This window comes from Colossoma macropomum, unplaced genomic scaffold (assembly GCF_904425465.1).
Source record: "Colossoma macropomum unplaced genomic scaffold, Colossoma_macropomum, whole genome shotgun sequence".
In the NCBI taxonomy this organism is placed as follows: Eukaryota; Metazoa; Chordata; class Actinopteri; order Characiformes; family Serrasalmidae; genus Colossoma; species Colossoma macropomum.
Genome location: NW_023495398.1, coordinates 1 through 72,089, shown reverse-complemented (window position 1 = coordinate 72,089; position 72,089 = coordinate 1). Strand labels below are relative to the sequence as shown.

The following is a 72,089-nucleotide window of genomic DNA, read 5'->3' as shown; positions in this document are numbered from 1 at the left end:
TTGAAAAATATATGCCCATTTTGAATTTGATGCCAACAACATGTTCCGTAAGCGTTTGGGAACTGAGGAGACCAAATATAGTTTTGAAAGTGAAATATTTTCCTATTTTTGCTTAACGTAGGATTTCAGCTGCTCAACAGTGTGGAGGCTCATTTGTCGTATTTATCATTTCATAATGCCAAATGTTTTCAGTGGTGAGAGGTCTGTACTGCAGACAGGCCAGTTTAGCACCCAGACTCTTTTGATAGAGCCATGCTGCTGTAATACATGCAGAATGTGGTTTGACATTGTCTTGCTGAAATAAGCAAAGCCTTCCCTGAAAAAGATGTCATCTGGATGGCAGCATATGTTGCCAAAACATGTATATAGTGTTCATCATTAATGGCACCAGTCACCCATGCCATGTGCACTAATGCACCACTATACCATCAAGAATACCGGCTTTTGAACTGTGCACTGATAAAAAGCTGAGTGGTCTTTAGCCCAGAGGACACAGTGTTCATCATTTTCAAAAAGAATTTTAAATGTTGATTCGTCGGACCACAAGACAGTTTCACACTTCCCCTTTTTAAATGAGCTCAGGCCCAGAGAAGGTGGCAGCATTCCTGGATCCTGTTTATATATGGTTTCTTCTTTGTGTTTAAGAGTTTAATTAGCATTTGTGGATGCAGTGATGAACTGTGTTCACAGTGGTTTTCAGAAATGTTCCTGAGCCCATGCAGTGATTTCCTCTACAGAATCATGTCTGTTTCTAATGCATTTCTGCCTGAGGGCCCTAAGATCATGGCCAGCAAATACTGGTTTTTGGCCTTGACCCTTGCATACAGAGATTTCTCCAAATTTTCTGAATCTTTTAATGATATTATGTACTCTAGATGATGAAAAGCAAAAGTGATTTGCTATTTTACATTGAGAAATGTTATTCTGGAATTGTAACACTATTTGATCATGCAGTCTTTCACAAAGTGGTGAACCCCTCCTCATCTTTACTTCTGAAAGACCCAGCCTCTCTGAGGTGCTCTTTTTATACTCAATCACAATACTGTCCTGTTGCCAATTAACTACCAGGTGTTTCTTTTGTTGCCCCTGTCCCAACTTTTTTGCTGGTGTCAAATTCAAAATGGGCATATATTTTTCAAAAAACAATAAAATTTCTCAGTTTTAACATTTGATATGTTGTCTTTGAAGCATGTTCAATGAAATATAGTGTTTAAATATTTGTACATCGTTGCATTTTGTTCTTATTTACATTTTTCATGGTGTCTTAACTTTTTTGGAAATGGGGTTGTAATTTGACTTCAAACATTTGCATACTTTTGCATAGATTGGGAATAAACAAAAGTTGAAATGTAACCTGTGCAAAAGTTATAACACAATTTATATGTAATTGTGTCTCCCCAATATGTTGAACTCAGGAAAATGCCATATTTAAGTTATTTTACGAGGGGTGTTCAAAGTTCTGCATATGAGAGAGAGAGAGAGAGAGAGAGAGTTCTCCAGATAAAATTAAACATGGCCACACTAGTTTCTGTCTGAGAGTGACTGACGCATGTCTGAATTTCCCCCAAACTTAAAATTCCCCAAAGCTCTGAAATCTTTAGCTGCCTATATAGAGAGAAGTCGTTGCATGAAACTGCTCCCTTCTTGCTACTGCACTCCACTCTCACCATTATCCCCCCATTCTCCATGACTCCTACACTTCACTCTTAGATGTTCAGCATCAAGGGTCTGTGGAGGTCTTTAAGTAGTCTTTAGGCAACCAGGACAAGCCAAGACAGTTCCTTTTGGACAACAACAAACAAATGACAAATAATTCAACTTTTAAGTAAAAAAAACCTGATTCAGTGTTGTTAGATTGTGGGGGTTACCACCTAATTAGGCAGATTTTGGCTGGATTTGGCTGGGGAAAGGTGCTTTGTTAGACAAAATTTTAGCTGGTTTGTCATTATTTGTTTTAAAAAGTATCTAAAATTGATAAACTGCATTATTTGATAATGCAGCTGAAATTTGAACATGCCTAACTTCTCACATCCAAACCATGGATTAAAACACATTTTAGCCACTCCTGTTGAGTGTAGGCTGTTGCCCTGCCCATCTGTGTCACTTGTAGTCATCAGGGTTAACATACCCAGTTTATTATTGATGTTATGGATGTGCATTTGGGTCTAACATGGCATAGATTATCCAGTTCACTATGCATTAGTGACTGTATATTTCTGCAGTAGTAAGTTGGAATGGTGTGTGATGATCTGTTCTGAAGAATGTGTATTAAAAGGAAGTATTAAAATTGCTATTAATTCGTCCAACTGTATATATATATATATATATATATATATATATATATATATATATATATATATATAACAATAATGTAGACATGACACAAACCATGGTAAAACATACTTTTAATTAAGCCATGGTATATATTTACATATGAATCCAGTCTACCTCAAAATCTAAATACATCTAGTACAAAAAAAAGAAAAAAAATAAATAAGGGAGGATAGTGGGGACAAATAAGTGAATGTATCAACTGAGAACACACTTAAGCATATTTTAATGCACAATTACTGTTTTACTGTTTATTTGCTCAATTAAACAGATTGGGCAAAAATGTGGCACATTTTATATTTTATGTTTTTTTTTTTTCCCCAGTACGTTAAATTCAACAAATGAACAGTAATCATGCAATAAAATGTACATTACTGTGTTCTGTGTAGAGGATGTGGTAACTTCCTTTCACTCAGAAAATCAACAAAACAATTTGACTGTTACATAGTGGGCCCTGTCCTATTATGTTCATTTTCAGTGTCCATAATTTTATTTTTGGTGTCTACTAGAATATATTCACATGCTTTAATGTTCTAAAAACACATTGTTTTTTTCATACTGTACATCTACATTCACCCACTGTCTGAAATGCTCTGATAGAGCTACTGTGTAAGATCCCCTCCAAAAAGTGCCGTGTGCACTGATTGGTTCAACTTTCCTGCACTGTTCTGATTGGTCAACTGCCAGAGTGGCATCCTGCTACAAGTTCTGTCCCTACACCACTGTGGCTATTTTTACAGTGGCCTAGGTTCTTTGTATGAGTTTGTACCCGAGTCTGATCCTAAAAGTCGAACAGATTAGTAGACCCAGTCCACCTTCCCAAACTAGACTAGAGCAGGACATTTCAAAGTGGTAAGTTTTTTGCTTTGTAGCTCTCTTGTGTGAGGATGTGCCAAGCATGCTGCTAAGTTGTCACTGTTGGACCAAAGTGCAAGGCACTGCATCATGGCTGACCCTGCACCCTGACTCCAGCTTTCTAAGCTGGGATATATGAAGAAAAGAACTTGTACTGTGCAAATACTAGCATATAGTAGCATACTTACTGCAACTGCAATTTTCCATCGCTAGGTAACACTAACAAAGCATTGTACATCTACTACATAGCATTATTGATATTGTCACTGTCCAAAGAAAAACATTTCTTCAATTTTGTCCATTTTTACTTTTAGACATCATTTGAACCCAGCAGCTACCTTTTATATTATGTGAAAATTTCATGATAATTGGACTCCAAAATCACATGAAATAAAACCTTTTTTACATTAAATTACATAAAAAGTTAATGTTTTTATTTCTCCTTTTAATCTACTTCTTTGGAGAACTTGTTTTTCTTTGAGGATACACTATGTAATTCGCTGCCACCTTTCTCTTGCAGCTGAAATCCTATTACCAAAAACGGATTTTTTGGCAGATATCATACTTAGTTTCTCATGATTATATGTAAACATACTCACTGTAAAACTGCAACACTATAACTGCAAACTGCTATACACAACATTCAAAATGTTTGATACTAGTTTAAAATTTATATGTAGGACTAGCTTTGCACCAACATAACGCTGAAAACCACATAAGCACCCTCGCAGGAATTTACATTACCAAACACTACCTACAGAGCCTAAAACTGAAAATACTATCACTGCATGAAAACCAATGTTTCTGGGAGTTTAATGTTCTGCACACGTCCATGAATTTTGAAGTGTCCAGCTTATTAATCTTGTGTGTGCAGCTCTGAACACTCCTGAATGCACATGTGAGATTTCTGGCTACAGTACACGGCTGATTATGCATAAAGAAGTGACTGTACATTTCTGGAAGTTTATTTTGACCTAAAAATTGAGCACAAATTATACAAAGCTGTGGGTTATTTCTATTAGAGCATTGTGTTGAAACAACAACGCACACACATGCTTACTCTCAAATAAGAAGAAATCATTGTATGAATGCCACACATTTCCATTCAGTCAAACATGTTCAGCACATATACATGCTTTACTACAACATAATATGCAGTTGCACTCAACACCACATATTTTGGTTCACTGCTTGAGTGTAAAGCAACATATTTTTTAAAATACTAACTTAGCCCAAAAAAACCTTTTGAAATGAATATTTTCTGCCATTTCTATTGTGAAATAAAGGTTTGTTTTGTTTTATGTTTATAACCTTAAACCTCTGAGTACTATGACCATGGAAAAGTCACAAAAATGTCTATGAAGAACCAATTCTCTCTCAAAAAATACTTGTGAAAAATGTATAGTATTTGTTTTTGTGTTTGATATGGATAACATTTAATTACTTGGATATCACTGTGTTTTACACTTTCTGCATGTGTTGAGCTTTGTTGTATAAATTGCTAAGGAATGAGTTTCAAAGGGGGATACATGTGCTTTTTTATGCTTGTGCAGTTATCTTAAATGTGATAAATATAATTCACAATTAGTAATTTACAACTCTTTGGTTAGTTTTTCCTTGTTCATTACATTATTTCCTATGTGCTCAGTTTTATTAATTCACCAATCATACACTATATTGCCAAAAGTATTCACTCACCCATCCAAATCATTGAATTCAGGTGTTCCAATCACTTCCATGGCCACAGGTGCATAAAACCAAGCACCTAGGCCTGCAGACTGCTTCTACAAACATTAGTGAAAGAATGGGTCGCTCTCAGGAGCTCAGTGAATTCCAGCGTGGTACTGTGATAGGATGCCACCTGTGCAACAAGTCCAGTCGTGAAATTTTCTCGCTACTAAATATTCCACAGTCAACTGTCAGTGGTATTATAACAAAGTGGAAGTGATTGGTAACGACAGCAACTCAGCCACAAAGTGGTCGGCCACATAAAATGGTCAGCGCATGGTCAGCGGATACTGAGGTGCATAGTGCAGAGGTCAGCAACTTTCTGCAGAGTCAATCGCTACAGACCTCCAAACTTCATGTGGCCTTCAGTTTAGCTCAAGAACAGCGTAGAGAGCTTCATGGAATGGGTTTCCATGGCCGAGCAGCTGCATCCAAGCCTTACATCACCAAGCGCAATGCAAAGCATCGAATGCAGTGGTGTAAAGCGTCTCCAATGGACTCTAGAGCAGTGGAGACGTGTTCTCTGGAGTGACGAATCACGCTTTTCCGTCTGGCAATCCGATGGACGAGTCTAGGTTTAGTGGTGGCCAGGTGAATGGTACTTGTCTGACTGCATTGTGCCAAGTGTAAAGTTTGGTGGAGGGGGGATTATGGTGTGGGGTTGTTTTTCAGGAGTTGGGCTCGGCCCCTTAGTTCCAGTGAAAGGAACTCTTAATGCTTCAGCAGACCAAGAGATTTTGAACAATTTCATGCTCCCAACTTTGTGGGAACAGTTTGGGGACGGCCCCTTCCTGTTCCAACATGACTGCGCACCAGTGTACAAAGCAAGGTCCAAAATGGTCAAAAATTCCCATAAACACACTCCTAAACCTTGTGGAAAGCCTTCCCAGAAGAGTTGAAGCTGTTATAGCTGCAAAGGGTGGGCCGACATCATATTAAACCCTATGGATTAAGAATGGGATGTCACTCAAGTTCATATGTGTGTGAAGGCAGATGATCGAATACTTTTGGAAATATAGTGTATTTCACCCCAATCTATTACTTGTGTAAATGGACCATCGAATAAGAGTGATTTAAAAAAAACACTACTTGCATATGGATTTTCCTCCTGTTTTGTTTCCACTGTTTTGATATTAATGTCAATGTAGTCAGTGACGCTAACTACCCAACATTAGCTAACTACTGGTAGTGGAGTGGTGTGTTATAGGGCTTGGCGGTGTATCAACTTTTTGCAGTATATCAGTATATTTTCAAATTAGATATAGGATGAGACTATTCCGTTTATATTGTGAAACTTGTATCTGACTGTGATCAGCAGTGGGCCAAAGCCATCTTTCCGACTTAGACAAGGGCCAGATGTACTTTTGTGGACTTCCATGAGATGACCTTCTTAGCCAACTGTGTAGATCAAGAGGGGCTTTAACTCCTCATATCTGATGCGGCTTCATCCTATTTTGCTTGATTCACAGCTTTGCTGGGTTTTGCTTTGCTGGGTTTTGAAACTGTAGCATAAATGGTTTCAGGTTTCATAAGTTGCATCTATATGATAAAAAGGAGAAAGAAAAAAGTACAAATTATTAAATCAATTAATTAACATTAATGGAAATGCATTCGAGTTTGCAGATCCATAATGAAATAAAAGAATTGTCATTACATAAAGCACATTTGCAAGTTTTTTCAACAAAAGTACCACAAATCCTTGTATGGATAACAACATTGAAGTTTCTATACACAAGCTCTTTAACTGAATGAACGGGCTTTTAGTTCTTCTTACCTGATCTGGAACTGATTCATAGGTGTTAGGAACAGTGATATCCGCTGAGGTCGACTGCTGCAAGTTTTTTGAAGAAATGATACAACATATGATGAATAAAAATGGTATTTGCAATAACCCAGTATGATTCAAAGCTACTACATGTGTACGTTCCTTACTACTAGAGTAGAAATAACTAGAGTTTCCAAAACTGGAGGTCAAAAAATGATTATAAGTTACAAAATGGGAAATAGGACTTCCCATAACCGTGCAAGACCTGGTAGATACCAAAACATCATGTGAACAGCACTTATAGCTTTCATGTTTGAGAGACAAGAGAAAATCAAGCTCCACTCTTACTTCAGATCTGAAAAAAACTGAAGGTTGGATGGTAGTCTAGTGGTAAGAGAGATTCAAATCCCAAGACTGATTGGACATTTCTGGTTGTGCGCTTAGACAAAGCACTTAAATCACTTAACTCCCCACTGCTCTGCCGCTGATGTTGTGCTGTGTAGTTAGGCAGCAAAACGACAAGTTTCCCTTGTAGGATCAATAAAAGTATATTTATTTATACATATTTCTACTATAATTTCTCATATATATATATATAGAATTTCTCATATGTATATAATATATTATTATTATACACTAGTGGTCACCGCCCATTTTTTGTGTAATCCTCCAATAAACGTCTAAGTTTGAGTGAGAGAAACTGCTGATGCAAACAATATATAGGCTTATATCCATCCTTCACAAAGCAGACAGCTTTTTCTACACTGCAGCTCTAATCAGGCCTTTTAGACTGTGAATAAAACGATTGCACAGATATTTTCCTCTAGTTTTAACTGTATCACTTTTCACAGCTCCAACTGCATTAAACAAATCTGGCTCTCGTAGAATTATCAAAATAACTTTTTATAAATGATCTACCAGAAGTCAATTTCAATGACAACTTTTTGGTATATACTGGCCATTTTTACCTCATTTTCAGGAACTGGAGTCTGACTAGACTGTCCATTACTTGTAGGTTGTGGTTTCTTCCCTACAACACTGTACACAGTAGAAGGGCTCTCCAGCGCGATAGGTGGTGATGCTGCACCATTTCTCTGTAAACATGATTATCATCATTATCATCTTTATCAAATTATAAAACGCTGTGTTTCATGTTACCTTCCAATATACAACAATATAAACCTTAAATCCATCAATTTAAGTACTCACAGAATTTAATGTCTACAGGAATAAGAATTATATAAATCTTACCTCAACTTCTGCATAGACTGTGTTCTCGCACTGTATCGGACCTATGCAGTTTTGAATGGAAAATGAAAAATTAACCCTTCAAGTCACAGTTGAAAAGTAACTGTAGGCACAATATTAAATGTCCAAAGCTATTTTGTCTAACTGCAATACAGCTATTATTACTGATGCATAGTTTGTGTTACATGATTAATTACTATAACAGACTTTTCACAAATAGTAAAAACAAGGAGTAAAGGGGGGCTTCAGCATAACACACCATTCCATACTGCTTCACAGTTCCTGTACGATCCTGACCAGGCCAGATTCAGCCCTGTCCTGAGTCTATTATGAACACCTATAACTCATTTGTTTTGTTGCGTGTGTTTCTGTGTTTTTCACCTCACCTAGATCTTCTTGCATACTCATAAACAAGATTTTGTTTATGAGTATGGACATATTCTTGTTTTCTTTGTCTGCTTGTTTTCTGAAATTGACTACTTGTAAACCTGAGGGTTCTGGGAAAGAAATGTACATCCACCCAGTCCACTCATCCCTACAAAACAAAAATATACTGGCCCTAAACAAAAATAAACAGCCTCAGCATACAAAGAACCAGACATATACTATTACATAATAAAATCTAAGTGTCAACCTTTAATGACAGTAACACTTAATCATATTAAGAGTTACTAATAATCACAGCCTCCAAACTGTATAAATTCACTGATACTCATATAGTACATTTCTACCATTAAAACCTTTCACAACGATTTTCTTTACAAACACAATCTTATTATTTTATGGCTAAATGGGGTCTCTCACACACAGTTACTACACATACAAACACAATGAAAGTCTATGAAAGTTCAGTATGAGAACATTACTCCCACTACCTGTAGTCTGAGCACATTACTTAAACTTAAAAACTAATAATTTATTGTGGAGTATTATGTGATACAATGTTTGAGGGACATTGTAGAGTCTACAATAAAATAGAAAAAATAAAGGTCCCTTTATGAAAATCATATACTAACAGGATTGGGATGTAACAGAATACAAGTTTTAGGTGTATATAGTCAGAATACAGAAATGAAGTATCAGACTGACAAGGGCAGTTTTCAGTATGTGATTACTATCAAAATGTTTAGAATAAGAGCACTTACCCAAAACATTAAAAAAATTTAATTGTTAAAATAAAGTGGTTGTTCATGTATTATTTTAAATTTAGTGCATGGTTTGTAGTTCCCCTAAAGAGGAACTCAACAAACACACTCTTTGCAAACACTGAGGTTCCTGCTAAAGCCTGAGTAGACTGATAAATCAGTGTGACAGTGTGTGTTATTTATCGTAGTATTACTGAGGTTTTTAAAGGAAAAAATGGAACTGAGCAGTGTCCTTAGCAAACATAGCATCAATGTTTTACTGGACTTGTGCATATGTTTTGTGGCATGTTATATACATGTCATTAATTGAAAATCATATAGCTTTCCTCTTTATAGTGAAATGTGCAAGATTTTGTTATTAGGATATACGTTTATGAAACAGGTGGCAGTTCTGCTTGGAGGATTATGGGAGCAACAGTTGACTGAGGCAGGCGATAAGAGACAAAAAGGGTTTGGATTTCTGAATTTCATTCAAACAACAAGAGCTAATTTTCATGAAACACATTAACAGAAGTTTAAATTAAGTGAAGGGTGTAAATTAAATAGACAGCAGTTTTCCAGTGCTCTAAATGTGTAATGCATAAATTAATATGTTACTTTTTTATATATTTTAACATAATAAATCACTGAATACATTTAGTGCATTCAGTATTCAGACATAATTACTTTTTTTTAAGTATTTTGCCTAACTCTGTATAGTACGTTGGTGGTATAAGGTTCCATCTGTGGTCTAATCAGTGTAGTTGACAAATGTGGGAAAACCAAAGTACTCATTTTTTACTTAAATTCGATGTTCATATACTCATACTCAACACTAAGATGTTTACAGGGTTTACTAACTTGGCTAAGAAAACAGGTTAAGATAAAATTTTTTTTAGTAAATATTGAAATATTGATTGTGATAAACGGTAAGTTGAAGGCCAACTGACCAAGTAATTATAGTGCTTGCAAAGCAAAGCACTGTATTGTTATTCCTCGGCGTCTTCTCTTTTTTATGCTCTGTTTTATCCTGCATGTAAACGCAGTCACTAAAGTAACTTTTTATCATTTGAGAAAATACCAGTGAAATTCAGCCTTTTCTGTTTCAGAGCGGAGAAACTTGTTCATGCATTTGTTACAAACAGAGTTAAGTACTGTAATACTCTTCTTAATGGACTTCCTAAGAAAACAATACATCATTTACAACTTGTACAAAATACAGCAGCGCGCATCCTAACAGAAACAAAAAAGAGAGATCACATCACTCCCGTTTTGAAAGAACTGCACTGGCTACCTGTATCATTCAGGATAGATTTTAATTTTCTGCCACTAGTTTTTAAGGCTGTAAATGACCTTAAAGCTCCTGCTTTCATCAGACAGAGTGCCTGTCTGTTTGTTTCAACATGTCGTCTTAGATCTGCAGATAGTAACCTTCTGCAAATACCTTCTGTAAAATACAGAAAATATGGAGAGACTCGTTCAGTTATTATGCTTCTAAACTGTGGAACTCAGTTTCACCTTTATCAGACTTTTTTTTATTTGATCAGTGTCTTATATGATTTCAAATTAGTACTTATAGTTTTTGCTATTACTGTTCAGCTTTATCACCTGTCTTTAAAGCACTTTAAGCAGCCACAGGTATGAAAGGTGCTCTATAAATAAAGACATTGTTGTTATTATTATATTTTATACATGCCGTCAGATGCCTATAAATGTACCTACCAGACTAAAACTCACGAAAATACATTTCATGAATGAATGGATTTAAAGTATTTGACAAGAAAGTTTATATCTGAAACAATCTGGTGAAGTTTCTATTTCTATTTGGGTTTACTCACAGATTATAAATATGATTTTTTTAAAAAATAAGAGCTCTGACAATTAAAAAATTCCATTTATATTTGATCCATTCTGAAGATCTGTTTCTAAATATACTAGGATTTTATGCTCAATGGCCAAAATTACTTTATTAAGGTTTGAAAGTTTGTAAACTACTTTGAAAATGAAATCTTTGATCATCAGTGTCTCGAAACTGCACTGAATACAGATAGAACCTTACAATTCTAAGCTTAAGAACTTTTTCTATGAAATCATTTCAACGCAACAGTAATTATTTTGAGAAAATAAGACATTAATTAATTAGAGATTAGAGGAAATTAAATAAATACTTTTTATTCTATGCTTTGAAACATTCATTTTCAGCTGGTGGGATAGGCTGAACTTTACTTCCGTGTTAAGTTCACTTCTAGAAACTGTGCAATATTTTAAAAAGTGCACTCAGGTCATTTAAGAACTGTATGATTTTGAGCGTAACCTCTTAACCACATGTAATGTGTCAAAGAATGGCTGCTGCAGAGCACAAAACCACATTGCACAAAAGCAACAGCATGCAGGAATACATAGTAAGGAGTAGCTTTAGTAAAGCAGGGATTTCAGAGCGAAAGATTTTAATGTGCTTTTAACATTAATTTGGAAAAACTGTCAGATCATTATTTAGGCAAAACCTGCTCTTTTATAGTGTTATAAAATATACCCAAAATATTAGGAAATGACAGTTTAAAACATAGCTTTTCTAAAAGTATTTGTTTTTATTTCCTTCATCAAATTAAAAATAATAAGTCTATAAAGTGTTTTCCATTAAAAATGAATAAATGTGTTTGGGGTCTCCCGAGTGGTGCAACTGTCTAAGCTTTGGCCCTGTCATAAGGAGATTGCGAGTTCGATCCCTGGTGATGCTACAGCCATCTGTAGCCGGGAGTCCGAGAGAGCACAATCGGCCTCGCTCTCTGGATGTGTAGGATGGCCCCCCTTTCTCCCCCCATCTGTTAGCTGTTGTAACAGATCTGGCGGTTGGCTCTTTCCTCCGAGAGCGTTCGGCTGTCCAATGACGTTTTTTGAGCGGCAGTTAGAAAAATGTGGTGGCACTTCACAGGTCTCGGAGGAAGCCTGTGCTTGCCCTCGTCCTCCTAGTGCTAGTAGTATTGTGTGATTGGGGGAGTCCTAACTAGGGGGTGGAATTGGAGACAACTAAATTGGGGAGAAAATCAGGGAAAAATGAAAGGAATAAATACATAAGTAAGTAAGTAAATAAATAAATATGTTTGAAAAAATGTCTATTTCTCTCTGACCACAATCGCAGCCATGTTATTGGGCCAGGAATAAGGCAAGCTTTTTTCATATGTTAAGTAGCACATATTCAGTATTTACTAACAGTCTAGGTTAATGGGAGTAGGTGTTAAATCACAGTAATCTCCTTCCAGTATTTTGGACTTTGAGAGGGAAACTTCTGTAAATGCATGCGCAAGGAAGCAAAAGCGCCAAATAGCAACGACCTTCATCTTATCATGCAGGCTGAAGCACCATTGCGACTGTTTAGTAAACCACAACAGACACTTTTTAACACCAAAATGGAGTTTGCAATGGGGCAAAATGGTAGTAAATCTACCCCAATATTTATGTCTATTTTTTCATATTAATGTAATGATTTCTTTCTAGTGCTGCTTTAACTAATTTAACACTAAGAAATAAACTTAAAAGTACTATAAATACAATAGTGCTAAACCACACTACATTTGCAAGGCCTGGCCCATTTTGTAAACTAAATCAAGGTGGTTCTGGAGCTAAAAATAACTTTTCAATATTTCAGTGAGCCGGCCATCTTGTATGGGCTCTATCTATCTATTCAGCTAAAAAAAAACTGGGGGGTGTGGGAGTTACATTTACACTAATACAATTCCTTCTGGCCTAAATTAACATTTAGAAAGCCACATAATGTGGCAGAATTTAGACGTCCTACAAATCGAGGGTTAAAATGTGCTCTGATTGCATTCTATTGTGATAGCTCTCACAGCAACAATTTATATACAAAAGAGTATGTAAAGAAAAATGAGAAATGTTTACATTCAAATTGAACATGCATTTTAAATTAAACAAGACCATACCTGTTGATCTCTTCTGGCAACGATATAAAAAAATGATGATGATAACAATTAGAACGAAGAATCCCACTGCCACCGCAAGAAGCCAAAGCCAGTTTAAGCCTGCCGGGAAGGATTGTTATTAATCTTACAACATCAGTATAGATTGGGTTTAAATAATCAAATGTGTTTGTGTTTCAGCATGTGAGTGCACACCTTCATCGGCACAGTGTCGTTTAAGTTCTCTCATCTCCAAAACATCCTTCTTCCAGCCGACTGGGTTGCTATGGTTACAAATGATGGTGCTCCCACTGACAGACAGGGAAAGGGTGATGTCTTCAGGTGATGTCACTTCCTTCTTCTTGCAGGTTTCCTTGTAACAGCTGGAGTTGATAGAGAGGTCATGACCTCTACAGGTGAGAGTGATGTTACAGGTGTCTCTGCTTAGCTGGTGAGTCAGGACTGGAGCCTCCACTGGATCTGAAGTATACATAGATATAGATAATTATACTGCTAGTAATCTCACACTGAAAGCCAAACAACAATAAATCACTTACAGAGATTATCTGTCTCAGAACCTTATGAAGTCCTGTAAACTTAATCTTAGAGGTCTAGACTCAAATATGACTACACAACAATAACAACAACAACAATAATGATACTAACAACAGTAATGATTCAATTCTAATAATTTCCACCTTTCAGTAACTCAAAGATGTAGTGGTTGAAAACATAAACATAACATAAAATATTAAGATTAGACACAGACTAAAAAGCCTAAAAGTTTAATTAACCTCTTTTCACAGGAGCCATAACATGCAATTTATGCCTGTTTTGGCCTTCAAATTTTGCAGTATGTATTTTTTTTATATTCAGTAATGCTATATTCCTATTTTTCAGTGGAAATGTAATTTATAAAACCAGAAGTAAACTGCTTTTTTCAACTTTGTAAGTAAGCAAAAGGCCAACATTTATAAAAGTATTTTTACTGTGTGTTAATTGTACAGGATTGTTTGATGTGAAGAAAGCTGTAGTTGTACTGTTTGTTCTATCTCAGCATGGCTGTCTTTGTGGAGAGGTGTGAATGCAGAAGCAGGAGCAACCCGTCATTGGTCACTAGCAGCTCAACACAGAGTCACAACATTTCACACACAGAGAGACAAAAGTATCATAGTTCATCTGATAACAGAGTTACGGTGAAAATGTTTTATTTGATTATATTAATTAGAAAAATACCCCAGATGATTTCCCTTCCGCTGATGATATGGCCACTAAGGTTCTTGCAGAAACAGATTAATAATACAATATTCTTACTACTAGTTTGTGCTATGTTGCCGCTTACAGACAATTGTTTTACTTTCTATAATGTTTGACTAATTTACATTAACATTATGAACAGTATGACCGGTACAAAGCAACATGTTACATTAATTACATTCTCCTTTAATGAAGTAGTGTAACAAACTGCAGTTCCTGACTTAAATTTCTATTACTTGCATCATTTGTATGTCTTTAATTATATGCAATGCATTTAAAAATACATCTTGTCTCTACATATTGACTGTATCCATGTGAATACATATGCTACCTGTATTTCAATTGTGATTATAAGCAGTGCAATTCCCATGCTAAAGGAGAGTCCCAACCTCACCTAAACAAGCCTGACTCAATTTTTACTCTGGAACTGCTCATTAAACTTTACTTCTTATTCATAAAGGTTTTATTTTGAAGTGATTGTATTTCAATTGTTTTTACTGACAAATTTCATATTGCCTATTTTCAAACATCATTAACCAAATTTATAATTTTAATCAAGCATAACTTGTTATGGTTTTTCAGAATAAAGACAGGCATAGTGACATGTCTTTTGAATGATTTGTTTTGCTTTGACTGGCTATTTCTTTCTAAATGAAGTATTAAAAGAGCTGCTGCGTTTTTTCTTGTACTTTCTAGATTGTATGAGTTTTAGGAGTAATGTTAAATTACAATACACATTTTTGGAGTAATTATTCCAATTATTATATGTCCTTTGAATTAACATCACTGGTAAGTTTTCTCTTATGGTGAGAAGACCTTAGATCTCAGCAGACTTATAAAACTCTATGTACATGGGTAAATAAAGGATAGAAGAATGTAAGATTTTGACTGATAGCAGCTGTTTTGTGTTAGAAATGCCTTTTTTCCTACCACTGAATCTCACACTGTAAGACGTACCCAACACAGAGAGTCTGTACTCAGCAACAACTCTGTCCACATCACCAGACGCTTTTGCTTTATACAGTCCACTATCAGTCTTCTGTAAGTTCTTCAGTGTCAGACTGTAGGTTTCCTTATTGAACTCCACTCTGCCTTCATAAAATGTAGAGGGTGTAATATCATTATGTTTTTTATTATATTTTAGAACATTTTTGGTTTCATTCAACACCCAGAATAAGTCATCTTTCTCTGTTACAAGATGCTGTATGTCCAGTTGAACAGAATTGTTTACCAATCTGAACACGTTACTGGGCTCTGTAGAGAGAGAGAGAGAGAACAAAAATAAGTAATGTACCAGTGCTCAAGTTGTTTTTTGTATTTTATAACATTTTGCAATTAGTATTTTTGTTTTTGTCATATTAAATATATTGTATTTCCTGTTTTATTTTGGCAATTAGTTATACATTTCAGTAATTAACGTAGAGGTTTGGAAACATTCTGGTGTCATACACAAAGTTTATGGAGACGAAACCTTTCAGGATTGCATCATCATATATGTGCAAGCCCAAACAAAAGTTTTTCTAATGAAATTTTCCCAGCATCTTTCTTTCTCTCTCTCTCTCTTTCATATCATAGTAGAGAGTCAGTCCTGTTGATAAAAGGTAATTATCAGGAACTACACAAATATGAAGCTAAAAAAGTATGAGATGTAGCCAGAGGTGTAACTTGAGGCATTGTTGATGCTTTTAATGTTGCTCTTCTTGCAAAGAAAATGAAAATTAAGGAAGTGGTTGGACCCCTCTTTCTCCCCATTTCCTGGCTATATTACCTGCTGCTAAAAAGACCTCAGACAACCTCAAAACAATTCATTCTAACAACCTTATTTCTGGTAAGCTCAAACAACGCCGAATTATAATAACCAAGAATTCCAGATGGTAGAGTCTTCAGTGGCCCTATCAAACATTGCTTAGTCTCCAGATAAAACCTGAGCATGAAATTCAACAAAATCACCTGACCCGGATACTGTGCTGATTCACAGAACAGATTTGTTGGGTTCTGGTCGAGAACAGTGCTGTCGTTTGACCATTTCTGCTCTAAATCATGAACTTGCAATGCCTTGACAATGGACAATAGCAGCTGTTGTGACAAAAACGTATTTAGGGTTCAGAATGCACTGTGTGTTAAGAATAATTCATGACAGTCAGCTAATTTTTTAAAGGATGGCATTTACCATTTTTGCAAATGAACTCTTCAGTTGAAGTGTTTCTATTGGAAACCTTTTCTTGCAAGCAACCGAAAAATTGACTTGAAGGGAAAAATTTATAGCATACAATACTTCTGCACTGCCCATAAAAACTATAAAGGAATGTACTGCAAGCAGTATGGCTAACACTTTTACACAATAGGTGAATTTATTTATACTGTATTAGGATCAAATTGTCTTGTTATCCAGAGATCCAATAAAGCTAACAGTATGATCACACTATTAATTGCAACAGCATTAAACTGTAGCAACATTATAACAATACTGTACATTTTTTGTCAAGTTTTAAGCCTGCAAAACTGTCAGTAATCCAATATCTGTTTCAGTGTGTCATCTTTGTCATCTATGAACTATTTTCATACATGACAAAACTAGCCAAACTGCAACCCCCAGTGCCGAAATATTCAGAAACAGCCTGCTCAAGACTGTACAAATTAATGGCCACTTTCCCAATACCTTAAAAATAACAGAGAATTACTGTCAAATTCATCTTTTTAACCTCTTTAACAAGAACAAGAACATAAAGACAGACAGTTATTATAAGAAACATACTTTTTTAAATTGTAACTGAGGTGTCGCAAACCACTGAATGAACAAATGACTCAACAGGAGGACTCAACAACTTGAAGGGGCACTCTGGCCAAAATGAAAATTTATATAGCTAACAAAACTGCTAGAAAGCCTAATATCATGTCAGTATTTATTAGCAACTACATCAGTACATATATTTATCGTCAAGGGGAGACTGTGTTACACTGATGAGGCTGTGGGATACAATGCAGTGCTATGCTACAGAATTTTACATAACATGACAAATAACATATTAAACCCTAGTTTTAGGTCTGAATGTCCCTTTAAAAGTATGGTTCACCACAAAATCAAGTATATACACCAAAACCCCCAGTTAACTGCATTTGAACAAAACAGAGCTAAATGCCAAACAAAGTACGTAGACATTTTGTAAGAAGCCTTTACTAAGAGTGTACGATAAGAGAAGGAGACTTGCCTGAACTATAAAATACAGACGAGAATGTAGACATATAAGCAACTGATTTGTTGAACCATTTAGTCAAAATATTATTTAGGAGTTTCAAAAGACACATAGGGCATAAGCACAAGTATTCTAGCTAGTATATGAAAGCAAAACAAACAAAAAGTCCTACTGACTTCATAATCTATATTTTAAGTGTCACTCTATGACTGTAGCAAGCTTATGGTAAAGATAATTACTGGAAATAATATAGTTGAACCTGTACAATGTGATATGCAGTAACAAAGTTTAGAATTTTTTTTTTACCTGCGATCGAGACAAAACTGAAGAGAACAAAAAGAAGCTGCACTACCATCGCCATCGTGTGAGGAAGTTTCTAAACCAAGGAAGTATGTTCAATGAAGTATATTCAGGCTAATTTCCCTATAGTTAACTAGACATGAAAAAGCAAGACACACTTTGTTAACACAGTTTAATTCTGACAAAGACACTAAAAAAATGTAATGAATTGTGTATAATATATATAATATAAACAATATGTCATTATACTGTTATGCTAAAGCTGGTAAAGCACAACAGGGATGAACTGAAAGACCATTTAGTTCTGTAGAACATAAATGAGGCTATTTAGGCTCAGCTTGAGTATATTTTTCTATGAAGTAAAAGAAACCATATGATATTAGATATATTTGAAATTAAATAATATGAAAAATTGTAGGTCACTATTGCCTGAGTGGGAAGCCCTAGACACGCAGACACAGAGGCACAATGACAAACTGTTTATAAAATCTTTAACAGACCAAACAGTCTATTGATCTTAATTGGCGAAAGTGACCACCAAGAGGTTGGCATGAGTGATATCCAGATGTTCATGAGGTAACAATCAAGCACAACTTAGAACAAAGAAAAGGGAAATGAATGAAAACACACACACACACACACACACACACACACACACACACACACACACACACCCACACACAGTGCTGCTGGAGTTTTTAAACACCTCAATGTCACTGCTGGACTGAGAATAGTCCACCAACCAAAAATATCCAGCCAACAGCGTCCTGTGACCTCTGATAAAGACTAGAGGATGCCCAACACAAACTGTGCAGCAGCAGATGAGCTATCGTCTCTGACTTTACATCTACAAGGTGGACCGACAAGGTAGGAGTGTCTAATAGAGTGGACAGTGAGTGGACACAGTGTTTAAAAACTCCAGCAGCACTGATGTGTCTGATCCACTCATACCAGCACAACACACACTAACACACCACCACCACGTCAGTGTTACTGCAGTGCTGAGAATGATCCACCACCCAAATAGTACTTGCTCTGTGAATGTCCATGGGGGGTCTTGACCACCGAAGAAGAGGGTAAAAGGGGGCTAACAAAGTATGCAGAGAAACAGATGGACTACAGTCTGTAACTGTAGAACTACAAAGTGCACCTATATAGTAAGTGGAGCTGATCAAATGGACAATGAGTGTAGAAACAAGGAGGTGGTTATAATGTTATTCCTGATCGTTGTATTCCACCATTGATAGATAAATAAAATTATGTTTTCCTATATGTATGACTGTGATTCTTTTAAAAAACGTATATCCATGTTTTTATTAATGGATACACACCATTTTCAAATGAAACTCTTTTACTGTTGCTGCAGCTGAAAATTACAGGTATTTTTCTTTGCCAGTAGGTGGCGATAATTGTGGTAGTAGATTTATGTCAAGTAGCCATTTGAGTATCTCCATGAAATCAATCGAGACAAGTGAATAAAAAGCAAAATAATACATACATATACTTGACTGCATACACAAGTTGCATTGCAGATGTAACGTTTATATATGATATTGCCTAGTTGTCTGAGTGCTATGAACATGGCTGTAACTAGCTATGAGGACACAGAGGTTCGGACTTTGGAAGTTTCAGAAGGTTTTTTTTTTTAACTTTTCTCCTTTCATGAGATTAAATGTAGAAACAGCATCAGCACAAGAATATAGTCTACTCTGACTGGCCTGAAACAGGTTCAGGAGGCCAAAAATCTGAGTCTCTGCTGTTCACACACTACTTAATTATCTCTCCAACTGTCGACTCTGACTGAACCAAAATCTGCAGACTAGAACCGACCAGGATAGCCAGACTGAGCATCAGGGCTGAAATCGGGGAAAATGTTGTGCAGTGTAACCCTGGCTTAAGTCAGCATGCTTTAGTCTAGTTCCAGTAGCTGCTCAGTTTAGGCTACAGGCCCCAGAGTCAGCAATATTAGTGAGTAGATTTGAGCTGCAATAAACTCCACTCCATACCAGAATGTAAGGAAAAAAACTTAGCTCATGTTTTAAATGCCTGTCTTCAAGATAAGCTGCTTCTGAACTCTTAAAAACCACATCCTTACATACAGCCCATGAACAGAAAACCACTCAACCATCTCTCAAGTCTGAAGTGATGGTTTAATTCTAACATTAGCTTTACATTGCTGGAGCTGATTTAAAGAGCTAGAAAAGGTGGTTCAGTTTGGGGGAGGTACGACTGGGACTTTTATCGCAGAGACAACTATCAGAAGTTATATATATATATATATATATATATATATATATATATATACCTTTTTCCATGGAAATTACTTGTTTTAAGGACCCCATCTGTCACTAAATACATCCACTTACTGACCCTGTTCTACAGCCTCTTTTAGAGATAAAACTGAAGGTAGCTGCTTTTTGATCAGAGCTTCAGCTAATTTTGGAAAAGTGTGGGTGTGAAGCGACTGAGTCAGACGTTCCATTTTATTTTGTTCAGCTTCTAGTAATGTGTGACATATCAGGGGAGTTCTTGTGTAGATAAATGAAGTAAATATAATATATAGAATATGAATACTGCAATTATGATATTGTTACCTTTATCGTCTTAGCAAAGTAAGGCCTAAGGTTAAAGAAATATACTACTTCCTGGCACAGCTGTGAGAGCAGGGTGATAAGTTACTCCTCCTACCAATTTTAGAGTGTTACTGTTATTATGAAGACTGATACGCTTCAAGAACCTTTGACAAAGGCACTTGTCACAATATGTGACAAACGAGCATATATGAAAAGAAAGGGGAAGCTATAACAATGGCAATAGCATTGTCAAGTTAAGTTGTGTATTAGGAATTCTTTGATGTCAGCCTCTCTCTCTCTCTTTCTCTGTGGTCATAAAACAAGCAAACACATTAGCAGGTCTGAAGTACTCTAAACACCTTAACAACAAATTCACTGGAAGTAGACAGTTATTAAATTCATTGTAATAACTCCATGACTCTACGGCGTCTCCACACTACTCACACTGGCAGTTTTGTTCGTTCATGTTTAGCAGTTAAAGGCTTTCTCTTCCTCTTTCTCTATTTCTCCCTTGGACTTCCCCCTCCTTCACCAAGCCCTGTGGTTCATTTTTAAGGGCGCTGTCACACCTACCTTGTTTGGACCTATTGAACTTTGTCTTTAGTTCAGTCCATTTTGTTAGGTGTGAACACGCCACCTGGACTCAGGTTCTCTCCAAAGAACTGAACCCTGCCTTAGTCCCCTGCTGATGTCCATATGAAAAACAAAAACATGGGCATTTCTAATATGATGTTTCATTTCAAAATGTAATCCTACACTAACATACATTAAGCAAAAATATTATTTTGCCATTTTCAGTGGGTAGCGTTGTCGCCTCATAGCCAGAAGGGCCTGGGTTTGGTTCCCCGGCTGGGTGGCTGGGGTTCTCTCTGTGCCTGCGTGGGGTTCCTTTGGGTGCTCCGGTTTTCTCCCACAGTCCAAAGACCAGTGTTGGGGTAGTTACTCAAAAAAAGAAATCCATTACCAATTACTCCTTACTTAACCACAATTGCAATGTAATTACTTCACTCATTACTTTTTGGGAAATGTAATCTCAAGCCTCATTACTTTTAAGTTACATTCTAAAACCGATACAAAATATACTGGAATCAAATCTACAAACATATCTGAAAAGTACAAAAATGATAGACAATAGTTCTTTCCATAGTTTATTTAGGAACAAAATATACCATGTACAACATGTATACAAAGAATTTCACTATACTTGGTGTTACTATTTTTATTTAACAAGTAAGTAACTATTTTAGCAATAGAAAAATATAGTCCAACAAAAGCTTCTTTAGTGGAACAACAAAACAAAACCTATATTTCAAGCATGTGGACAGGCAAGTATAAGAACTGAAGTAACCAAATAGCTTGCAAATGTTTTTCGGTCTGATGGCGGTACACTTTTGCCTGTGACTGGTATCTTGTTCAGTATTTGTCTAATCAGGGGTCGGCAACATGCAGCTCTTCTACTGCCCTGTTGTGGCTCCACAGCAGAATTAGATTAGGTAAAAATAAAATAATCCTCCTTTGCAGTAAAATAAAGCTCCGCTGAACATTCTAACACGGCAGTTACTTTCCGCCACCTCATGCACCTTTTAAGGTGGGTTGCCAACTCCTGGTCTACATGATGGCGTCCCTCCATTAGACAGTGGTAGCATTTCCTTGACTATGTATCTTGCTATAGTGGAATGAAGGAGTTACCTTCATTCCTGGCGCTTAATTGGCATCCGCTTGTTTGGTTGTTGGGGCACTCTCTCCTTCGGGACAGGGGTCTTTAGCAACAAGTTTTAGCTTGCACTCTGATTAAGTACGTTTTTAGCAGTTGAAAGGTCCTTTTGGTTTGGTCATAGCTACACTTCACAGTACTGTTCTTGTCCTTGCGTGAAACAAATATAATAATGTATACAAAATAATGTGTACAAAATAATGAGAATATCTCCATTTGTGGAAACATCCATTCTTATCCTCTGCCATAGTTGCCAAACTGTGCGTGCTGTGCTCCTCACATTCACGGTCACACAACCATCTGTGCCATCCACAAATTATCATAAAACAGAAACGCTTGGAAATGCTTTATATTTTGTGTATTAAAATAATATTTTTGTAGAAAAACATGAGTAACGCAAATAACAGTTTTTTTTTATAAAGTTAGTAACTGTAATGTGATTACAAAATATTTAACTGTAATGCATTGCAAAAAAAGTAATCATATTACTGCAATGCGTTACTTTGTAACGCTTTGTAACGCATTACCCCCAACACTGCCAAAGGCATGCAGTCAGGCTAATTGGACTCACTAAATTGCCCCTAGGTGTGATTGTGTGTGTGTATGTATATGTCTGTCTGCCCTGAGATGGACTGGCAACCTGTCCAGGGTGTGTCCAGCACCCCACATGACCCAGAAGGATAAGCGGTTTAGAAAATGTGTGTTTGTATAAATTATATAATTATTTGAAAAATGTATAATTTACCTAATGTTTTTTATTTTTCAAATAATTATTTTCCACCTGGGTGGAAATGCAATTTTATGAGAAAATGAAATCAACTGAATCAAATTAAAGAGATATAATGTCACAAAAACTCAAACTTTAACAAATTAACGTGTGAAAACAGCCTTACAGTAATTTTTGTGCTTCACTATTTAACCAGAGTGTTAGATACTTCTGCTTGGTTGCTGAATAACAGAAACCTTGCCTATTTTTCATAGAGTTTGTTACCCATCTGAAACACTTTTTATCTGAAGCTTGAAAAACAGCATTGTACTGAACACATCTCAGGTCTGTTTTTCAACTGGTTTTTATGGATATTGTTTCAGTTTTTCTGATAGGGAAGATATGACAAGAAGAGAAAATCATAGATTCAGCACCAATAAATAGAGAAATAAAAAAATAATAAAATATTGGGCCTGATAATATTACACAAAAGATGCAAAGGTATAATGCGTTTAAGTTATCTGACCGCCTTGGGGAAAAAGCTGTTGCAGAGTCTGGAGATGATGTAACAGATGCTCTGGTACCTTCTGTGAGAGAAGTACCTGCTACCTGCAGGAGGATGAAAAGTTTAGAAGAGAGGTGGGAGGAGTCATCCACAAAGCTGGTTGCCTTGTAGATGCAGCGTTTGTTGTAGGAAATGTTGTTCATGGAAACAGAGACCCTAATGTGTGTTTGTTTCATTTTGGGAAAAACTAAAGAACCTACTAAACAACACAGGTGTTGCTAAGCCAGTTTTAGGGGGGCCCCCTTCTCCAAATAATTGTGTATTACTAATTTAAATTTAAATCACAATATATGCTGTATGGCAGCACTGCCTCTGCTGTGCTACCAGATTTCTGTATACATAACATGAAAAGTGGAACCCTGGATCAGCCAATCATATCAGATGTCATAAGTTGTAAGCCAATTCTATCAGGCCTGGGGAATTTGCTCTGCAAATTAATGTAAACTGGCAATTACTTAAGCTAAAGTCAGGATTCTGGGGAAAGGCTTCCCTAAACAAACATTAGGCTTTATTCAAAGTCCAGAATATACAGAGTGAAACAGTAGTTACAAAGTGAATATCCACCTACAATATGGATTTGAAGCAAATTATGGTGAGTATAGCTGTCAGGTTTTTACTCAATTAGCTAGCTAGGTAACTTTAGATTTAAATGAAGGAAAGAAAAGTGGTTTGGATAACACTCACATTAGCTAGCTAGCTGACAAGCCAACTAGTTTACTTCACTTCATAGTGAGACTGTGAATGTGTGAATGAATGACAGAGACAGAAATAACGTTATCGCATTGATTGAGTTCATGTAAATTTAATTTAAAAAAAAATGTATTGTGGCATTTACCACAGGCTGCACTGCCTTAGGGGCTCAACAGAAAGGGCTATGTTTGTTGATTGTAAGTTGTAGATGTGTTAATGTATTATTTCTGTGATGCTGTGTCGGGTTGTAGGTTTAATTGAGTGGATTAAAATGTCTACCATGAAGTGGAGTTTTCCTTTTGCTGTCTGTTCAATAAAAGAACTGTAAGGGCAATGTTTCCTGTGTTTTGTTGTGCACCAGTGCCACAGTATTATTAAATACAGGTTAGGAGAAGGAGAGAAAGAAGCTAAAGGAGACTGACAAAGCTGAAGGTGCAGACCTGGTGCAGGGAGAAAGCGTTGTCTGTGTCTGTTGTAAGTGGATGGGTATTGTGTTTAAGTCATGCTAACTGTGCTTAATACAAACTACAAAAGTGACAGATTTACTGTGTGCCAATTTGATCAAACAGCTGTTTTTTTCTGGCTGTTGCTTGGTACTTTGTGCGGTATTTAGGTTTTAATGTAGAAAACCTCTTTTGACAAAACCTCCACTTTTGACCTTTTTCAGTTTTTGACATAATTTGAAAATGCCTGTTGCTCTTTGAATTGCACGTAAATTTCATGATGAATAGACCAAAAGAAATGACCTAAAATGACTTTGACATATGTTTGGTTCTGGTTCCGAGATACGAGGCATATATATATAGTAGCTATAATAAATTGCAGAGCATGAGAATTAGACTGATGGAATACAGTGCAGTCTTCAGCAAACACACAGGTTCACCAGCAGAGGGAGAAACTGAACCTGAAACACACAACAAAAACCACTGTTGTGTTAAATATGATGACCAAATAGAAAAGACTAACTTACTAACTAACTAACTGACTAACTTGTTGCAGTCTATTCTATATGACCATCACTTGAAATGTCATATTTTTCTATTTCAAAAAATTGTATTAACATAAACAATTGGCATCTGGTGTAAATAGCTGCATGAGCATGAATTTAAGAAAATTGTATTTCTGTTATCTTAATCATTAATCTTCTCTAAAATTAATTTATCATTTGAGAAGATCAGTGAAAATGTCTCACTCTTTGCTGCAACATTTAATCAGGAGTAAGATGCTGATTCTCAGCAGTGTTTGTGTCTGTGTGTGTCTGTGTTCACACTTTCACCTTCATCAGCACAGTGTCGTTTAAGTTCTCTCATCTCCAAAACATCTGTCTTCCAGCTGGCTGGGTTGCTATGGTTACAGATGATGGTGCTGCCACTGACAGACAGGGAAAGGGTGATGTTTTCAGGTGATGTCACTTCCTTCTTCTCGCAGGTTTCCTTGTAACAGCTGGAGTTGATAGAGAGGTCATGACCTCTACAGGTGAGAGTGATGTTACAGGTGTCTCTGCTTAGCTGGTGAGTCAGGTCTGGAGCCTCCACTGGATCTGAGGTAGAAGATATACAGACACATCACTGTAATGCTGACAGTCAGTCAATGATAAATCACTCATCACAGATCACAGATCAGTAAAAGTCTTTCAGAACTGGTCAGTATCTTTCAGAGTAGCTGAGATCCATCTGGATGTTGGTGAGGGTGTTAATATTAGACCTCAGAAACCAATAGGTAGAGAAAAAATGTAAACCTGGGGTCTTGTGACCACTCAGGACACCCAGAACATCCCAGAAAACCTTTTTTTCAGATGTACTAATATCTTACCATTATCAGCATTCACAAGACAAGTGTAGGTTCATTTGTCATTTTGGATAGTAAATAAAATGACGATATTCATGTTGATCCCGTGGTCCTATCACCACCACTGTAAAGAAAGTGACTAAGTTTCTCTACAATAAACCATTTTACATTAAACCACTCAATGATTTTGTTTACATCTCAGCCACTTAATTATGTAGGAATTTTGAAAAATCAGTGGAAACTTTTAATCAGGCTTAACATCTGTGCTTACTTGTTTAAAACCATTAACTCCTTATAACATGAAATCTTAAATTAACTTTAAGGCTTTACTCTAAGTGAGCTAAGTGAGCTGTGTAAAATATCTCCAGAGAAATGGTTAAAGGGAAGTGAAAAAAATTCCTAATTGCAAAATGTGTTTACATTTCAGTGTTTAAGTATTTGAAAGTTATGAAATTAAAACATACAGCTTTAAATGTATCCCATGGGTATTTAGCATAAAACAAATTCATTTCATTATTCAATTCATATTTGTGTCACACTTCCCTCCAGTGCCATTCCAGTCACTACTTTCCATCTGATCACAGGACCGCATATTTCCCTCACATGACTCTCCACCGTTCAGCCTCACCTGTTCCTTGTTTCTTGTGACCTGTTAGTTTAGTATATAAGCCTGAGCTTTAGCATAGGACCTTTGCAAAGTATTGCATTTGTTTACATAACCTTACTGAGCCTTCTTGTCAGTTTGTTTGATTTTCTGTGTATGACTATTGCCTTGTTTATTTTTGACCTTGCCTTTTACGTAGCCCACTCAGTATTGTTGTGAGTTTATGATTTAACCTTTTTTTCTGGATTTTGGGCTTTGTCTTTTGGACAGATTCAACATCTGACTGGTAATGCTCCCCAGTCTACCAGTTCCAACACTGGTCTTAGCACCCGATAAATTCAATTGATCATCCGAGAAATGTAGCAGATTTTTGTTACAGTGCTCTGCGTTCTTCAGTAATTCTTTTTTGGTTTCTCGTTTGTCTGACAAGGCTTTGGACTGGGCTACAGCAGTTGGGAGATAAGACATATAAACAGTTTCTAACAAAATTCCACACTGTTTTTGACCACCCTCGTGAGGGTCACATTAATAGGGAGCTGTTATTGAAAATACGTCAAGGTAATCACTCTGTGGCTGCATGTTAGGGAACTTTGTTATAGCTTATACAGATGAGATCCTGGTGTATTCCCCTGATCTAGACATTCACATTCTGCACGTTTGTCAAGTACTTCAAAGGTTAGTGGACAATCAACTTTTTGTAAAAGGAGAAAAGTGTGAATTCCATCTGCAGACAGTCTCTTTCCTGGGTTATGTAATTAGTACCACAGGGATTGTCATGGATGACCACAGAGTAGAGGCTGTGGTTAACTGGCCTGTCCCCATGTCTGTAAAAGAACTTCAGAAATGTCTAGGTTTTGGAAACTTTTATGGAAGGTTCATTAGGAACTCAATTTCCATTGCCGCTCCCTTTACCGCTCTTCTTAAAGGAGGCCCTAAGGAATTAGTTTGGAGTCCCAATGCAGAGGAAGCATTCAATGCACTCAAAACAGCCTTCACTACTGTCCCCCATTCTCAGACACCCTGACCCATCTTTGCCTTTTATAGTAGAGGTAGATGGATCAGAATCAGGAGACGGTGCAGTTCTGTCCCAGTGTAGCGGGGCCCTCCCTAAACTTCATCCCATAGCTTTCTTTTCACACAAACTCCCACCTGCAGAACATAACTACGATATAGGAGACAGAGAACTACTAGCAGTAAATTAGCGTTAGAGGAATGGTGGCACTGCCATTTTTAATTCTCACAGATCACAAGAACTTAGAATATGTATGGTCAGCTAAACGCCTTAATCCCTGCCAAGCTCGTTGGTTACTCTTCTTCTCATGCTTTCAGTTTAACATTTCTTCACCATTAACTTTGTTACTGATCTCCCACCATCAGAGGGTCATACTACCATTTTAACTATCATTGACAGATTTTCCCACAGTGTCAGGTTTGTACTTTTTCCTACTATTCCTGATACTTTTCAGAGAGTTCAAGCCACTTATAACCACTTATTTAGAAATTATGGTATACCAGAAGACATTCTAATTCTTTTCAATAGTCTGGAATCTATAGTCTCACATTCAGTTATTATCCTCAGTCTAATGGACAAAGCGAGAGGTTAACCAAGAACTTGGACAATTTCTGAACTTTGTCATAACAATCAGTCAGACTAGTTTAAATATCTTGTATGGGCTGAGAAGGCCCCGAACTCTCTTGCATGTTTAGCCACAGGATTCACCCCATACCAGAGTGTTTTGCGTTATCAGCCTCCTTTGGCACCAAGGACCGCCACACCCTCAGATGTTCCTGCCATTGATGACTGCATGAGGCTGAAGGAGGAGGTCTAGGAAGAGACTCACTGTAGAATCAAGACAGCTCTCCAGCAGAGCAAGGAGCAAGCTGGCTGTCATCATGGAGAATATATGCTGTTTATGAGGTGCTGGACTCCAGGAGGCATGGAGGGGGACCTCAGTACCTCATTGATTGGGAGGGATATGGCCCAGTGGAAACTAGTGCTGGATTCAGCGTTGGTGGCTGATTTCCATAACAATAAGCCACGTCACGCTTCCCTCCATTCCCTCTGACACTAATCCCCAGTCTCCAGGCATTTCCCACAACACCCCACCTGATCACATGACCGCAGATTTCCCTCACATGACGCTCCACCGTTCAGCCTCACCTGATTACTAATTCAGCTCACCTGTCTGTTGTTTCTTGTGACCTATTAATTTAATATATAAACCTGGGCTTTAGCATTGGACCTTTGCAAAGTATTGCCTTTGTTTACAGAGGCAAAGTTGTCAGTTTGTTTGCTTTTTTATGCATGACCATTGCATTGTTCTCTCAACATTGTGGTTTAACTTTTTTTTCTGGATTTTGGGCTTTGTTTTTTGGACCTCCCTCATGGTTACTGCTTTCGTGATCTGGCTTTTGACTTTGGACTGTTGAGCTTGATTTCAGATACTAAGTTTAGTGTTTGCTGAGCAGATTTGAGATCCAGTGGCTGCATAATAAGGAAATCATGCTGTCAGCTAACAGCACTCACAAACACTGACAAGAAACAGTTAATCACAAATCAGCAGCACTGAACAGAAAAACAGAAAACCCCCCAAAAAGGCCTCACTGTAACTCAACATTGATTTAACAAAAAGAGAGTGAGGATGAGGAAAGCTCAGATGATGAAGAAACAGAAAACAAAATGTGAAGCATCAGGATGGAAGGCAGTTACATGAAAGATGAATAATTACAATGATATATCTGTTACCACATGATATCTATCCAGCAGAAATATCTTAAAGGGCTCATATCCTGTTTCTTGCATTTTCTTGAGGTTCACTTAAAGCACTTATAATTAATTTTCACATGGCCATTTTCCAGCCTTTCTTTATTCTTTAGAATTCAACAGGCTGATTTTTACTTTTTACTGTGCCATTAAGACAGATATATGTAAGCGTTCTCTGTTCTGATTGGCTGCTCTGTGTTGTGCCTGTTCAAAAAGTCAGTCTGGCTGAAGCACTTCTTATAACTTCAGTGTGAATGAGTGGGGCGAAAACATTGCTTTTGCAGCTTAGTTTATGTGGACAGATGAGTGAATGCATTTTGAAACTTTTATACAATCTGGTTACTAATCTTTCTGAGCAGTGCTTTGTTAAAAACTTCAACTTGAAGTGGTAAAGTGGCTTACAGGACAGTACACCTTGCATTTTTAGTCTTTAGAAAATCTCAGTATTTTGCATGGTTAATAACAGCAGTGTTGTGTCAGGACTGCATGTTTATTCTCACTGACTGATTGTCTATAAGACTTACCCAACACAGAGAGTCTGTACTCAGCAACAACTCTGTCCACATCACCAGACGCTTTTGCTTTATACAGTCCACTATCAGTCTTCTGTAAGTTCTTCAGTGTCAGACTGTAGGTTTCCTTATTGAACTCCACTCTGCCTTCATAAAATGTAGAGGGTGTAATATCATTATATTTTTTATTATATTTTAAAACATTTTTGGTTTCGTTAAACACCCAGAATAAGTCATCCTTCTTTGTTACAGGATGCTGTATGTCCAGTTTAACAGAACTGTTAACCAATCCGAACACGTTACTGGGCTCTGTAGAGAGAGAGAAAAAAGATTAGAAAACATAAATCTTTTGTTTGTGATTGCTATGCCATAATTTAGCACTGTGTTGCATGTTAATAACTAATTTATAAACCTTTATACTGTATGTTAAGACATAGACACTTTTATTTTTGTTATTTAATTTACGGTCGAATGCAAAAGTTTAGGCGCCCTGGTCAAATGACGTGTTGTTGATTTTCTAAGTGAAAATAAGTTAACACATCCTTTACAGAGAGCACATATCTGCACAGTTTAATGCACATTTACTGTTTATTTTCTTGAATTTGAACAAAAATAAAACATAAAATATGTCCTGGGCAAAGGTTATGGCCTATTTTATATTTCTAATACTGTATGTTAAATTCAGTGACTAAACATGTGACAAAATGAACAGAAAAATTCTACATTTGAGTGTCTTCTCTAGAGAGTATGTGTTAACTTGTTTTAATTTAGAAAATCTATAAAGCATATAATTTAACTGGGAGTCTTCCAGCTTCTGCACATGACCATGTATTTTTAATGTAGAGTTTGTGTACCTTTATTCTTGTCTTTTTTTAAAAAAAGATTTTTTTTTCAAATCTTTTTTTTTTCCATATTCATACATTTTTGCTCATATTAAGTTGAAAAACCTAATATGTGTAAATTGAAAGAGAATATTATATAAAAATGGAAGTCTCTGAGTGCATGTTTCCTCTCACTCTAGCTTCATTTATTTAATTGCAATGAAAAGTATTTCCAGTGTTTAGGAGGAGTGATAATGCAGTAAAGCTAATTACAACATTTATTTAATTACATGTAATGCTAGTTTAAAGTCTTAGCAAACAGTAAATTTATGTTTAGCCTGGAACTGTTCTAGCAGAGCGAGCAATAGAGTAGGAGGACTAAATGTGAAAACCTTGCTGTGCATGTAACACATATGTTAAATAGTATATAGCCTAGTTTGACAAATTTAGTTGTTCAAATAATGTGATAAGAAGAAAAGAATTGAGTCATAAAATAATTTAAGTTTGGGTCAACGACCACACCGGAAATGTTTTCTTCCTCTTCATCTTACGCTCTATAAATTTCCCTCTCTTCAGTTTCTTGTGACTTTGAGTTGAGTCTTTATTTGATAGACAGACTCAAAAATTATACATTATCATACATTTTAACCTCTATAGTGATGAAGTTTAGAGAATTGTTTACCTGTGATTGAGATCAGGGTGGAGAGAACAAAAATGAACTGTATCATCTTCGCCATTGCAGGGTGTGATAAACTTCCTTTTTAACAGTGAAGGAGGAAGTTCTAAAGACTTCCGGACTGCCTCAGCGAGCTTTACAAACGTGCTGATGTTCAATTTTCCAATAGAAGAAATTCTGAAAGACCTCCTTACTGCCTCAGAGAGGCTCACTAACATGGCCATGTTAATGCAGAATGTATATGTACAAAATGACAATATTCTACATTAAAAGAAGAAATTTAATACAGTTTACTTGGTTATTAAGACCTAAATACAAAGATGGGGCCCACAGCCTCTTTATATTAACAGCACTGAGCACATTAGGTCTGATAACAACAGATTTCACAGAGTTTATTTCTGTAAAATTAATCACTTTCATTGCTCATTCAATTAATTAACCGAACTGTAAAGCATCACTGTGTCTTCATATTATGTTTTAATGATGCGCCTGAGGCATTAAGGCACTATTTTTAATGCCTGTCAGTTCCTGTTTAATTTCCTCTGTGGTTGGTCTGGCTGGTCTTCATTAGCTTTTTGTCTGTTCTGCACCTTTACTTTAACAAAAAGGATTATGCTGTATTCTGTGTGTTTTTTTTTAAAGGCCTAAAATTGAAATGACTTATCTAGATAATAACATACCATGCTTTAAAGGATTCTGTAATACTTTACTGAAAAACACAAAAAGGCTTTGAAAATACTCATATATATATATATATATATATTGTGGAAGCTGCCATGTGCTCTGGTTCAGAAGAGGCTCTAGAGGTATTGTTGTTTTTACTGTTTATGTTGGTGTTCATTAGTTAAAAGTGTGCTTGTGTATGTGCGGGGGTTTTATGGTTTCCCTGTGATGTATGTGCCTTTTTTGTGATGTCAATAAAGTGCATTTCTCAAAGCAGAAATCATGGCCTCTCCATTGTCTTCTTCTTTGCCAAGATGCTACATTTGATGTCACCAAGGAGTGGAACAGTACTTAGATGAATTTCGAGGCAGGCGACAAAGGAGGCAGAGCCCGGTCAAAGACCCGAAAGGAATAGCGTAGGTAGGCTCAATGTGCCACGAGGCTCAACTGCGAAAGACAAGCTGGTGAAAGAGAAGCCATGGAAGTACTTCAGCAGTCAGCAGAGCAGCCCCTGAGCGAGCACCAGCGGCTAAGTGCCTAGTGTGCTGGCGCTGCAGGAAGACACCATGCCAGACAATGCTGAGAGCCTAAGCCAGTGGGGAAACAGAACCTAGAATTTTCTAGCCGGAAAAATTGGCAGCAGCTGTGGACCCTGGGTTGACTGCAGCATAAACAGCAGACGACTCGCCACACTCGTCGAGTTGTGATGGCTACTGCAGAAATCATTTTATAAGTAGCCTGAGTTCTACCATTACAGTAATAATTACTGCAAGCACTTCTTTAAGAATTTCAATTTCAATATCACATTGCTTATACACTGAAGCCCACTTAAAAGCCCACTTGAGCACTCACTGAAAACACTGCTCTGGGGCATCACTGAACAGGTGTCAAGAGAAGAGCAGGAGTATCCTTAGCGATATTTGAAAAATATAATAATAATAATAATAATAATAACAACAACAACAACAACAACAACAACAACAACAACAACTTTATTTATAGGGCAGTTTTCATACCGTTCATACCGGTGGAAGCTCAAAGTGCCTTACAGGCAGGTGATATGCAGGTTATATGCATAAACAGTATTTACAAATGCATAAAATTAACTTACAAAAGATACAAAATTCTAATACTTTTAATCAACTGACTTCTGAGAAGCTACAACAGTGATGGTAAAGTAAAAAAAAACAGTAAGTGATGACAGCCTGTTTGGTACAGCTATACAGTAGAGTAGATTATAAGTAGTATAAAGTAACTATATTAGCTATAATAAACTGTGTAACACCGTCCATGTCTTTAAGATGATTTGGTCAGTCTTTCTCTGATGTGGACAGTGATGACTGCAGACAGCATGAGGATCAGCATGATGGAATACAGCACAGTCTTCAGCAAACACACTAATACACCAGCAGAGGGAGACACTGAACGTGAAACACACACAACAAAAACCCACCGTTGGATTGAATATGACAACCAAATAGAAAAGAACTAAGAAAAGAACTAAGAAAAGAACAGTTTCACACTTCAGTTTATTCTTTATCCTGTTCACGTAAACATAGTATTTAAGCCATTTTCAAAGTAAAAGTCTATATCTTTGAAAAATTGCACATTTAACAAACAGTCATATGCAAAGTTTAAACACCAACATGTTTTGTTGATTTTCTAAGTGAAATGAACACATCATTTATAGGTACAGGGAAAAATTTTAAATAAAGTATTTTTCTGCACATTTTAAGGGATGATTGCTGTTTATTTGCTGAGTTTAACGTAATCTACAATGTGCCATAACTTTTTTACAGGCCACATTTTATATTTATTTTGTTTCTAATGTGTTAAATTCAACAAACAACAATTGTACATCAAAGCATGCAGAGATGTGTTCTCTGTGGAGGATATGTTAATTTCAGTTAGAAACAGGGGTGCCTACACTTTTGCATAACACTGTAATTATACATGCACGTTAATAATTGAGCTAGTGGAGCACATGCACTGCTAGTTTTTATTTGAGTAAAAAATTGACTTCTAGTGTATATGGCTGTGTGAGTATTTAATGAAACTTTAATAAATGTAAATATTTTGTGTAATTTTATCAGCCTTTCCTGAAAAACATCTATCACTCGAGATGGAGGTCAGAATGCCTCACTGTTTACAGCGGAATTTAATCAGGAGGAAGATGCAGAAGAGCAGATTTGTGATTCAACAGCTGAGATTACCAACAAAATATATATTGATTTGGGTTTGTTCTGAACAGAAACTGTATTTTTCCTGCATTTATTCCACCTGAACATCCACTGTATGATGGAATCTACCTCCTGTGATGACAAAGAAGAGCAGATTCTGCCTTTGATAATTTGATTCATAAATCTGATATGCTGTATGTTCTGCTGTCTCATAAATGAATCCATGAAGACATATTTATGTAACTAAGCTCTCTAGATAGCTCTAAATTAACATAGTTACTGAATCTACAGTGCTGTGAAAAGGTATTTGACCCCATCTGATTTCTTCTATTTTTGTTAATATGTCACATTTAAATGTTTCAGATGACCCAATTGATTTTAATATAAGATAAAAACAACACAAGTAAACACAAAATGCAGCTTTTAAATTATTATTCAACTTACTGAAAACAAAGATTTATTCAAAACTTATATCACCCATGCGAAAAAATAATTGGCCCTAAACCTAATCACTGGTTGTACCACCCTTGGCAGTAACAACTGCAATTGAACGTTTGCGATAAATTGTGATGAGTCTTACATTGCTGTAAAGGAATTTGGCCCACTCTTATTTGCAGAAATGTTATAACTCTGCTACATTGGAGGGTTTCCAGGCATGAACTGCCTGTTTAAGGTCTTGCCACAGCATCTCAATGGGATTCAAGTCAGCGCTTTGACTCAGTCACTCCAAAACCTTAATTTTGTTTCTCTTGAGCCATTCAGAGGTAGACTTCATTGTGTACTTTGGATTATTGTCCTGCTGCATAACCCAGTTGCGCTTGAGCATTTGGCAACTGTCCACCTAGATGTTTTCTGGCAAGACGATCCTTTGTATTCTTTGTGGTCAGCAGTAGTTTGTACCTTGTGACTCTCCCATGGATGTCATTTTTGTCTTTCTTATTGTGGGATAATGTAAATTGACCTTAACTGAGTCAAGTGAGGCCTGCAGTCCTTTAGATGTTTGTCTGGGTTCTTTTGTGACCTCCTGGATGAGTCGTCGATGCGCCCTTGGTGAAAATTTGGTAGGCCGGCCACTCCTGGGTAGGTTCACCACTGTTCCACCAGATTTCCATTTGTGGATAATGGCTTTCACTGTGGTTCACTGGAGTCTCAGAGCCTTAGCAATGGCTTTGTAACCCTTTCCAGACTGGTAGACTTCAATTACCTTATTTCACATCTAATACATTCGAGTGTGACAAATATGCAAAAATAAAAGTAATTTGGAAGGGGGCAAACCATTTTTCACAGCACTGTATGTAGCAGAATAACAGACCAAACACTTAGCTGATTTCTACTTGCACACACACTCACAAATATCTACAGTTACCCAGTTACTGATAGAGTTAAATAGAACTAAATAACACTGATTATACTGGAAGGTGAGAATTTCCAACTTTAATAAATACACAGTAAATACTCACCACTGTGTTTCTGCATCTGTTATTAGAGCTTTTGTTGTTTCCTTAAGACCCATGACTGTTTAATTAATGCATTTACTGCATTTTTCCATTATGTTAGCCTTACTATAAGGGTAGATCATTTTGCTTCATTTAATTAGGTGTGTAGCAACACCTGCTGTTTGTCTTGTGTGATACTTGTACATGTGTTTCAACAGTGGGTATCAGAGACAGGGGATATCAGTAACTTAGTGAGTCTCATCTCTTACAAAATCGCTGACACACTGGAATTAATAATAATGTTACTAAGCAGTTAACCACATTTCATGTTGAGTTTTCACACTGGAACACTTGAAATTGACTTTACGTTTCATAATATTAGAGGCAAAACTGTGATTTGCTGTATTATAATGAAATACACAACTAATTTGTGTTTGTGTCTGTATGTATCTATGTTCATACCTTCACCTTCATCAGCACAGAGTCATTTAAGTTCTCTCATCTCCAAAACATTCGTCTTCCAGCTGGCTGGGTTGCTATGGTTACAGATGATGGTGCTGCCACTGACAGACAGGGAAAGGGAGACGTCTCCAGGTGATGTCACTTCCTTCTTCTTGCGGGTTTCCTTGTAACAGCTGGAGTTGATAGAGAGGTCATGACCTCTACAGGTGAGAGTGATGCTGCAGGTGTCTCTGCTTAGCTGGTGAGTCAGGACTGGAGCCTCCACTGGATCTGAGGTAGAAGATACAGACACATCACTGTAATGCTGACAGTCAGTCAATGATAAATCACTCATAACAGATTAGAGATCAGTAAAAGTCTATCAGAACTGCTCAGTATCTTTCAGAGTAGCTTAGATCCATCTGGATGTTGGTGATGTTGATATTAGACCTTAGAGACAAATGAGAAGTGAAAAATAATACCAACTGTCCTTATGAGTGTTTAAATTGGTGAGTTGAAGGTCAAAACTTGGAACATTACAGTTAAAATCAAAAGCCAGTTAAACAGTTAAAATTAATGACAGCTGAACATATGATACTCACCTAGTTATTAGTGATGATTGTGAATGCAGTGAACATGTGTAGATTCACTATTCATTTTAGTTATTAGACAAAATGGCTATAGTTATGCTGTAGACATTGTGATCACTGGTTTCTATCACCAACACTGAAAAGAAAGTTAGTAAGCTTTGTGTATAATTGACTATTTCACATTAAACCACTCTGATCATGCAGAAAGTTTGAAAAATCAATGGAATTTTTCCTTTAATCAGACCAAACACTCATGGTCATTTGCATAAAACACTCTTTACAACACTTTGGCCTGAAAGCTTAAGTGAATTCTAAGGCTTTAAATGAGCTGAGTAAAACCTTAAGGTGAAAGCAGAAAAAAATGAGTTTACATTTCAGGACTTTTTGACAGATATGAAATTTTAATTTACTTGGTTTTCTATTTATCCTTTGAGCAATTGGCTTAAAGAGGAATTTCTCGATTTGTCTGCATAATTAATTGGTTAAGATGTAAACAAAGTCACTGAGAATGGTTTAATGTGAAATGGTTTGTTGTAGAGAAACTTTTAGAATCAGAGTCAGAATTGTTCACAGTGGTGGTGACCGAAACCAGACATCTGAAGAGTTTAATGACTCTAAAAGCATGACTCTTATTACATGATATACAACCCCATTTCCAAAAAAGTTTGAATGCTGTGCAAAATGTAAATATAAACAAAATGCAATGATGTGCAAATCATTTAAACCCTATATTTAATTGAAAATAGTACAAATACAACATATCAAATATTGATTAAATATTTGGAAAAGTTGGAACGGGGCAACAAAAGACTGGTAAAGTTGTGTAATACTAAAAAAACACCTGGTGGTTGATTGGCTACAGGCCTGTAACATGATTGGGTATAAAAGAGCATCCCAGAGAGGCTTTCAGAAGTAAAGATGGGGAAGGGTTCACCACTCTGTGAATGACTGCACGATCAAATAGTGCAACAATTCAAGAATAATGTTTCTCAGCATAAAACAGCAAAGAACTTTTGCTTTTCATGATCTAAAGTACATAATATCATCAAGAGATCGAGAGAATCTGGCGAAATCTTTGTATGCAAGGGACAAGGCCAAAAACCAGTATTTGCTGGCCATGACTCTGGGGACCCCAGGCAGCACTGCATTAAAAACACATGATTCTGTAGTGGAAATCACTGCATGAGCTCAGGAAAACATCTGAAAACCACTGTCTGTGAAAACAGTTCATCGCTGCATCCACAAATGCAAGTTACAACTCTAAAACACAAAGAAGAAACCATATATAAACAGGATCCAGAAATGCTGCCACCTTCTCTGGGCCTGAGCTCATTTAAAATGGACTGAGGTGAAGTGGAAAATTGTCCTGTGGTCCGACGAATCAACATTTGAAATTCTTTTTGAAAATGATGAACACTGTGTCCTCTGGGCTAAAGACCACTCAGCTTGTTATCAGTGCACAGTTCAAAAGTCAGTACTCATGATGGTACAGAGGTGCATTAGTGCACATGGCATGGGTGATATGCACATCTGTGAAGGCACCATCAATGCTGAATGATATATACATGTTTTGGCAACATTTTCTGCCATACAGACAACGTCTTTTTCAGGGAAGGCCTTGATTATTTCAGCAAGACAATGTCAAACCACATTCTACATGTGTTAAAACAGCATGAAGAAACATTTCAACAGCACTGAAAACATCTGATGCATTATTAAATGGAAAATATGACAAATGAGCCACCAAACTGTTGAGCAGCTGAAATCCTGTATCAAGCAAGAATGAGAAAACATTTCACTTTCAAAACTACAGCAACTGGTCTCTTCAGTTCCCAACCACTTACAGAGTGTTGTTAAAAGAAGAGGTGATGCAACACAGTGGTAAACATTAATCAAGTTATGAAATGCAATCACACACTGCCCAAAAAAAAAGAAAAAACTACGAGGGAAAAGAACACAGAGATGATAACTAAAAGAAGGGAAAGAACATGCCCTTTATACAAATAGACAGAGCAATGAGGCACATATGGTATTTTAAGTTCAACAACGCAGTTTGAGGTAAAAATCCCACGAGACCTAAAAAACACAGTTCATTCTCTTTTTTTTTAACTTGACTTTGGTTGGTTTAGTGCTAGGAATACTTCTTTTAACACTAATATTTAAATACAATTTAAAATGGGTCAATTAATATGAATTTGTTTTGTTTTCTATATTCATAGTTTTTTTAAATGTACATTTACACAATTTAGCAGCCTCCAGGGCTCAAATTGTGGCACATGTCTTGCGGAGTCCCTTGGCAGAAAGTCTGACAGTGAGTGCATTTAAATACATTTAATATAACTGCAGAAAATCAGATTTTTTCGGTAAGCCATTCATCGCATTTACACGTAACTGGGTAATCAGAAAACAGGAAAAGTCGGGTCTACATGAGTCAGACAGTAATTGAATTTCCACTTTGCAACCAGCCAATAAACTCACAGAAGACGACGTGATGTAAACATAATATAAATCTCATCATCATGCTGTGGCTTTTTTTTTAAACATTGAATCACATTAGGGAAAAATGTTAATATATATCACCTAAAAGATGAAAAATATTTAAATATTTCATTTCATCAAGCATGTAGTTGGTTTCAGCGTCACTCCAAAAGTGTTTTGTTGCCATCTCGTGGGTGTTGTGTTAAACGCTGCTTGGTTTTTCTGGTACAGTGATCTGTTTTTGCACATGCACAGCCTGAGAAAAATGAAAGAAATCAAAGTACTGAGAAATCCAGCTCTCTTTATCAGATTTCTTAATCAGATTTCTAGACCTTACTCTGATCTAAAAAATCAGAGTATGCTGTTTACATGATGACTTGAATAATCAGATAACTGCAGAAAACCAATTATTATCAGATTAATAAGTGTATGTAAACACACTCCATGAGGTGACAAAGAGACATATTGGTGCATGTTTTTGTGAGGTTTGCCTCTATAGTGTATTACTAGGCGTACGTTTTTAATTTCATATATGTATCGCAATACACTGACTTTGTTAATCAAAACTTAAGGCTTTTTATTTATTCAACTAAATCAATAACTACTATGTAATTACTATTTTACTACTATATAAGTGTTGTGTTTGCTACTTTGTAACTACTATGTTACTACTATGTACTGTGTAACTGCTATGAATTACTTGATGATTATTATGAAACTCATTTGTGAGTTCTGTAAGATATGAAAGTGAGGAATTGAAGTGTGGCGTCCCATACAGACCATCACATTTTAAGGGGTTAAATAAGATTGTACATTGATTATACACAAATGTGTGTTAAAATAATGCTCTACATGTGGTTTGATCTGTTTTGATAGTGTTCTGACCTCTTTTAGCAAAGACTTTAACATCAATGTGAATCATGAATTTCCCTCTTTACTGTGACTATTTCTGTATGAAATATAGTATCAAGGAGGATCTCTGAGCAAGCTGAACATTTCAGTTGATAAGGTGGGAGGGAGGTGAGGGAGGGATCAAACATTATTTTTACCTCTGTTGAGATTTGCCTCTATAGTGTTTTTTTCACCAGCATAGGAGTGTTTCATTCTTGGTATCTGTGTAAGTATAAATTATTTTTACCTTTAATGCTGCTGCACAACGGGTGTGCCACAATGCACCTCATCTGAAAACAAACAACACTGTTTTTAATGAAGGTGTCTACAGTGGTGCAGACATTTGGCATAGATGTGCAGTGATGCTCAGCGACTACCAGCACTGTTCATTTTCTTCAATGTCTTTTTTCATCACTTATTTTTCAACAGGAAAATGCTGAAATTATTTAAAAAGTGTATTCTATTTTATTTGTATGAAAAGAGGGTAATAATGATCTTGAACTTGGCAGGCTTACTGTAACGCTTTTATATGTGCATTGTAGTATATCTGCTAAATGACCCTGTGCAGAGGTCTGATGTATGGTGGTCATTAGAAGCTGACAAAAAGACACAGCAAGTAGGTTCCATGGCCCAACAATTTCTCTGTTTCTCAGCAGTTTGGAATGCACTCAAGCTTTATCATTCTCTAGAGCTACATTATTATTTATACATTACTATGGTTACATTTTGAATTCTGGCTGGGTGAGTTTACAGTTTATCCAGGGGGGTAAGTCTAATGTTGAACAAAATTGAAAGATGCACTGGCAAAAAACAGTTAGTCACAAATAAGCAGAGAAAAAAAAAACACAAAAAGAGCTCACATTAACTCATCTTAGGTTTGACTAACACACTTTTTTCTTCAAACTCCACTGACCAAAAAGAAAGTGACCTCCAAAATAAGGGTAACAGAGAGTTTAACAGATGAGAAAATGACTGTGAATAAAGTGTAATACGTGAGAGGGAGGAAGTGTTGTAGTCGAGACTGCTAAAGTCGGGTCTGAGACTTTTAGCCGTCCAAGTCACGACGTAACGACATAACTATTCGTTGATTGGTTCTATGTTTATATTGGTATTGTGCCAAAGCATTACTTCAAACATGAAAATATTCAAATAGTTAAATTCAGTTCGCTCACACAATGTCAAATAAATGAAAGCAGTGCATGATTTAATACAAATTTCTAATTAAAAAGTGTTGATAACCAGGAGAGAATAGCTGGTTAGTATTAGCTTAGCTAGCATGCTACCAGCTTTGCTCACCACAGAACAGGTTCGATTCTGAGTAAGAAGAGGTTTACTGGTGCAAGTTTAGATGACAATGATTCAAATCTGAGGATGTTAAGTCAAGTGACTGGTGGTAAAGGGACAGAAATCTGAAATTAAGCCTGTTCTGTTAAGTTTGGAGCTGTAGGTTACTAGCTAAGCTAATAATAGGTGGATCCCTTTTCCTATGTTAGCAGATCCAAACACCCCAGTACAGGCTTGATTTGACTAACTAGTGCTCTGCTATGGCAAGTATAGACAATAAAAACTTATCAGCTAGAGCAAAATCAACTGTTTGGCATTGGAGAGACAGAAAGCCAAAATCAAACCTGTTCTGTAGCTAGTGTTGTCAGCTTTGGCCTGCTAGTCTAAGCTAATGCAAGTGTACTGCAAGTGTCTCATTGCAATACACACTCGCAAGTGTCTCATCGCAATACACATTCGGTTCCAGCAAACTAATGATTAAAATCCCCGTTTAGATGATAAAGACTCATATCTGAGAGCACAGATTTGAATGATGGGTATTGAAGAGACAGAAATATAAAAAATAGATTTGTGCTATGGTGCTTTGAGCTGTACCCTGCTGGATGATGTTAATTCTAGTGTAGTTAGCTGGCTACGGGTGTGAGTCTGTAAAGAGTACAGGCTCAGTTTCAGTAACTAATGCTGAAATATCACCCTTTTAGAGGATAAAGAACCTGAGAGCAAGCTGAGAGACTGGTTATGGAGTGACAGAAGGAATCAAATGTATTTTGTGGTAGTTGATGTGTTTATGTAGATGTTAGCTTGTTAGCAGTTAACCACTTGTTTATGTAGTTTTCCTCAATATTTCTTGGTTCTGATTTAGTGGCACAACAGATTGAAAAAGAAACCTTAACTGGTCTCAAGAGTCTGGACCAGTAGCTATTATTTAGCTAATTCATTAATTAGTTAATTAATAATTAATTAACTCTGTTATATTTGTTTATTTGATCCCTTTACTTTTATTTTTAGATTTCTGTTATATTACACTGACTACTGTACTTTTTACTATACATTTATTTTATGTGTCAATTAGATTTTTAAAAAATGAATTGATGAATATGTTAATATGTTCTATTTCTGTAATGTTTTTATATGAACAAAATAAAGTTCCACAAATAAAAAAAAAAAATCCATTGATGCCTAATACTTATTAGTTCATTCATTACCCTAACTGGGCAAGTAAACGACTGGTGGACTAGCATATCTGCTTCCTGAAGGGGTCATCTAAAGAAAATTTATAATAAATAAATAAATAAATAAATAAATGCTAAGCCAATAAAAATTGCAAATATATTTCTTAGTGTGACTCTTAAAGGGTGAATATACTTCCAGTTTACTGTCATGCATCCCTCCAGCTCTGAGACTTAGATGGACTCCTTTGGAAGATCATGTGACTCCTGAAGCTCCACAGTGCTCCAATCACCATTCTGCTTCTCCTGAATACTAATTACCTGCACCTGTTTCTGTGTTTGTTTGTCTAGTTAGAGTCAGTATAAAGCCTGGGCTTTTAGTTTAGTTTTTTCTGAGGTATTGAATCTTTTGAGAGCTACTGAGTGTTTTCTTTTATGTTATTTCTGGATCTGTCTACTTTTCTGTATTTTTGGACTTTGCCCCTTTTGCTTTTGCCTTTTGGACTGTTTGCTTGGTTATGTTTGTTTGTTTGTACTTTCTGTCTCTTTTGGATTAGACCTATGCCTGTTGTTTGACTATGATTTTGGATTACGATTCAACTAGTCTTTTTTTTCTTTTTTCATCCGCGAGCATCTGAATCATTCTGGTATGTTACGTTTACATATCCACATCAATTTTACACATATAATGTCTTTTGACTTTGTACATATAAATATGAACAAAAATATGTATTCATAAGCAAAAACAAAAAATTGTTTAAAATAAAAAATTAAAATGATTCATTTATCTGGAGCTGTTTGTACAGATATAAATTCAGCAGATGGAGTGAACGACAGAGCAGGACTAAACTCAGTAAACAAACTTATCAAATAACACATGCATGACATTAAATAGTATGTAGCCTAGTTTAGTACATTTTGCTTTTCAAAGTTCTTATAAGTTAAAAAAAACAAATGTGTCTTAGAGTTAGATTGTAAGGTTTTTCAGTAAAAATAATCACAGGCTTTTATAGTCAGTCAGGTCAGCTCTCCTTCTGTAGATTATGTATATTAACAATGTGGAAGATTGAACTAAATCACTTACACTCTGTGAATCTGTATTTGACAGACAGACTCAAATGATTTATTGTCATAGTTTAACCTCTAAAGTGATGAAGTTCAGAGAATTGTTTACCTGTGATTGAGATCAGAGTGGAGAGAACAAAGATCAGCTGTAGCAACATCGCCATTGCAGAGTGTGATAAACTTCCTCTTTAACAATGAAGGAGGAAGTTAAGCCCACTTAAAAGCCCACTTTTAAGACGAGAAGATGTAGCCATATTTATAAACATATGCATAAACAGTATTTACAAATGCATTTAATTATATCTAATAAAACATTTTCTTACACAAGATACAGTATTCTAGTACATTCAGTCAGCTGACTTCTGAGAAGCTACAACAGTGATGCTAAAAGTCTGTACAGCTGCAGCCTGCAAAAAACACAATAAGTGATGAGAGCCTGTTCAGCTACACAGTAGAGTAGATTATAATCAGAGATTACATAATTGAGTGTTATGTAACTATAACAGCTATAATAAACCGTGTAACACCATCCATGTCTTTAAGATGATTGTCAGAAGACACTGAACCAAAAGAACAAAACCCACTGTTGTGTTAAATATGATGACCAAATTGAAAAGAAATAACTTGTTTTGAAGGAATCAGCCTGTCATAAAACAGAAGTATTTAGAGTAATCAACGATAACCAATCACTACTGTTAGAGGCCTATCAGAGCAACAAACAAGAAATAGATCTATGAAAATTGGAAACGTGTCAAAGAAAAATGAGCCAATGAATCAATGAACCTCAATAACTACTGTTAGAAGCCTATCATGATATATGTTAGTGTGAATATGTGCAGTATTATTAGAAGGGTGAGTGGGGCATTCCGCAGAGCAGGAACCCTTTTTTGATGATTTTGTAAGTGAAAATAAGTTAACACCTCCTCCTACAGGGAACACACTTAAATATGGCATATTTCTGTCAAATTTTAGTGCATAGTTTCTATTTCTTTGCTGAGTTTAATATATTGAAAATATATATATATATTGTAGCGAACACTGGCTGAAACTCTACCTCCGGCAGAGTGTTTACCCAAAAGTTAAGGGCCTTTTGGCTCCATCAAGTCTGGGATTGTGGCATAAAGCTGTCAGCTTAATACCCCAACCCCAGACTCAGCCAGATTTACGGCTGAATCAAGAGGCTGCACCGCTCTCCTTTGACCTGGAGAAAAACAGGACCCTTCACTGGAATGCAGCTGCACGGCTCTCCAAAATCCTGTAGAAAAATTTTTCTTAAGTAACAGAAAGTACATTTCTAAGGTGTTTGTCCCCTCCAAACTACAACCATTCGTTAGAACTCTTTTTAACTAAACTAGACATACCAAAACGGAATTTGTACGACTTTGGACGGCAAAATTCCAACTTTCTAAATTCCCCAGGGATCTCAAGCATGGACCCACAGCACCCCCAAGGGGTGAAAACGAGGATTACCACGCCACCACCTAAGGACTGTTACTCACAAAGGATCCCAGGAAAACTCACTGATATGCATGCTCGACTATCAACTTTATCTAATTTCACGAGTGATGATGCTTGTATTTGTATACTCAGTTACTTAAAGTGTATTCATCCTTTCTTTGTCAGACGTTAGGAATGTGTGGGATAACTGTCTGAAAGTAACCGAAATAACCATTTAAAGTAGTGATTTTAGACCACTATGCACCTAGGTTTTCTTGTCACTTATTTTGTTTAGCCTTCTATTTTACTCTTCTCATTTATTTGATGTAGTCATTTGAAGTAATGATTTTACTGTGTTGGAAGTTCCTGCAACGAAAAGACACCCAAGGATTACCTATAAAATTGTTTCTGCCTTTGCCATAGTTGTTCTCAGATAATGTGGGTAGAAACTGCACGTAGATACCTAAATGTTAGGTTTGTAGGTTATGGATTTTAGTAACCTAATTGATCTGAAAACTGTTTTGTTTAATCGAATTAAACTTTTAAACCTAGAAGGAACAAAGGAGGGAGTTCCCTGGTAGGACAGAGAAACCCCCACCAATCAGGACCAAGAATTAGGAATAGCTAATTACCCGTTAGGTGAGAGAACCTATCAACACCTGGGTTCCACCCCTGAAGGGAAGGGCCTGGGAGTGTACCGCAAATTTGGGAGAGTTCCTGCGTTCGCAACAAGTTTAAGTTTGTGCCGGCCGAGGTCAGAAAGACAGGTCAGAAGTATTAGGACGCTAAATTTTCAGATCTGAAACCTTTGTTCGCCTACACACCTTAAGTTTGAACCACCCGGAAGGTGGATATTTCTTGTCTGGCCCGGGAGGATATATCCATAACTTTCGATTCTGCTGAAGAGAGGTAGTTAGCTAAATTAGTATCACCAGCCTCAGAACCCTTATTGCAACCTGAACCTCGCCAGCGGAGTGGGAGCGGTTCTGACGCCACGGAGACCCAGCATCGCACCCAGAGCCACGCACTGATCTGTGAACAGATCGACCCTCGAAAGGCTGCCCAAGCTCCACCGTCAGACGGCCACGAGACGCCTCCGCCCAATCACTGACGGGAAGGCGCGTGCCCGCACGGAGATGCAGCATCGACGGCCAGCGAGGAGAGGAACCACCGCGTGAGCTCCAGCCTTCGATCGAGTCTGTCCTGAGACGACCCCGCCTGAAATCAGCCCCCGACTCCCACGTAAGCTGGAACCATCAATTTGCAGTCAGGGCCCTGACGCCAATTTATTTAATAAGATAACTTTTATAGGTACATCCAGCCATATAGTTCTTCCCGTCCAGGCTTAGGTTAATTCTCTACAGGCTCTCCCAAGCGACTCCCCAAACCACACTGCCTCATACCATTTAGCCGTGAATCACTCTAACTTACTCGAGCTATTTTGTCTTTCATTACTATCACTTTGTTTTGTTTTGTTTTCTGGTTTTATTTTCTATTGTTTATCATTGAATGTAGTCCAAAAGTAGTTTGATATTTAGCCAATAAATTCCCTTTTCTAAAGCATCCTTGGTGCGAGCGTTTCTCTCTCTTGCCCTGGTCTGTAGACTTCAAATAAATCCGGGTTACCTCACACCCTCACATAAGGTTCTAGCAATAATAATATTAAAATTGCAAAACCCGTTACAATATATATATATATATATATATATATATATATATATATATATATATATATATATATATATATACACACACACACACACACACACACACACACACATATATATATATATATATATATATATATATATATATATATATATATATATATAATGTAAAATGTAGCATAACTATTGCACAGGCTATTTTTGCAATATGTTAAATTCAACAAATAAAACAGTAATTGTGCATTAAAATTTGCAGAATTGTATTGTCTGTAGAGAATGATTTTTAATTATTTTTACTATGATTTTAAAGAATTTTTCTTATTTTTTTAGAGGTACCTACGGGGTGTGAACCATAGACAAAATCATGTCTAGATCACCAGGGTTTAGGCCAAGTCCGACATGTAGCCCTGAAGCATCATGGGACCGTGTGACCGACAATAATCCAGCATCACGCGGGAAACGTCCAAGGAAATGTCCGAGTGCAAATAACAAAACGGTTTCACATGGAAAGCACCTTAGGTTTGATAATGACCACAAATCTGTAGGTAAGAAAAATAAGTGGTGTCTATTCACAGTATTAAACCAACATTAGCAGTTGTGAGTAATGTTTTTCTTAAACTTTTGTAGATTTGCATGCCAGTGACCGACCGGTGTATGGTAAAGGTGTACAGAGGGCTGTTGATCCTGATCTGGACATCGCTGGATGGTCTGATGAGTTTTTGGACACTTGGAACAAGAACAGCTTTTCAGAAAAGGTGGACAAAACAGTGGTTACCGGACCAAATAACACTGGACTAAGCACAATATTGGAAGTACTGAGAGACATTGATGGGGAGGGCCTAAGGCCAAGTCAGGAACACAAATGCGGGGTAAGCAGTTCAGAAATTTGGTGGTACAACAGTCTCAGGAGAACACAATGTTATAGAAAAACGTAGACAAGCTGCTATTAATCGTATATTAAATAAATGTTCATAAACAATCTGAACAGATTCAGAAAATATTAGAGGAAAACCGTACACAGGCCGAACAGATTAAGAAATTAGTAGAGCTAAACCGTTCACAGTCGCAATAAATATCACAGCATGCACAGAAGACACAAGCTATGCATGAGGAACATGCTTCTCATTTAAAAGCATTAACAGATCTGATATTAAAAATCCACAGAAGATTAGGGTTAAAATATTCACCAAAATTGATTGCAGCTGGACCATCCACAAAATAGTTTTGTATGGTATTTGTTTAATACTTTTTGTGTACATATTAGAGAAATCATCTCATCAGTAAAACCTAAATTAAATCAAACAAACAAACAAAATGGGGTCTAAAAGGTGTCGGGGATGAGACAACAATCCGCATGTTAGCAACACTAATGATGCATGGGGTCAGATGTCCGATTGCAATGTTCATATGACGAGCATGAGTCAGCTGCTAATACTACAAGTAATGATCTGCAAGACACAGTCACACAACACAACGCAAATGTTAATGGTTATATCACACCAGGCAGTTCACAAACATAGATTCCCAACACTTGACCCAACAGCACCCAACTTTGGTTTATCTGACGGTGTCGTAGATGGTTATACCGTGGTGCCGAGAAGTAGATTTAACGGTATTGTGCTACACAGGCATTGAACTTGCGTGAAGCCCCTTCCACAGACATGGCCTCATACACAACCTATGTACACAATATGCCATCAGACATTGTATCGTTCTCCAGGGTTTTGGCTGGTGATGGTGGTGTTATGGACCTTACCCTAAGAGGTGATAGTTTAACATCAGATGTAAATTTTGTCTTGTCGTAAAGAGATGGTTAGTGTTGACAGATTTTCAGACGCTATTGAAAGGGTTATGCAGAGCAACAAGAACATTAAGACTGACAATAGTTTGGTGTTGACTGTCTCGATAGGTAAAAATGGTGGTGGTGTCCGACGTAAAGTGTGCGACCTTGCACACAATCAGGTAATCGCAAAGAACAGACTGAATCTTTTCTGCCCAACAAATATCTCAAATAACCTCTGTTTTGCAATCTGCCTTTCTCATTTTCTGAACCCAGATGTTCCACATAACACATAAGAACCCATAGCCGAACAGATACAGACAAATGCAGGCTACACATGCGACCATAGAGTGGTATTTAACAACATTGTCTGTTTTGAACACAAGTTTGTTGTTAAAATAGTTGTATTCCACAAGAGTAGTTTGGGTAAGTTAGAGAAATACCAAACCAAGGATAAACCACATGCTAAGACTGTGTTTTTGTATCTCTATGATGGCCATTATTACCTGATAAAAAATTTGAAAGCATTCATGGGTGTTCCATATGTTTGTGAATTTTGTTATAAGGATTACACTAGTGCCAGAGACCATGGTTGCAAATACAGCTGCGATGTTTGTCAAGATGTTTTACACCATAAGAAACCCAGACGTGTCAAATATTGTAACGACTGTTCACGCTACTGCAAATCCGACTACTGTTAAAATCAGCATAAGAAACAGAAAGAACAGCTGACTACAGGAGTGATGGCATCCTCATGCGATCTAACAAAGTATTGTAAAAAATGTGGGCGGCGTTATCATGTTAGTGTAACAAAGCACAAACCCCACAGATGTGCTTCTGGATGTTGTGTTCATTGTGGTGAAAAATTAATATCAGACATCACCCATGAATGCTACATACAGCCAATCAAATTAAAGGAGCCCAGCAATTCGTACATCTTTTTTGACTTTGAAACCTGATTTGAAAAAGGCAAGCATGAGGCTAATTTTGTTTGTGCAATTACATTTGATGGCAGAGAGTTCACAGCAGAAGGTCTGACTATGTAGAACTACTCATCAAAGAGTTTAGATGGCCCAAGTATCAGGGTTACACATGGTTGGCACACAACGCAGCTGTTTTTGACAATTTCCTATTGCTGGCATATTTTTCTAAAGTGGGGATTGCTGTCAAGATCACAATGATGGGGTGTAGACTGATCTCTATCTATGACAAAATGTACAAACAGCGCTACATAGACTCGTACTCATGGCGCATGGCGGTGTACAAAATACATTTCTTCCTAGAGATACACTAGCACTGACACATAACAATGCGTACATTAACCAACACAAGACATTCTCAAATGTTTCCATTGAATGGCTTGAGTTTGTTAAGAGTACAAGAGAGGCCGATGTTCATCATGCCCTAACTCATGGGGAAATGAAGTTTGGTGCGTATTATGTGGATGAGTATTATGAAAAGGGCGGTGTACGAAAAGCCTTAGAATTTAATGGCTGCACACATCATGGTCATGAATGTCATTACAACCCAAACCAGGCCCATCCTATGTCAAAGGTGTTGTACTGCGAATTGCGAAAACAGTTTGACACAGTTCGTGCACATGGTCTGGAGGTTGAAGTAATGTGGGAATGCCAGTGGGCCAATGCTAAGAGAAGTGATTTGGATGTTGTAGCATTCATGTCTACGTACATAGTGCCTGAAAGGTTAAAACCAAGAGACACGCTCTTTGGGGGTAGAACTAATGCTTACAAACTGTACTACAAAGCAAAAGACTGTGAGAAAATCAGATTTGGACTTCACAAGTTTATACCCATTCTGTCAGGCTAGGAAGAAATACCCCGTAGGACACCCTCAAATAATTTTCAAAAATTTCAGACCCATTGAGGAATACTACGGACTTGTCAAGGCTACCGTGCATCCACCTAGAAAACTTCTACACCCTGTTTTACCATATTGTTGTAATGGTAAATTAATGAAAATCAACAATCAGAGTGCGTGCACAATGATGACGACAGGTCCATCACAGGGACATGGGTCAGTATTGAATTACTGAAAGCTGTTGAGAAAGGGTATGTGATTGCTAAAATCCATAAGGTGTGGCATTTCCCAGACAGTTCAGAGACGTTGTTCTGTGAGTATGTCAAGACATTTTTACAGTACAAACAGGAAGCAACAGTTATCCAGTGCATGCTGTCTCAGAAGAAGAGAAAGCAGAATACATCAGGGATTATTTTAAAAAGGAAAAGATTTGGCTGAATCCTGATGTCTTAACCCAGCATGCAGGTCTATTAACAAATTGTTGTTAAACAGTTTGTGGGGTCATTTTTCAATGAGGGAAAACTTGCCAGCATCTGAGTTATTGACCGATCCAGAACAGTTTTCACATTATCTCTTTGGCGACGGATATGATGTTAAACACGTTTCATTTGTGTCAGACACTATGGCGCTGATTCAGTGGTGTTATTCTGATGGTGACTATTGTCCAACTCATGACATTAACGTGTTTCTCTGTGCTTTTACAACAGCTGAACCTCCTCTCAGCCCCTATTAGGTGATTTGACAGATGAGATTGGTGGTGGCGATTACATTGCAGAGTTCTGCTCGGGTGGGCCTAAAACATACGGTTATCGTACAGCAACCGGTAAAATGTGCATGAAAGCAAAAGGTATCACCCTGAATTCTGACAACTCAAAACTTATCAGACTCGACATGCTGACTGATCTTGTAGATCATTACGTGGTAAATCGTGACAGTAGTCGACACATACTGGCTCGTGCAGATGGGCCAAATCGTGAGAAATAAAAAGAACCTCACCCTGAAAAACAAGTCAGTGGTGAAACGCTTTAAAGTTGTGTACAACAAGCGGGTCTTGTTGTCTGACTTTGACTTGGATGTGTCTGTACGAAATATTTTGAGCAGGAATGATCTTGATGCCCATGAGAAGGCCAAGCTGTACGCTGTTGTTTTGCAAAGATATTTAACCATTGCTAAACAGGGCGATATGGAGACCAACACTTTAACACTGTCATTACTACCGACAGATAATGTTAATAATAAGGAAACATATGTTCAGACCAACGACAAAAATGATGTAATCAATGATGTTCTCAGAAATGTACCCTCTCAAAGCAAGAAGAATGTTGAGTATGTTTTAGATAAAATGTCTAAGTCAAAAGTTACTGGTGTTGCACATTTGTAAATAAATGACTCTTAGTTTAAATGGTTTGTTTGTTTTTATTTATCAACCATACATTACACAGAGACACAAATTATACATTAAACATTTGTCCTGTTTCAACATGCTGCACACATTTAAACATCAATTTTACCAAAGACCCATATTGACTGCATTCTTCATCAGGCGTAAGATTAAATGCATACAGCGTATACCCCTGTAGGAAATCTGACCTGTCAATAGGTGATGCCTGGTTTTTCAGATGCCTTCCAGATGCAAAGCTAACTGATAAAATTCACGTACGGCAGAACCAGAATGGAAATCGGGTTGATGCGGTTTAGCTGGATATTGTTGTCCATCCACATACACTGCTAGAAAGTCATAATGTTTGAATGCAAAAGGATTTTTATTGTATGTACCTGTGAATGCGTCATGGTCAACCATCGCTATTATCATAGACTTTGGTAACGTTCCCAAGAACAAATTTTCTTGGTTAGAAACATGCGTTCCGGCGGGTATCGAAAAAACGTTTAGACACACTCTATCAATTGGGTATTTAGCTGTTGTTGACAGTAATGCCTGGGCATGGCCTAGCCTTACAGCTGGTGATACCGATACTTTTTTGACAAATAAAGATGCTGAGAGGATGTTTACTTTGTAAGCTAACGCATCATTCTGCATTAGGCAGAATTCATCCTTACTACGTGTCATCCGAATTTTTATATCAACGCCATTAAGCATCAATTTCTCCTGAAAAAATATGTCACTACGAAATTGGACTCAACAGTTCAACCAGATTACTAGCACTTGTAAATGTGCCCCTCTTTGCCAAGCCACTGTTGTTCCTGGCAGGGTTTGTTTCATCCATATGCCCTGTGGTGTCCAGATAAACGAGTCCTGAGGAGAAAACAGTGTGATTCCAGTGTGTCCCGGCCATAGTTGGCGAGACACCCTATGATACAGCGGTACAGGGTAGGTACTCGAACTCTGTGATATCAACCTGTCGCCTAGGGACACGTCGACCTGTGAAAATATTGTGGCTCCTGGGTAGTTTATCAAACCCACAGCAGCACCGTCATCTATATCGCTTGCATCAGGTTTCGTGATTTTAAGATGAAGGTACAAGAGTGTGTTATTCAGATCAATATAATCTTCACTATGCCCGGCTATGAAAAACTCCAAAGGATCTGTGTCAGATAGTGCTGAAAGCGGTGGAATTTCAACATAAGTGTTTTTCTCAATAGCTGTTTGTGTTAAAGGTACTGTAAACAAGTCCAATTCTGATTTAATACATTCTTCAGACATGCGATGAAGTAGTGCCATGATCAGAAAATTGTATATACAGTCTTTCTGTAGAATGGTCGTGTAGTCCGTTTCCCCTTTCTCTTCTTTTTTGAGACTATGTGTTTTTTTTTTTCGCCTAGCATTCGGTTTTCTTAGCAGGTTGACCACGCCTCTTCCCAGGGGGTCGTTTCACAGATTTTCGAGCCATCACCAACATGCCTGATCCATCCTGGTTTTTTCCCATTGTGTGTGTCAGACCGTTGCTGACTATATCATGTACAATGTTTTTAGCGGCTGTTTTTAGATGGGGTTTGGTTATACTAATCCCCCTCTTGAACAATGGTATCACCATTCTGAATACATTTCTAAAAATCCCACCAAATCCAGCTCCATACATCGCAGGGCTGCCTGTATAGCCAGGCATGACGCCGCCTGCTTGATTTTGGTAATAAGCTACATAGCGTTCAGGATCCATGGTGTGCATGTTGAAAGAATCCTTGTAAAACCTGATTTGGTGTTTTACAGGTCTAAAATGTAGGTTTGGAACCACTTTGCCGTAGGAAAAATTGAAGTGCTGGTTCTGATCAGTTTTCACTTCTATAGCGATGTCGGTGATGTGTGTCTTAGTTGTTGACACATAGTGTGGCTTGTTGTATCTAACAGTGACACCATCATTGTTGTTCCCTGATATATGTACACATCGTGACAGGGGCACAAAGCTGTCTCCAACTGTTTGGTAATCGATGATGTCAGTGTAAATATAAAATGTGTAGAAACCCCCATAGATGTGAGCGACATGTGGCGCATACTGTTTTTGAAAGCCCTCTTGATCGCCCGTTTTAACCGCAGACTCTAGCATCACTCCTGCTTTTAGACCTAAAATGATGGCTAGTTTTCCATCAAATATTAACCCTATACCAGGCCTTGTCTTAATATAAACCTTGTGCCTTATTTGGTCATAACCAAGAAATACAGAATGTGATGATAGATGAAAATTAATCTCGTTGATCAGCATGGGTATGTTGTTATAATATCCGGTAGTTAGCGTTATTTGGGTCTTTTCCCACATTTTTATCAACTGCTGTAAATGTAGCATCAGCTTCATCAAACGTTTTCCATGTCCGTGGGCACTGAAACGCTACCAACCCCACTTCCCATTCACCTTTCAAATCGATCGGTTTCCCCAGTTTTGTTCTATAATTAGAAATTTGATCATCAAGGTTTATGGACCTAGATGAATTGCATGGCAACGTAATACAAAAACCGTTGTCACCCATGTTTGTCGTTTGTGGTAATGAATACATTCACAAAGTGATATGTCTTTTAAGGTTTTTGTATGTCGACTACATCTTTTCAGGAACCCAGCTGTTGAATTTGGACGCCCATCCCAACCATTTCACTAAAACCAATGTTTTTTACCCTGCTTTCTTTTATCTAAAATTTTTTCAACTTTGAATGTTTTATCTCTAGGCACGTTTATTTTTTGCAACTCTTTTTCATAGAAATTACCTTGTATAATATCACCATCATAATCTTTCAGTCTATAAACAGGTGGTTGTCGGTGGATGCGATCTGATATGGTGAACAATTCATGTGTATAGTTCTCTTCGTAACCCTTTGTAAATGGACCCCTGGCTTTAAAAATTTGTACAGCATCGCCATCTTATACTTAAATACGGTTTTCTTGTCTAGTTTGTCTCTCACCCCATACAGTGTTTTAAACACGATAGATTCATTTTCTTTGGTTACATCAACAGGCTTCATTTTTATACTCCTATGATAACAGTTGTTGTACCCGCACATTATGTCTTGTAAAACATCAGTGTGCCTTTTGGAATTTAAAGCTGTTAGATATCTACCACATACGTGTTATTAGAGTCCTATTAAAATGCTCTATGATGATAGCCTTTAATTCGCTACCTGTAGCAAAATGCGTAATTTTGTTTTTTGACATCAGGTTTTGAAAATGTTTGTTGAAAAACTCTTTACCCCAGTCTGTCTGCAACTTTTGAGGCACTCTACCTTCGGTTAGTATGGATGCAAAACTTCCAATCCTGACTTATTTTTTAACAAACGGACCCACACATTTTTGCTCAACACGTCAATACATGTCAGCATATATTTATAACCATCGTTTTCCTTAGAATATGCGCCAATATCAACGAGATCAGCCTGGAATTGTGCGTCAATACCATACACTATAACCCTGTTTCTTTTGTAATTGCGCCGTATGGGTTTGTGAAGCGTGTAGGCATCCTCACCTGCTAACCATTCTGAAACCTGCTGATCAGACAGCCGCACACCCGTATCTTCTAAAACAGCCTGTTTCAAACGGTTTTTACCGCCTAAAGAACCAGAGGTAGATGGCGTATAATACACATTCTTCATAAGATCTGACATGTTGATAGATGGCATTACTGGAAATAATGAGACCAAATTTTTTTGATTCACAGTTTTTATTCATATTTCACAAAGAATCAATGAAATCTAGAAATTTCACACACACATCTACATTTCTCTCAACCTAATATTCAACAAATGTTTCAATCACCTTACAAACATTAATTGGTTTCTTTGTTGAAAGCGTCTAATATGTACGTACACAGGCAAAGTACGTGACTGATTTTTGCTATATCATTACTCTTAGGCATAAGAGACAGGATCATACCGATAGTCACATAGGTTGACCCGTTAGAATCTATACATAACTGTGTCAAGTCACGCCATTCGTCTGACACTGATTTATCAATATCCATTTGATTCTTGAAATTTTGTAAACGTTTAGCATCAACATCATGCACACTATTATAGAGTTTAAAATCAACCACACAATGGTCAGTACATTTATACAACAATTTGGTCAATTCGTAGTTCACACAGTGTTTTAACACATGGTCCACCAGACCCTGGAATCCACAAACATTCCCCATTTGTCTTAAACAGCACTGCAGGCGTTTGAACCAGCTTTCCAACAATCAACAGCATCAGTGACAAACTGTCCAGACATATGATCAACCAGATTTTCTGTTATTTCATGCAACTTTTCCACAATGTATGGCTCGCTCCGTAATTCACAGAGAACTGTTTCAGCACATCCTTGAATTTTTTGAAGAGGCAGCTGTATTCCAAAACACTTTAGAAGCCCCGCGATAGCATGTTTCAATCCAGGCGTGAACAATGTCTGTGTTATATCGTCATAGTACTTTTCAAAGAAGAAGATATCTGGCTCAAACAAACACGAATGTCGAAGTTGACTGGGTGGTCCACTTCACAACCAAGACACGTTTCCTTCAGTTTGTTGTTTATGATATGTTGTAAGATTACAACGACAGCAAGCTTTGTAAGTTTTAAGCCTGTAGCACATATTTGACCATCCACATCATCGGGTGGTGTGGATGTAGTTTTGCATTCAGGAGCTTCGATGAGTGTTTCACCATCTTCATTACCTGCAGGCAATGTCTGATGTCTAGACACCAACCCTTCCAACGGTTCCAAAAGGCATGTCATGTTCATACTTCCAAGATCCGTATTGATCCAGCCAACTGTTGTCTGACACTGTGTTGATTGCGGCTGATTCATCATAGCTGTAGTTCACAACGCCACGACCCATGTCAAGTGGTGCATAATCGAAGTCCGGCACTTGATAATTTCTATACCACAGAGGCCCATGGTTGTTGGGATGGTCTGCTGGAAGAAAATCCTCAAACATTTCGGCTTAAGTGATAGACCTGTCTTGACATTGTACATGCTTTGAATGGCTGGGGTCGCCTTTTCACAAACACAGCAGGAAGGCGGTGATTCTGTTTGACCTTCCCCACATACGTCATAAGCCAGAGAATCAAATAGGTTAATCTTAACACCCATGAAGTGCTCTTGAGGCCTGCAACCAAATGCATTGCCATATCGTTTCTTCGTTGGCACAAAGGCCAAATTGGTTTCACTACCACTAGAATTAACAGTTGGTGTAACTGTAGAATCTCTAAGAAAAGTCTGATTTACACTAGCAGTAGACATTTTGCAACAAAAAAAACATACAAAACCACTAGTGGGGTGACTGCTTAAATACTATATGCAAGCCACACACATACTCAGGTGTCATCAATCTTGGGGACGTGTGGGTGTTGTAAAAACCCTGCTGGCTTGTCAATCATATTGACCTGTAAATCAAAACTGACCTGTCAATCACAGGGGGTCATAAATCAAGGGTCATAAATCACTCAGGGTGGGGGGGTGATAAATCACTCGTTTGATAGAATGTGTATGATTCATACTCCTAACATGATTGGGTATAAAACAGCATCACAAAACGTATCACTCTTAAGGGGGCACAGAGATGTGTTAAAAAGTATTACCCTATTTGTGGTTTAGAACACATCTATTTTGAAAATTTCAGTTGATAACAGGTGGGAAAGTGAAGAAAGAAATTAAATATGATGTCAAGAGGCTGTGGGCTTATTACTTTTATAAAATGGTGACCAACACAAAATATGATGAAATACACAATGGTTCTGAAAATAATTTGTGTTATTATTAATAATAATTGACATAAACAAGTATTCCACCAAGAAATGTATGGTATCATTGCCACGCAACCATGGACCCCTGAATGAGCAGAACGTGCGGTCACCCATCGCTGTATATTGTGGACATTTCATGAATTTTTAAACTTTTTGTCATATAAGAATGAACATATGATAACACAGTACTTTTTGGTCACCAAATTAGCACTGTGAGTCTTATTTAGGACCAACCCATCACGGCCCCTCTTCTCACACTGGGGCTGAATCTCAAATGGCTCCCTGCTCACTACATAGTGCACTACATTGGAATTTAAACAGTGGCTCCTGCACCCCAACCATGCATAATATAACTAAGAAATTGTCATTTGGGGCTCAGCCACGTCTACACTGCTGTAGAGGCTAGAATTTCTAAACTTTCATAGCTAGCACACTATTTAGGGAATATGGAGCTGTTTGGGATTCAGCCTGGGTTTGACGCTACTTCTGACTGAAACACAGACATTTGAAGTGTGTAATCTATTCAAGTGACATTTTTTTTTAGACTTTTGTTCTGCCGTTTTACAGTTAATCATACTGTAAGTATTTTAATTCAAGCCTTGTTGCTCTAAATTGCATTGTTACCTTATGTAGTCAGCCTAGGTGAGTTTACAGTTTATTCAGGGGTTTAGTCTCATGATGAACACTATAAAAATGTAGAAAAGAGGACAGTCACCACATGTGAGAGCGTTCATTTTGTCAGTAATTTTGTCAGTTTCTCAGTACTTCAAAGTCCAAATTCTAGTGACCAAAAGGAAAATGACCATCAAAATGAGTAAAGAGAGACAGAGAGAGTTTAACAAACGAGAAAATGTCTGTGAATAAAGTGAAATATATGAGAAGGAGGATGAGGAAAGCTCAGATGATGAAGAAACAAAATTTAAAGGCAGCAGGATGGTAGGCAGTAACAAAAGAGTTCAAAAAATAAATAAAATATCTGTTACCACATGATTTCTGTCCAGAAGAAATGTATAAGGTTTGTTTTCAATGAGAGAGAGAGAAGTTTTGTTTACTCTGTTTTGTTTGTCTCGTATTTCACTCGACCTGGGTGATGTTCTTTCTGAGCAGTGCACTCTGTCAAAATAATCAACTTGTGTTTTTAGCTTTCAGAGAATCTCAATATTGCACATGGTTTAACACAAAATAAAGAAAATTACAGCATCTTAATAACAGCAGTGTTGTGTCAGGACTGCATGTTTCCTCTCACTGACTGATTTTCTATAAGACTTACCCAACACAGAGACTCTGTACTCAGCAACAACTCTGTCCACATCACCAGCTGCTTTTGCTTCATACAGTCCACTATCAGTCTTCTGTAAGTTCTTCAGTGTCAGACTGTAGGTTTCCTCATTGAACTCCACTCTGCCTTCATAAGCAGGACATTTTTTTAGGATCAATGTAATATTTTAGAACATTTTCAGTTCTGTTAAAGACCCAGGATAAGTCATCAAACTCTGGTACAGGATGCTGTGTGTCAGTTGAACAGAACTGTCAACAAGTCCAAACGCATCACTGGACACTGTAGTGAAAGGAAAAAAGAGAAAATATAAGAAATATTCTGTTATAAAGTGATTGCTTTATCATGATTTGGTACTGTGTGTCATATTAATGATTAATTAACAGTGTGGACAAACATGTATTCAGACACTTTTGTTTTTGTGTATATATCCACTTTAATTTTACACATTTTACCCAAATCTTTTGACTTTGTTAAAATAAATATGTAGTCATAAGCATAAAGAAATATATGTTTTTGAAAAAAGTGAAACTATAAGAAAAATAACTACAAACAAAATACATTAAATTCCAGACATTATTGCCAGAAAAAAAAACAGCTTTCAACTTTTGATATATAAGATTGGGTGCCACAGGTCAAATTAATTTTTTTTTTCCTAAGTGAAAAGAAGTTATAATAAAATAAATATTGTTTATTTGCTGAATTGAGCATAAAACCTAAATGGTCTGTGCAAAAGTTATGGAACTTCATTTCATTTTATTTTTAAACATGTTAAATTCAGCAAATAAAAACAATTTTTGTCCTATAATTAGCAGAAAAATGTGAATGTGAAGTTTGTGAATATATGTGTAAGTGAATATTCAATAACAAAAGGTATCTGAGTACATGGTTCTTCTAACTGTAGCTTCATTTACTTATTTGCAATAAAGGTATTTCCAGCCTTTAGGAGGACTGATAATGTGCAAGTAAAGCTAATTACATCATATTTATGGCTACATGCAATGCTAGTCTACAATCTTAAACTAGTAAACAGTACTCCAGTGTTTAGCTGGAGCTGGTGGTGCAGATATAAACTCAGCAGGTGGAGTGAGTAACAGAGCAACGGCCTAAATTTATAAGGCCTCACCTAGTCAGTTTAGTCAGATCAGCTCTCTAAGTGTTGATTATGTTTATTAACAGTGTGGAGGATTAAACCAATCGCTTACACTCTGTATTCAACTGTCGGACTCAAAAATGCATTTTAACCTCTGTAGTGATGAAGGTCAGAGAATTGTTTACCTGTGATTGAGATCAGAGTGGAGAGAACGAAGATCAGCTGCAGCATCATCACCATTACAGAGAGTGATAAACTTCCTCTTCAACAGTGAAGGAGGAAGTTCTGAAAGACCTCCTCTCTGCCTCTGAGAGGTTTACTAATGTGCATATGTTCATGCAGACATTATAAGGAGAAAGTGACAGAATATTCAACACTAAAATAAATAAATAAATAACACAGTTTACTTTGTTATTACCTAAATACACAAAAAGGGCCCTCAATTTCATTCATTCCTCATTTATACACTTACTTTTATGCTCAACACTGAGCACATTAGGACTGGTAACAGGTTTCAAAGAGTGTATTTCTATACAATTTTCAATGATCATTCATAAGTAATTGAACTGTAAAGCCTTGTGTCTTCATATTATGTTTTAATGATGCCTGAGATTAAAATTATTTTTACTGCCTGTCAGTTCCTGTTTGATTTCCTCTATAGTTAGTCTAGTTCCTTTTTTAGATACACACACTTGCAGCTCTAAAAATACAGACTCTAGTTCATTCGTTTCTCTGTGTACTTTACTAGCCCACTTTTATCCTCTTCTTCAGTGGTCAGGACCACCACAAAGTAGGTACTATTTGGGTGGTGGATCATTCTCAGCACTGCAGTTACACTGAAGTGGTGGTGTTTTAGTGTTGTGATAGAAAAATACTGCGACCCCGCGTCAGTCAGGAAGACGAAGTTAGGACGGAGAGGCTGTTTGTGGCTAAAGAACAGGAAAGGAGGAGGAAGGTGTGGGTGCGAGATCTCTCTGTGTGTTTAATAAACTAGGGGGTTGGAAAGACAATTCATGGACTGCGTGTGTTTGTTCTCTTGACTTCCCCTTGACCACAAGCAAGAGTCGGTCTTTCTACTTTCCACTACTAGTGTGTGTTGCCCTGGTACAAGCAGATCAGACACAGCAGTGCTGCTGAAGTTTTTAAACACCTCAGTGTCGCTGCTGGACTAAGAATAGTCCACCAACCAAAAATATCCAACCAAGACCGTCCTGTGGGCAGCGTCCTGTGACCACTGATGAAGGACTAGAGGATGCAGCAACAGATGAGCTATCGTCTCTGACTTTACATCTACTAGATGTCTACTAGAGTGGACAGTGAGTGGACACAGTGTTTAAAAACTCCAGCAGCACTGCTGTATCTGATCCACTTGTACCAGCACAACACACATTAACATGACACTGCTGCTAGCACTTCTTAGAGAATTTAAATTTGTATGGGTAATTTAATATGGGTCTGTGAGATTTGCCAATCATTGCATTCTGTTTTTATTTACATTTATTTACATTTCACACAGCGTCCCAACTTTTTTGGATTTGAGGGTGTAAATCTAATAAAACATTTACTAACAAAAGGTACAACATTCTAGAACATTCAATCAGCTGACTTCTGAGAAGCTACAACAGTAATGCTAAAAGTCTGTGCACTACAGCTTTCAATAAAAAATAAATAAATAAATAGATAAATAAATATTAACAGCAAGTGATGAAAGCCTGTTAAGTAGCAAGCAATCAAGCAAGCAAGCAAAGTTTATTTATATAGCGCTTTTTACAACAGGTGTTGTCACAAAGCAGCTTTACAAGGAAATCAGCATTACAGAAAGAAATCCGGGTCCAAGCCCCCATGAGCGTCGCCAGTGGCGACAGTGGCAAGGAAAAACTCCCTAAGAGAAAACAGGAAGAAAACCTTGAGAGGAACCAAGACTCAGAAGGGGAACCCATCCTCCTCTGGTCGACACCGGATAGTAAACATTGTTAGTATAAAGTATTATAGTACAAAAACAGGGAAAACAGGTGGAGCAAATGATTGATTTGATTAGTTTAGTTCATGCAGCAGCAGTGGGGTCAGGTTGTGGGGGTGAGGTTTGCACGGCGAGCAGTGGCACCCGATCAAGGCAGAAGAGGCAGCAGCATCAGACGTACAGGATGGGCAGCTGTTCAACTCGGCAAAGAAAAGAAAGGAAAATCACACAGAGGGTCAGTTCTGTAATGGGTGACTGATCACAGATTACAGTGTTAGCAGAGCAGCAGAGACTCTGGCAGGTATAGAACCGACAGGGAAAACTAATTACCAAAGGCTTGACTATACAAGTAATTTTTTTTATCCTAGACTTAAACACTGAGGCTGTGTCTGAGTCCCGAACATTAACAGGAAGATTATTCCAAAGCTGGGGGGCTTTGTATGAGAAGGCTCTCCCCCCTGACGTAACTTTATTAATTATAGGTACTAATAGTAAGCCAGCACCTTGTGATCTAAGTAGGCGTGATGGTTCATAGTGAGAGAGAAGTTCACTCAGGTACAGAGGGGTGAGTCTGTTTAGTGCTTTGTAAGTCAGTAAGAGAATTTTATAATCAATGCGAAATTTAACTGGTAACCAGTGTAAGGTTGATAAAACTGGGCTGATATGGTCAAACTTTCTGGTTCTAGTAAGAACTCTGGCTGCAGCGTTCTGGACTACTGGAGCTTGTTAAGGCTCTAACTGGAGCTTGTTAAGGCTGCTAAGTACAGCTGTACAGTAGAGTAGATTATAATCAGAGATTACATAATAGAGTGTTATGTAACTATAACAGCTATAATAAACTGTGTAACACCATCCATGTCTTTAAGATGATTTGGTCAGTCTTTCTCTGATGTGGACAATGATGACTGCAGACAGCATGAGAGTCAGAATGATGGAGTTCAGCACAGTCTTCAGCAAACACACAGACACACCAGCAGAGGGAGACACTGAACCTGAAACACACACAACAAAACCCACTGTTGTGTTAAATATGATGACCAAACAGAAAAGAAATTCCTAACACAGTTGCTAATTTATGTACCAAATAAGAAACAGATTTATGATAAAACAGTGGCCACCTTTAGAAGTGTATCACAGTGAAGATAAGAGCTAAATCAATGAACATTAATACCCACTGTTATCATATCGCCATTATCATGACGATATGTTCATATGAATATATAATGAACTCTGTATATTGTGAAACACTGTCTGTGATTAAATGGTTCCAGTTTGTGTTTGTGCAGGTATTAGTACCATCAGGAGGGCGAGGGGAGCATGCCAATGAGGCTTTCTGCACAGGCGGACGTTTTTCATGATTTTCTAATTGAAAATGACTTAGTACCACCTCTACAGAGAGCACATTCAAATACAACATTTTCTGAAATTATAGTCTACAATTTCTGTTTATTGCAGAGTTTGACAAATTGGAATTGGTAAATTGGAAAAAACATAAACATAAAATACAAATTGTGGCACAACTTTTGCACAGGTCAAATTTTATGTTAATTTTTTTCAATATATTAATATACAAATAGTAATTGTGCATTAAAATGTAGAGGATGTGTTATTTTTGTTTAGAAATAGAAGTGCCTACACTTTCGCATTACACTGTCAATATTGGCATGTTAATAACTGAGCTAGTGGAGCACATGCACGGCAGTTATTGAATAAAAAATTGACTTCAGTGTAAATGGCTGTGAGAACATGTAATAAGAGTTTAACAAATTCATATTTTTTATGTAACGCGATCGACCTCCCCCAAAAAACATTTGTCATTCTTAATGGATGTCAGTGAAAGCGCCTCACTGTCTGCTGTGAAATGTAACCAGGAGGAAGATGCTGATTCTCTCCAGACAGCAGAAAAGCAGATTCATGATTCAGAAGCTGAGATTACCAACAAAATGTATTTCCATTTCGGTTTGTTACAGAAACTGTATTTTTCCTCCATTTATTCCATCTGAACATTGACAGTGTGATGCAATCTGCCTCCTGTGATGACAAAGAAGAGCAGACACATGTGCCTCTGTGCTGGATTCACCTGATAATTTATTACATAATTCTGACATGCTGTATGTACTGATGTCTTATAAATGAATCCATGAAAACAGATTCATCTTACTAAGCTCATAGTCACCGAATCTATGTAGTATAATAACTGACTCTATCAGACTCTAATCTGATTAATACTTGCTCACACAAACATTTACATTTACCCAGAATCAAAAGTAATTCAAGCTAAATTTACATTTTCTCTTTAAAGTGTAAAATATGAACAGAAACAAAACTAAAAAAACTTGTTTTGTAGTTGTTAGCATACATGTTTATAATGCTAGCATTATAGCTGCCAAGTTATGAAGTGATAAATATAAAAAATATTAACTGACACATCAAAACTATTTTGATTTGCGTTCTGGTGAACTTGTTGACTTCGTCTCCTGGAACAGGTAAATGGAGCTGAATAACACTGATTACACTGAAAGACAAGAATATCCAACTTAAAAACATACTCAACACTGCATTACTGCACCTGTTATTGGAGCTTTTCAGATCTATGACTGTTCCAATAAAAGTATTTTCTGCTTTCTTTTATTATTTATGTGTTAGCTCTACACTGTGGGATGATTGTGTTGCTTTATTTATCTATAGTGTATAGTGCCACCTGCTGTTTGTCCTGTATGATGCTTGAGAATATGTTTCACATGTATCCCCAAAGGACAAAACTGCTTTAAAAAAAAGGAAAGACAAATTAAAATAAAAGCAACAATCTTTGAATAAAGCAAACAATTTCAAAACAAAGAAGGAGACATCTTCTAATTAAATGTGACATCTTCAAATAAAGGAATATATCTTTAATGAGAACAACACAAGCATAAACCAAAACAAAATAACTTCACAAAAACAAATGTTTAAATGAAAGCAAGACATCTTTAAATAAAGACAAAACATTTTTAAATAGAAGGAAGAAATCAAAAGCAGACATCTTCAAATAAAATAGCACATGCTTAAATAAATGCAAGGTAGGTTTACAAAAAGCAAGACATCTTTAAATGAAAACAGAATATGTTTAAGTAAAAGCAGACACTTTTACAAAAAGGCTGACAGTTTGAGATAAAAGAAGATATCTTAAATAAACTCACCCTGTAAATGGCCAGGGTGAGTTTAAAGTATTAACTGAAACAAGGCATCTTTAAACATACATACATACATACATACATACATACATACATCATCTAAACCGCTTATCCTTCTGGGTCGTGGTGGGGTGCTGGAGCCTATCCCAGCTGTCATTGGGCGGAAGGCAGGAAACACCCTGGACAGGTATCTTTAAACAGTTTTTCCTTTTTTAAAAAGTAGTCTTGCCCTTTAGGGTCATCATAAATATCCACAAAACCAGAAAAAACAGAATAAAACAGTCATTTTTTGGGCTTCAGAGTTTCCCAAACATTTGCAACTCATGGCCAACACAAACAACCTCAAAAGCTTCTTCAGATTTAGCCAATCAGATCGTCTTTTTGTGACTCACCTAAGTAGAAGACTGAAGTGGCAGTCTAAAGTTTTGTATCAAGCCAGAATGTGCAAAAATGTATTTAGTCTGTTAATTAGTATCTTTAGTTCCCAAACATTTAAAAATTATGATTAAAAGGAAGGGTGATGTAACACAGTGATAGACAGATAGATTCAACTTTATTGTCATTGCTCAGTACATGTACAAGGCAACGAAATGCAGACAGCATCTACCAGAAGTGCAAATAGTAGCAATAGTGCAAAACAGACAGTGCCAATGTGCATTAATAGGCATAATTACAACATATGTAAGAAATATATAACTATATGAACAAAATGTACACAAATTACAAATCTATCGATCTATCTATCTACCTATCTACCTACCTACCTACGATCTCCAACGAAAAACTCTCTACGTATCTCCAAAATAGTAACTTTACAGGAGAGGGCAAAAACTTTCTTTACTATCAATGTAACTTGATGGAAAAAGTTTTTATTCTAAGTTTGGAGAATTTCTATTGGTCTAATCATCATGAAATTGTAAAGGTGCACTCTGAACACACTGTGCCCCTCCAGCTCCACTGCGCTGCTTGGGAAGCCGGTGTTCAGGCAGGTCCCTGTAAGAACAATGATGTGTTACTCACTGATCCATGTGTGTGTTGTAGTCCAGAGTCGTAGTTCATCCATTCTGTTCGCCAAAGACCGAACATTGGTGAGAACAATGCTGGGAACAGATGTCTGGTGTGGGTTTAGCTTAGCCTGTAGTCTGCCTCACTTTCCCCGCCGAGCTGGCTGTACAGTCAATGGCACTCTTATTATTTCCCGAGGGAGTTCCAGTACAATACAAACTGTATCACTGCAGCTATATGAGATGCTTGCCTTGCAGTTTCATATGAAAAGAGCGGAAATCAAAAGATTAATAACTACTAAAAAGCGAAATCCGGAGAGACGCTGATCCTCGCATTGTGCATGAGGCACCGTCTTTAAAGGTGCGTAAACATGCATCTGTTCCAACATTTTTGAGTGTGTCGCAGGCATCAAATTATTAACACTTATAAATTAAGTTAATGCTTACAAAATACAATTATGTTCGTCAGTGAAAACACTTCCTTTACTTTTGTCAGATAAATATTGAAGAGAATGAACAAATCACAGATTCTTGTTTAAATTGGATTTACAAATGCCAAACTTGTCCAGAAATGAGCTTCATATCATGTTTTGCATAATGAAATGTTTGCAATTAATGTAATGAATTTTTGCAGTTCAAAAAAAAGGAGTACAAACACGGACCACTGGGGGCGGGGGCACAGCCCACAGGTTGACAGTATGACAGTATGACTCTGCAATGTGCTGTTTTACTAAGTAATAACTCTTTGGTGAATTACCTTCTATAATTTACTGTACTCAAAGCTGCTCATTAACAGGAGTCCTGTTTAAAACAACATTTCAGTAATGCAGTAAATAAACCAATCCAGGTAACAGAAAACAGCTCCATTTTTCTTTCTTCTTCTGTAATCTGAAGACAAGGCAAACAGCTAAATGGAGCTTAACTGAAACAATTAGTATGGCCACAGCCTCTCCTGGTCTTAGTCTTGACTCAGACTCGACTACTAAACGTTTTGGTCTTGATTCATCACTACATCATTTTACTGTTTTTGATAGTATTTTTTAAAAATGGGGTGCATTTTGTCTTTTCAAACTTATCAAAACTAAAAATATTATGATACATATTATGATGTGAGAATGCAGCATTATTGTTCTGTAATAAACTCACGTAAAGTACTCTAATTTAATTCTACTCAAAAATGTACTCCAGTACTGTAAGGAGAGTAGTTGTGATTTATTTCTTTTCCTCTTCCCCGGAATCTGAATGTGAAAACCATCCCCTGATCAGTGCATCTTCAGCAGAACAGTGAGGACCGAACTCATTTCTTTCATTAGAAATCAGTGAACTATTACACTTAAACTGACACAAATAAAGGTTGAACTACTCCTCCCAAAGCTAGCAGGCTTCTGATAGGCCCAGGAGGGTAAACGATTCCACTGACACACTGTAGATACACCATGATATGTGGTACACTTCCAGTTGCTTGTGTAACGATTCAAATTTGTGTTAAGTGAAATTAGGTGTGTTGATGGTGGAATTTAAGAAATCTGTTCAGTGGCTAACCTGCATGGAGTTACAGTAATTTTTAATTTTCATAATTTAAGATTAAGAGGTCTGTTGTTAGGCATTACGAAGTAGATATATGCATATCTTATACACGTATACACATCTTTCATTATTAAAAAAAAAACTCTACAAATATACAAGTCTCACTAAATTCATATGCAATCACATATTGCTAAGATATAATGTTAATACACATCTTTTAAAATTCATATATGGAATTGGAATTAGCTTGGGCCCCTTATGTGTGTTTTCTGTATGAATGTGGTTAGTGTGCTCTATATACTTTTAAGTATGCTCCTTTAGCACAAGGGCTGACTTCTGATGATGGACTGTCAGATTTGCTTTATAACTTAAGTTTGGTAGCTAGAAACTGGGATTGCCTATGTCTTGTACGGAGCCCCGCTGGTGACATCCTGTATAAATAAAAATAATGCGTGGCCATGACTTAGTAAGGCATGGGAACAAGATAATTTTATCGTGGCCATGACTTAGTAAAGCGTGGGAATGAGATCCTAATATATGGCCACAATGATCTCATTCCCATGCATTACTAAGTCGTGGAAACGCATTAGAATCTTGTTCCCACGCCTTACTAAGTCTTGGCCATGCATTCATTTTTATTTATATGAGATGTCACCAGCAGGGCTCTGTAGTCTTGTATACATATGACTAACTTTACATTAAACACACTTGTTGTTCTCCATCATCCTCTTCTTGTACAACTTAAAAACCTTTCCATTTTTCTCTCGCCAGCTCAGGGTGGGGTCATTACCGGCTTCCTGTGTCCTCAATTTTCTCTTGATCTATAAAAGAAGGTAAAACATTATCACAAAGTAGCACCAAACGCAGTTTTATCTGTTTTTCATCTGTTTAATGCAGGATTTGTGATGCTTCAAATCCTCACACTGTTAAAGTAACTACCTTAACTACCCTTTTAGTGGAAACATTTGAAGGCCTGATCTCTCAATTTAACACTTTGTCTCATGCTGCAGTCATACATCTTATGCCTCCTTTTGTACAGTACTCTGTTAGTCATTTTTCAGGAGACTAGATAGAAGACAATCCACTTTAAAAATAGGAACGTCAGGGAAAATAAGTGAGTTCAAATCATTTTGAGTTCAAAAATGATTCAGAGATGCAGAGAAAATGGGACTCCTAACAAATGTAAAACTGTCCATATCAGATTAACAGTACTTAAAGCATTGAGAGAAACCCAGCTCTGCTCTTGCTTCTGATCTGAAAAAATCCACAGGTGTTTCTGTCTTTCCTCAGCTGTGAGAAGATAACTCAGTGCTGTGGGTCTGAAAGAATGTGTAGCTTTCACAGAAGCAATTATTGAAAAAAAACATGGACAAAAAAGGAGAAAACTACACTAGAACACCAAAACTGGACATCTTGGATGTGGAGCAAGGTTATATAGACTGTTGACGTTCTAAATTTGTCGTTGGGATTACTTGGACTGTGAGAAGCAGAAAATACAACTAATTCTAAGACTGAACTTTGGAGGTGAAAAATATCCCTGCAGATTCTTGAAATCTGAAAGTACGTCTCCTGAAAAGAATGTAAGCTGTGTATTGAATATATTTAATATCAAAGAAAAATAAATATCTTATACTGAAAGGGTGTAACTGAATGGAAATTAAATAAATGAAGGATGATCACTGATGTTTGCAAAGTACTGTAGTTGGTATCATGGCCAAATAAGAACTGGTTTAAACGAGATTTTCTTGCTGGAACCAGAGCCGTATAGAGAGAGTAGCATTCAAGTTCAAATGCTTGATGGTCCAGTGATCATGTAGACTTCAGATAGTTCAGGAAGTTCTTGTGGGCAATTTAAACCCATAAACACAGAGTGACAGAACTGCGTCCTTTTGGTACTTTAAAGTCAATAAATGCACCGATTTACAATATTTATATAGAAAAACCCAACGTGTTGTGTGGTGTGTGTGTGTGTGTGTGTGTGTGTGTGTGTGTGTGCAGTTACAACAATACGATATATTTAAAGAGAGTCAAATTCGCTACTATTGAGGATTAAACAGCTGTCGTTACCTGCCTTTCTGACATGTTGGGTAATGTGAACAATGTTTCAAAGTGTGTTTTCGTTGTTTCACTAGGCTTTGACTTTGCACTATTATAGATATTTTGTTCTTAAACTTGTATGGTACTTAAGATCAGTCATATCCTAATGTTTATGGATATACTTAGAGGGAGAGGAAGGAATGAATGTGTCAACATTGAGATCAGATTAATTTTCAAACATAAATAAATATAACTAACATAATACATCTTTAATTAATGGTTAGTGGGTAGTTACTAATGGGTAATGGGTAGTTCAGTAATCCCAAGGCCTAGATAATCTAATGACTGTAAACTCTATGACTTTCAGAAAGGACAGAAGGAGAAGGAGCAAAGAAATTTGTTTGGCTGCATATGAAAAAGTGTATTAAAAGCGTACATTAAAATACATCATATCCGGACAGGACAGGACATAATAAACACATCTATTTATATTTGGTTTGTACACATGTAAACATATTTTAATATATCTTGTCTTTTTATTATGCACATATTCTACTGCGATGGATTCATTAAATAAAGCTATAACGAACTCAAACATGAATAGCCTGGCAGGCAGTTTGTCTGTGCCCTTTTCTCCATGTTGTCCTTGCATACAGTCCCCCACCATGGTTTTGCTCTGCTGCATGGAGATGCTTCAAGAAAGGAGTAAAATGTTTGGTTTCTCCACTGACACAGAAAAGAAAAAACTGCTGGAACAAGTCAGCAGGAGCAATTACTAAATTACTTACCATCACTAAAGATTACAACAACAACGTGACATTGCATACGTTTCACAAAGAAAAGCCACACCACTGGAAAGCTTAATGTTTTGTTATTAAAAATAATGAATAGGTAAAGAATTGCAAAACCAGGGAGTTGAGACTCAGGGTGCGGGTGGGGGTGCTGTCTTACTGTAGGGAGTCTCTAGGCTGAGTTCAATCCCCTGTGGTTCTTGCCATTAATCCAAAATCAACTAAACTGGCAAATAATGTACAGATAACAGTCAACAGAATCACAAAGCCTGCAAACACTCAATCCATAAGTCTTATAATTGTTACTCTTTAAAGTCTCTAATATGCGCTCTAAATCCACATCAATAGGACGTATCATGAAATAGCTCTTTCTTTTATGTGTTACCTACGTTAACCTCATACTCAAATGGATAACCATATTCTCATTTTACCTCCTTCACCTCCTCCCCTTACAAGCTCTGCCCCAATGTATATTAACTAATATTAAGTCCCACCCACCCGTGGAAAAACTGTTTAAAGCCTTTTCTAAGATTCAACAACGGTGGATGAAAACAACATAGAGCAGGGATTTACCATTACCAGGCTGTTTATGGTTAACATTATGGGTTCTAACTTTACTTAGTACCTGCCTGATCTGTTATCTGTTAAATGTTTCTTAAATCAACTAATTTAGTCAGGGAGAATCCACTGACATACTTTAATATACATGTAATTTGATTCAGATGTGCTTATTATGTACAAATGATTCTTTAATAGTTTTACCCTTTTAAAGTGCATCACAACCGGTCTATTCTGCTGAAACTCGGCCGTGCTGCTAGTATTGCTGCTACGTCGCGGGCACTATGAGAGGCTCACGAGCCGCATTGCGGTAAAAAATGGTCCATTGGAGTGAATGGAGTTGACACAACTCTCTCTATACGGCACTGGCTGGAACTGAATCAGTCACTGTTACCATGGCAAGAAAGTGCGTCAAACTGACTTTGTAACACGTGAACAGGCAGATTTGAGATCACACAGTGTATCATGTGCCATTGTCGTTCCATGTAAATCCCATGCTGCAAATTATATACCTAGGTTTTATAACACACCAGAACATTCAACTGTAGCTCCTGCGGCAAAAGCCTCTGACTGCATCTTCAATACGTAACCCAGCTTGCTGTGTGGGTATGTGTCATGTGTCAGTCAGTCAAGGTGCACAGTCAGACTTGCCTATTGCCGCGGTGAATTTTGCAAGAATACATTCATTTCAATGGAATTCACCACAATGAGCATTTGCATCACAGCTTCTGATGAATGTATTTTGGTGTGCAAATCTCAATTAATGCAAAAACTATTATTCTTGCGTAACTATGTAGTGCAATAGAGAGATTTTCAAAAATGAAATTTTTCCATAGAGAACAGACTTCACTGGGTGCTAATGGTGAACTGCAAAATGCGAATGCAGAACAGCTAAGAGGACTAGAAGTACCATAGACAATACAGATTTCACTGACCTGAGTCAGAAGGGCTTTCATAGCAGGGTCATTCGATCTCTGCTCATTAGAGGTCATTAATCAGGTTACTATACGCTGTCTCAGCGGAGAAACAGAAATACCAAAGTACAGACTAATCACCCACTGATGAAGACACAAAAAGAATAAAAAAAAATTATTGAATTGGTGAAGTGATGGCTGCAGAGCAGTGTGAGTTACAGAATAACCTAACATTACAAATAGCATTTTAAATGCTAGGTTTAGGACAGAAGCCCTTTAAATGCACTGTGGCTGATGCTATCATGATATGGATAAAATCATGCGATGTGAACGGTCAAATGTAAAGTATTTTGTTGTTTATCTGCAGGCCACACAAGGGGATAGTGAAAAGCATTTTGGACAGTATCAATGTGATTTTAAAATATGTTAAAAAATTAATATGAGCTAAGATAAAGGTGGATTTTCCGGACTCCAGTCAATGTCAAAATGTAAGAACATTACACAAATGCCTTTAAAAACACTGAAAGGTAGCTTTGCACACAGGAGTCATTTCCATCGTCGTTCCAT

At 37.1% G+C, this 72,089-nt stretch overlaps 2 protein-coding genes and 1 pseudogene across 2 annotated transcripts; all 3 read right to left on the bottom strand.

Moving 5' to 3' along the window:
- Positions 1–5,854: 5,854 nt before the first annotated feature.
- On the bottom strand, positions 5,855–17,780 carry LOC118802045 (SLAM family member 5-like). Its single transcript, XM_036562500.1, has 8 exons — positions 17,726–17,780; positions 15,183–15,479; positions 13,185–13,448; positions 12,993–13,091; positions 7,931–7,971; positions 7,648–7,773; positions 6,689–6,745; positions 5,855–6,453 (listed from the first exon to the last, which is right to left on the bottom strand). The coding sequence occupies exons 1-8, from the start codon at positions 17,778–17,780 to the stop codon at positions 6,364–6,366; spliced, it is 1,029 nt and encodes a 342-aa protein (XP_036418393.1). The 3' UTR covers positions 5,855–6,363.
- Positions 17,781–23,010: 5,230 nt separating this feature from the next.
- Positions 23,011–31,185, bottom strand: LOC118802046 (SLAM family member 9-like). Its single transcript, XM_036562501.1, has 4 exons — positions 31,139–31,185; positions 29,648–29,944; positions 25,244–25,507; positions 23,011–24,871 (listed from the first exon to the last, which is right to left on the bottom strand). The coding sequence occupies exons 1-4, from the start codon at positions 31,182–31,184 to the stop codon at positions 24,777–24,779; spliced, it is 702 nt and encodes a 233-aa protein (XP_036418394.1). The 5' UTR covers position 31,185; the 3' UTR covers positions 23,011–24,776.
- A 4,710-nt stretch (positions 31,186–35,895) lies between these two features.
- LOC118802047 lies at positions 35,896–58,695 on the bottom strand (annotated as a pseudogene).
- Positions 58,696–72,089: the final 13,394 nt, after the last annotated feature.

What these genes read in the sequence shown, in the direction of transcription:
- LOC118802045 (XM_036562500.1), bottom strand. Translation starts at nt 17,780, where the DNA reads ATGGCGATGGTAGTGCAGCTTCTTTTTGTTCTCTTCAGTTTTGTCTCG. An exon ending in TTGCCAGAAGAGATCAACAG is followed by an intron (nt 7,972 to 12,992) that starts GTATGGTCTTGT and finishes AAAACTGCATAG; the next exon opens with GTCCGATACAGTGCGAGAAC. An exon ending in ATGAATCAGTTCCAGATCAG is followed by an intron (nt 6,454 to 6,688) that starts GTAAGAAGAACT and finishes TTTATCATATAG; the next exon opens with ATGCAACTTATGAAACCTGA.
- LOC118802046 (XM_036562501.1), bottom strand. Translation starts at nt 31,184, where the DNA reads ATGATACAGTTCATTTTTGTTCTCTCCACCCTGATCTCAATCACAG. An exon ending in CACCCTGATCTCAATCACAG is followed by an intron (nt 29,945 to 31,138) that starts GTAAACAATTCT and finishes CTCTCTCTACAG; the next exon opens with AGCCCAGTAACGTGTTCGGA. An exon ending in GTACAGACTCTCTGTGTTGG is followed by an intron (nt 25,508 to 29,647) that starts GTAAGTCTTATA and finishes CTTCTACCTCAG; the next exon opens with ATCCAGTGGAGGCTCCAGAC.